This window comes from Ceratotherium simum, chromosome 33 (assembly GCF_057802395.1).
Source record: "Ceratotherium simum simum isolate JZ-2026a chromosome 33, ASM5780239v1, whole genome shotgun sequence".
Taxonomy (NCBI): domain Eukaryota; kingdom Metazoa; phylum Chordata; class Mammalia; order Perissodactyla; family Rhinocerotidae; genus Ceratotherium; species Ceratotherium simum.
In genome coordinates, this window is record NC_141932.1 from 1,738,307 (window position 1) to 1,805,263 (window position 66,957).

Here is a 66,957-nt window from a genome sequence, read left to right on the forward strand (position 1 = left end):
AGAATGAGCGGGTGAAGATGGCGGGTGAGGATGAAGCGTGGAGAGAGAGAGCAGCCTCGTCTCGCTGTCTGGCTGTAGGACTCAGGTGGGCACCAGGGAGCAGAGGCCTAATTAATGGGTGGGGGTCTGGGCCTTGGAGGAGCCCATGGCTGGCTGACCATTGGGGGTCCCCTCCCCAGGGCTGCTGGGCACAGGCCGTGACATGGGGCCTATTGGACATGGGGGGCACTTGGGACCCTCCCTGGCTTCAGAAACAAGCAACAGAATAAGGTTTCTGCAGGAAAAACTCAGGTTCCAGCCAGCAGTGCTCTATTCAGGATGGCAGTTTGTGGCAGGTAGTGTTCTGTGTCTCTGATGCTGGCTCCTCCTCTTCGGTTCCACCCACAGAGAGCGAAGGGGCAGGCTAAAGCTCTTTCCAGAAATAAAACAGATCAGCCTGGGTGTGAACCGCACCTTCCACAACCACATCGTGTTCTGGGATCACTATAGCATCAAGTGAGGCTGCTGGGCAGGTGGGGTCTCAGGGGGTCCCTGGGAGACCTGGGAGTCCCAGGGGAGATGTGGGTCATGGGGGGAGGATGCAGGGGTCCCAGGGAAACATGGAAGTCCCAGGGGAGATGGGAGTCCTGGGGGGAGGATGCAGGGTACACGGGGGTACCAGGGGAGATGGGGTCCCAGAAGAAACGCAGGGGTCCCAGCGGGACTTGGGAGTCCCAGGGGAGGTGAGAGTCCCAGGGGGATGCAGGGATTTCATGGGAGAGGGGAGGTGACAGTAGCAAACACAAAAATGCCACATGGTGGAAGTTCTCTCAATGACCCATGTGGACCTGGGGTCTGGAACTACTGGGATGGTGGCAGGACAAGGGACTCCCAGCATTACCATGAAAGCTGAGCCAGGGGTGGTGCAGAGATGGCCCCATGAAGAGGAGGGGCAGAGGTGTGGGGGGCGAAGGTGGGCGGTGCTGAGGTGAGGCTGGGGGCCAGGCCCAGAGGGGCTAGACATGCCATGAGTCCTTAACAGCCCCCCTAGAGGGCCCCACAGGCAGCGGGCACTGGGCAGCAGAGACTAGGCAGGAACAGGTCACAGATGGACTGAATGAGGGTCAGAGGGGTCATAACAACACCCAGTTTTGATGTTTTTAGTTATATATTTCTGCAAACTTTTTGCTTCTTTTAGATAATTTCCATCATTTATTAAAATAAAAGATAATATGACGAACCCTCAGATTGAGTCACTGGATCCACCATTAGTGACCCTTGTCCAGTCCAGTCTCCTGTGTTCCCCACACACCTCCCCAGCAGCAAGTGTGTCACTGCAAACCCAAGACATCTGGTCCCATTTTATTTGTAGATGTCTCAGCATGAATTTTAAAAAGAGGGGTTCTTGGGATTTTTTGGTGAGGAAGATTGGCCCTGAGCTAACATCTGTTGCCAATCTGCCTCTTTTTGCTTGAGGAAGATGGTCCCTGAGCTAACATCCATGCCAGTCTTCCGCTATTTTGTATGTGGGACTCCGCCACAGCAGGGCTTGATGAGCAGTGTGTAGGTCCGCACCTGAGATCCAAACCTGCGAACTCCAGGCCACTGAAGCAGAGTGCACAAACTTAACCGCTACACCACCGGGCCGGCCCCTGGGCGTTTCTTTTTTTATATGTGACCACGACACAATCATCACACCTCAAGTATCACTGCAATTCCTTACTATCCTAGTCAGAGTTCACATCTTCCCAACCACCTTACCACCCGGAAGGCCAGGTTTCTTGTTGAGTAACTGGGTGTGGGGTGAAGACCCTGACTGATGGGAGACCACGTGGGAGGGACAGGAGTGCAGTTTCCATCCTGACAGATTTGAGGTGCACGTAGCTAGCCCACAGGAGACATAGCTCTGCGTGGATCCAGACGGCAGACCAGGAGATGCTCTTTAAATGCCCACACATTGGAGAGGCCGTCTCAGAGAGAGGGAGAGGAGAGGGGTCCAGCCAAGGCCAGTGCTGAGGAGCAGCCAGGCAGGCATGGACCGTGTCTCCCTAAGCTGGCCACTCAGTACCCTCAGCCGATACACGTTCTTCTTACAATGAGACGTCGACATTCCTCCCCCTAGAGGGCTCCGTGTGTCCCGAACCTGGTCAGCTCACGGGTGGCTCCGTGACTGCCTTGATCCAGGGAGTGTGTCCCTGCTGACGTCTGAGGCCGGGTCCAGGGCGAGTCAGCCTCCACCAGCCCTTGCCCTGAGCCACACCCCAAATGTCCATCACCCTACGGCTGCCATGCAGCAGGCCTCACGGAGACAGGAGCCTAAGGTGTGAGTGACCCCAGCTGCTCCCACCAAGCCCTCCCCATCTGCAGACCCAGGCACACAACCCATGAGGTTTCCTGTAAATGGCCACATGGTGAATATTTTCAACTTGGGGACAGTCCACTGTTGTCCTCGAAAACGCCCATCGGATCTAAAACGAATGGGCCTGGCTGTGTTCCAGTTGGTGACCCCATTTGAAATCTCTAGCTTTTTGCAGGGTGGGGACAGCTCATTTTGCGGCATTAGAAAACCAGACAGCTGGGGGAGGGTAAGGCCACGGATGCCGAGGAAAAGGCTGGTCAAGTGAGAGAGAACACCCTCATGGAAGAAAGAACTGACCAATAGGACTTCATCTAAATGAGAAACTTGCACTCTGCGAAAGACACTGTTAGGAGAAGGAAAAGGAAAGCTACAGAGAGGGAGAAGATATTTGCAAGTCGTATGTCTGCTAAAGGACCCATACAGAATAAGAACAACAAACTCCTCAAACTCAATAATAAATGACCCAATAAAGATGGGCACGAGATCTGAACAGGCACTTCAACAGAGAAGATAAATATACAGACATATATATCCATATGTGTTGTGTGCATATGTAGAGAGCAAATAAACACTTGAAAAAGTGCTCAATATAAAACCACAAGGAGAAGCCACTACACACCTCTTAGAAAGGCCAAGATTCAGAACAGTGACATCACCAAATGCTGACGAAGACGTGGAGCGACAGGAATTCTCACTCATGCTGGTGGGGATGCAAAATAGTGCAGCCACTTTGGAGGGCAGTCTGGCAGTTTCTGACCAAGGCCCCAAAGTGCTCATAGATATTTACCCAACTGATTTGAAAACTTATGTCCATGTAAAACCTGCCTGCAACATTCACTGCTCTATACATGATCGCTAAAAACTGGAAGCAACCAAGATGATCTTCAATGGCGGAATGGATAAACTGTGGTAATCCATAATTGGAATACAATCCAGTGATCAAAAGGAACAAGCTATGGATTCACTCAATAACATGGATGAATCTTGGATGCAAAGTGAAAGAAGCCAGACCCATAAATGATTCCATTCATAGAACATTCTGGAAAAGGCAAAGCCATGGGGAGGAGAAGAATCTGTGGTTGCCAGGACCTGATGGAGTGAGGAGCACCTGGCTGCAAAGGGGGACTTTTAGGATGAAGCAGCTGCTCCACTCGGAGCTGGAGGGGTGGATGCGGCGGCTCTACACACGTTTGTGAAAACCCACGCAACTGTACGTCCCAAAGACTGAACCTTAATGTATGCAAATGAAAAACAGAATAAAAATTAAAACTCACCAATGGTACAGCTGAGATATTTGCCATTTATTGTATGTAGACTTCACCCCCAAAATATTTTTAAGCACTGAGGTGCCCTGGAGACTTCACTGCTTATTTGGCTGATTTCTTAACCACACCTGTGTTGTCGTCAGGGTTTGTCAGACAAAATGAAACACAGCATCAGCACAAAACAAACTCACCCTCTGCTGTCCCCCTTCCTAGTCAGCAAGCCGCGTTCCACGTGCTCTCGGCCTATTCCAGGGACAACACCGTGAGTGTCCCGGCCACCCAGCCATGGTGTCCCAAGGCGTCCTTGCCTCTTAAGAGTATTCGTGACCAAACAGGACACACTAGTCGGGACTCCAGCTCACAGTGTCACAGAGCTGCAGCAAGGGGGGCTCTCTAGTCTAAAACAGAGACAAGAGAGGGGTGGGGCACAGACTCCACTTTCCAGAACCAGCAATGGCCCCTCACCCCTGGGGCTGCCCCAGGCCCCACGAGGTTGGCGGGGCTGCCGGACACTCGGCTCCACTGAAACTAGTCACAAGTTAGCGCGGGGCCTCATAAGCGCCGCTGCTGCCATCAAACTTGAGTTTGGATCCTGGAGATGCCTTATTATTAATCAGAAACTGAGCGGGATGAAGCTTCCCATGAACCTGAACTCCGGAATAGGCCACAGACAGCAAGACAGTTCCCAAGGTGGCTGCTCCCCTTCTGCCTGCTCTTTCCAGAACATTCTCTCGAGGAACATCAGCTGAGACGACTCCATGGGCTGCCCATAGCGAGGTCAGGTCCCCGTCACCCTGGCGCACCTCACTGAGGTGCCTCTGCCTCACCTGAGAAAGGAGACCCAGGAGGACACCCCAGAGCTCGGGCACGGGGCTGCCGTGGTGCTGGCACCTGAGCCGGCATGGCGGCTCTCTTGGCCCAGCGCGTCTCGGTGGCCCCACACTGTCCTCACCTCCACCCTGTGAACCTGTGCTGGGCAGGGGTCTGTCCAGGAGCTCCTTGAAAGCTGAGAGGCGAGTGCAGGGGAGGGGCACAGAGGCGGCCTCTGGGTGTATCCTTCTATGCCTTCTGACTCTTGCAGGAGGTGGGCTACTGCCAGGGCACGAGTGAGGTCCTGGCCATCCTGCTGATGTTTCTGAGTGAGGAGGACGCCTTCTGAGCACTGGCCCAGCTGATGAGCAGTGAGAGGCATGCCACACACAGCAGGTGGTTGCTACAGGCTCTTAGACGTGACTTGCAGCCCAGGAGAGCCTCCCTGCAGAGTTCCCATGGCAGTGGGGCTGCCTGTGGACCCCCACTCAGTCCATCTCCCCATCAGAAAAGGGCACCACCTCCCCACAGAACCCTCTGGGTCCTGTAGACACAGCCCTTGGTCCCGTCCTCGTCCAGACTATTCTTAACATCCCTGCTGGTCCTTCTGCCTCGCATCTGGCTGCCTGCCCAGGTGCCTCTGGGCCCACGGCCAGATGAAGCCCAGATGACAGCATCTCCCCCTGCTCTGTGCCCCCAGCCTGGCTCCCGAGCCCAGGAAATGGCCATGCACATCCCCGCCACCCACGCCGTGGGCTGGACTCCTTGCCCTTCAGTGCTGGGACCCCCATGCTCCCATTCTGACTGCTGCGGGGATTGGGGAGGTGGCAGGGTGCCGGGGCCAGAACATCTGCCTGACCTTCAGCAAGGGGGCCAGCTGGGCTGGGCCTCCATGAGGGGGGTCCTCTGCCCCAGGCCACCCCGGGCCTCAAAGACAGTCCTGCTCTCTGGAAAGAGCGTGCCCAGCCAGGGCTCCAGACAGTGTGGGGGCATGGTGGGGTCACTGCGAGAGAGAAGAGGCCTTGGGTTCAGCATGTGGCATCTCCCACTGCCCCACCCCCACACCAATGGGAGCAGGCTCCGACTGGCTGGGGACCTAGGGGCTTCTCAGGCTTCTTCATTTCTGGGTTCCTGAAACTACTGAGATTCCAGGCCCATCAGCAGCACATTCTAGGCAAAGCTCTCCCAAAGCAGAAGAAACACATGGTGAGCAGAAGCGTCCCCGTCTCCTACCCCAGGGGCACTGGCCCACTAGCTGAGAGGCCAAGGGAGGTGGGGTATGCCTTCCTGCTGTTGGAGAGAGTTTGGATTCATTTTCTTTGTCCTGGTGGGGCCAGGGGCAAGCTGGGCCTGAGTGGGGCTACGGGAACTGCATCCACCCGGCCCCTGGGAGTGGCTACAAAGGCCCCAAATAGGGAGGTTGGCGGGCCCTGAGCAGCCTCTGCCCTTCCGTTAGGACAAGCGGCAGATGTCCACTGGGATTTACGTGGCCAAGTGGTTCCTTCAGTGCTTCAGTGACCCGGTGAGGCTGCCCAGGGACACCCGGTCCCGAGATGCTCCCAGCCCCCGGCGCCCAGGGAGGGCCTAGCTCAGCCTCACTCCCAGACAAGCAAGGCTCTGCCCGGGGGCGGATGGAGCCAGGACCCCTCCTGGGGAAGCCCAGAGCCCTCTTCGAGGAGGACCCGGCACCTCCAGGCACGGGGACCAGCTGCTTCCACTTCGGCTCCCGGAGGGAAGGTTGGGACAGCCTGGGGTGTGGACGAGCCCTCGGCGACTTTGCAGCCAGTGACGCCCTCCTCTCGGGTGTGTTCCCGCCGGATGGGGGAGAGTCTCTGTTGTCTCCCAGGTTAGCGGTCGTCAAGGACAAGCCCTTAGGACCCTGAGCGGCCTGGTGGGGAGCACCTTCATCCAGCAGCCACATCCCCATTGAGACGAGTCCACCCCGATGAGGAGCTGCAGGACCTTGTCTGACTCAGGGACCAGAGGCAAATGGGGGTTCTTACCCGTGCTGAGACCCCCCGACTGGCCCTGCTCAGGCTGCCTCTCCCATGTCTGCTGTCCCCACAGACCCCCTTCCCGCTCACCCTGGGGCTCTGAGACGCCTACATCCTGGAGGGTGAGCGCGTGCTCACGGCCATGGCATACACAGTCCTCCAGGTGCACAGCAGCTGGTGAGCCCATGTGAGCCCAGGCGAACGATGGCCCACTGCTCTGGCCCGAGCTGGGCAGGGCACCCTCCAGAGAAGGGACAGGAATGGGGGGGCCCTTTGTTGCCCAGGCCTCCCCCTGCTGTGGCACTGCCCACGGCTCTCCTGGGCACAGCGGGACCCTCAGGCGTGGCATAAAGCAGACACAGCAGCTGCCCACATGAGGTGCCCTGGGGATAGGGTGGGGACCTGAGCCTTCCCAGTGGGCCCCCCTAGGCCTGACGCGCACCCTTCTCCTAGAACGCCTCCTGCAGCTGCCCTGGAAGGCCGGCGGGAGTTTCTGCAGGACAGGCTGTCCCAGCCCTGGGCCCTGGAGGACGACACGGTGCTCAGCACCTCCAGGCTCAATGGCTGAGCTACGAAGGATAAAGTGTGACCTGCCCCCCCGAGGTGGGCTCAAGTGCACGGTCCCCTCCCGCTTCCCCCTTTTGAGGCAGTGAATAGTGGGGGCGCCCCCAGGGCCTTTCCCCGGCCCTGTCCACATGCTCTTCTGCTTGAAGAAGCTGCAAACCAGCCCAGGGCTGGCTGCCAGGGCAGACGCTGCAGACGCTGGGATCAGCAGCCTGGAGGGTTGTTCTCAGTGCCAGGCCAGGGTGTCCATGCGGGGAGCCAGGAGGACACCATGGGGCTCCACCTTGTGCGGGCCAAACGGCCCGGTGGAGACTCTAACCCAGTCTGCCTACTTTCAGCGAAAACGCAAGAGTTCCCCACGATGCTCCTGGGCCTGGAGCAAGTGTCCCCAGTGCCCAGGCCTCTCCTCGCTTCTCCCAGCATTGAGACGCTCCCCAAAGAAGGCTGGCTGGCCCTCCCGGAACCACCTGCCCAGCACGAGCAGCCCAGACTCACACCCGGCCAGGCTGTCTCAAAGGCTGAGGAGCAGCAGGATGAGGGGACCTCCGCGGGGCCCAAGGCTCCACACACCTCTCTGGGGGCCATGGAGGCTCTGGATCTGGCCTGCCTGCCCCCAGCCCAGAACAACTCTCCGGATTGGCTGAGCCCACAGTGATGGAAATCCCTCCCAAACCTCCCACTGAACCACGAGGCTGTGGGCAGGTGGCCTCCGACATCGGCTTTGAGCCAGGATACTGGGTCTCTTTCCCTTCAACACCTGCCTGGGCCACCCCGGGGTCATACGACAGGCCCGACCCCGCACCCCCACTGAGGTCCCAGCGACAGGTCCTGCCCAGCCCACTGAAGACCAAGTCATAGGGCGCCAGACACCCCTGCTGCCCTGTGGTGCCTGCAGCCAACATCCCTCTCAGGGCAGTGACTGGCACGGCTTAGACGGAGCCCTGGTAGCGCCGGACGAGCTGTCCCAAGGACCTGCATGTCCCTGCCTCCCTGACCTCCATGTCCACAGGGAAGCTGGACGCTTGGGGTCCTCTGGAGGGGAAGGTGATGGAGAGTGCGGTGGCTCCAAAGACCCAGCCAGTGAGCAGTTGCCCTGTCTCTTCATGCTGGCCTTCCTGGTGGACAGTGACCCCCTCACACGGCACAAGTCCCTGACCCAGAGGGGCCTGGCCTGAACCCGGGGCCTGGGAGGGGAGAGGTGCCACGAGTGCCCCTCCAGCCGGGATGAGGACTGAGGGGACCAAGCCCCTGTTGTCCTGGCTGGTCCTGGATTCTGAACCAAAGCAGGGTGAGCCCTCTCGGAGCAGTATGTGGCCACCTGGGACCTGGGCATGACCCACAAGGCCTCGTCAGTGACCTAAGGCAGCTCTGGGAGCAACAGACCACCCCAGGGAGGCGGTGGCAGGGGCAGGCGGGACAGCCCACCCTCACTCACACAAGGGGGCAGGGACGGCCAGACCCCAGGGCCCTGAGCGGCCACCTAGCATGATGGGGCAGAGCCCTGAGACCGAGCTGACAGTGCTGGGGCCCTGCTTTGAGACCCTGAGAGCTGCTGCTCCAGGTCGGGCTGGAGGACAGGACGCTGGCAGGCATGGACCTGAGAGGCTGGGTTCCTCGCTCTGTGGTCATCAGCAACTGCCTTTCAGAGTCCCCAACACTCAGGAAATGCGACCCTACCCAGAGTCAGAAGGAGACTCCAAGGTGGCGGACACCCGCCCCCAACCTGGTTTCAGCGTTCCCCAAGAAGGCCTCCCTCCCAGGGCAAAGGGACGTGTGCGTGGCCTCCATTCTCTTCTTGCTGCTTAAAGGTCAATAAAGGGTTTGTGTGTTAAAATGCAAGGCCGGCCTGTTCTTGCAGCGCCCAGAGCTCTCTGCAGGAAGGGCTGGACATCCTGCGAGGCTGAGGGTGGCGAGGTCGGGGCCACCTGACCAGCCTCTGCCAGCTGTCCCCACAGAGGGGCCACCAGCTGGAGGAAGCAGAGGTTCCCGCTGCACCTGGTTAGAAGCCACACGCACTGCAGCCTCCCAACCTTGGCCAGACGCCAGGGTCCAGACCATCAAATAATTGCCTGCGATTCAACGTGTGCCCATCGGGCCCAGACGGGGCTGGAGGAGACTAACAGCTGGGGTCTGGCGGGGTCAGTTCAAGGCAGTCTGTGCAAAGCATCCTGGAGGTCTGTGGTCACTCTGTCCACCCTGGGCCGGCTTGGCTCTGGCGGCGCTTCCTTCCTGCCTTCCCCCCTCCTTCCTCCTTCTGCACCTTCTCCCCACATCCGCACCTCCACGCCCCGCGTCTGCACACAAAGGACCATCAGGGACGTCAGAGTGGACGCAGCTGGTGTCGCCCTCAGGAGAGCAGTCACCTGCAGCTCATGTAGCCCGGCTGCCCCTGTCGGCAGGGCTCAGCTTGCGTACCTTGTGCTGCCAGATCTCACGCACCAGCGTGTAGAAGGTGTCCTCCGCGCCCTGGGAAGAAGGGGCAGCTCAGAGGGGGACTCAGCCTGAGGGCCCGGCAGGGAAGGGGACCGAGGCACCCCTGCCACGGGCTCAAGCAGAATCCAGCCCCTTCCCCAGCCCCCAAACTCCCACAAACAGGGAGCCAGGCCCTGCTCAGAGTGGGCCCCAAAGCCACCCCCATCAGGTGGCTTGTTCTCAGCCCCTCCCCAACAGGGCAGGGTGGCCCCCAGGTCTGGCTCCGAGCTTGACCACCCTGTGTCCAGCTCCTGTCTAAGCTATCACCCTGTCCCCAACAGCCCACTAAGGGGTCAGGACCCACAGGGGCCCACAGGGTGCTCTGGGGGCAGAGGGGTCATGTCCCCAGGGTCATTGCTCTGGCCTGGCTCAGGGCAGCTCTCTCCAGAGGCCTCCACCTTTCCCTGGAGCTGTGTCAGCCCACACCCAGACCCTGGCCTCCCTCACTGCCCTGCTGTCCAGGGAGACTTACAGCACGAGGGGCCACTGGGTCCCGGGGGTCCTGGAGCTGGGGTCAGAGCCAGAGCAGCTGCCCTGTGTGGAGGGAGAGGGGGCAGTGAGCACTGCTCCCTGGCCGGGGCAGGTGCGGCGGGTCCCTGGCCAGCTGTGGGTGGGGAGCCGGCTCACTTGGCACGTCTTGGCTGACATCTTGATGTAGGGGATGCCGTAGCTTCGGGCCAGTCCTGCGCCTGCCGAGACTGCACAGTGCGTGCGGCCAGGCCACACTTGCTCCCTACCAGCACCATGGGCACCATGCCCACCTCCATTCATGTTCAACTCATCTGCATGATACGTAGTCTTATTTACAAGTGATGAACCCACCAAGGGAGGTCACTGGGCTGTCCTTTTTGACTTCTGTCTGCAGTTGAGCCCTTTTATGAGTTATCTGATTTTTTTTTAAGTGGTATTGTTTTTACAACCAGAAAAAAATTAGTTTACATTTTTGCCAAATGATTTGCAGACTGCCACCCAAAATGTCCACGCTTCCCTCCAAGAACTCTCATCTTCATTCTTCCCTTGAGATTGAGAAGCTTCCTGTTGTGGATCCTGACGAGGACAGGTCCTCAGCCTGGGATGCGTCCTCACTCTTGGGAAAAAGCACGGCCATCTGTTAATGTCATTTTTCATGGTTGGCCTGAGAGAGGACTGGCTAAGCTCTGGGAGAATCTACTTTGGCATTGTATCCGAACTGATGGAGTAAACCTAGCTCGGACCCGTGTTGTCACGGCCCCACTGCTGGCTGAGGGTGAGAAGATCCCATCTTCATCAGAGTCAGACAATCTTTATTATCCCAACACCAGCCAGAGCCCGGCTTTGCTCACCTTTCTGTAGTTTGGATGGTGTGGGTGGACTCACGTGGCAGGCTGTGGCTAAGACCCTCTGCATAGCGCTGTTCTCAGGATGTCCTCACTGAGAAGGACTCGACTCAGCTGCAACCTCAGAGCAAGCCCAGCCCAACAAAGTGTTAGCCAATAATACAGATTTGAGTGAAAGACAGAGGAGAGAGTCAGGGCACGCACTGCCTTGCAGAACTCAACGTAGACATCTCTGTGCAAACGATGACCCCAGAAGTCCTTTCTGGTTGCTTGTTGCCTTGCTTACCCTAGAGATTGCTTAAAAAACAAAATTCAACCTAGTAAACTTAAAGATGGCTTTATTCAGTGATTCATGAATCAAGCAGCATCCTGTCTAGTAAATAGAAAGGAGCTCCAAAGAGCTGTACAAAACGGGAGACTTTTATAGGAAAGAGTAGATTACCTCATCTTTGTGGGGATGAGAGGGGTCTATTAGGTGGATTCCCTCACTAGTGCTAACTGGGAAATTCCAGACTGACCAGTTAAGACTACATTCCTGGGAAAGGCTGAAACTACAATTAAGTTACACATTAAGTCTGGCTTTGCTGACTTGGGGCTAAGCACAATGACTCAATCTGGGGCCTGTTGTCTCTTTTTTAACAATTCCTCCCTTTTGCTCAAACTCTCATTCTCATTGAGAGATGTGATAAAAAATTAAGGCCTTTGTGCCACCCCCAGCCATCGCTCTGCAGTTTTCACAGCTTTCACTGATCCTCTGTGTGGTATTCACAGGTCATGATGTTTTTTGCTGAATCCCTGTAGTAGACACAGGTCACAGCTTAAGGCTCATAATTTTTCAGTCAGTCATTTTCTTCACTCCTTTTGTGGCATTCCAGTCTTAGGTAGATCATTTGCTTCGTGGTTAGCAGCCATGAACATACATGTAAAGCTTTTGAGGGCCGGCCCCGTGGCTTAGCGGTTAAGTGCGTGAGCTCCGCTGCTGGCGGCCCGGGGGCTTCTCCGGCCATGCTGAGGCCGCGTCCCACATACAGCAACTAGAAGGATGTGCACCTATGACAGACAACTATCTACTGGGGCTTTGGGGAAAAATAAATAAATAAAATCTTTAAAGCTTTTGAGAGAATACAGTGGACAGGGGAGACTACTGTGATTATTATCAGCAGGATCATTCCCAATGTCTGGAGTAAACTCGGAGCCATGGTCCCCAACCCAAGCCAATCAAAAGTCAAATAAGTCAAAGACCCCACTGAAGGAGTCATCTTTTTTTTTAAGATTTTATTTTATTTATTTATTTTCCCCCCAAAGCCCCAGTAGATAGTTCTATGTGATAGCTGCACATCCTTCTAGTTGCTGCATGTAGGACGCGGCCTCAGCATGGCCGGAGAAGCGGTGTGTCGGTGCACGCCCGGGATCCAAACCCGGGCCGCCAGCAGCGGAGCGCACACACTTAACCACTAAGCCAAGGGGCGGGCCCAGGAGTCATCTTTTTAAGCCAAGTGGTTTGCTCAGTGATCTTATGTAACTGAGCTTCAACCTCCCCAGAAGCGTCAATCCAGGTACAGCAGGTGGTGTTGGCCACAACAAAGACACTTCCTTGCTCAGCTGAAAGATAATCAAAGGCTATCCTATTATCAAGAACAACTTTGGCCAGAGTGTCTAAGGATTTTTCTTGGGCAGCTGTTGCTTTCACATCGGATTCTGCAATACTTTCAAGAGTCAAAAAGAGGGGGCCGGCCCCATGGCATAGTGGTTAACTGCACACACTCCACTGCTGGCGGCCTGGTTCGGATCTCGGGCGCACACCGATGCACTGTTTGTCAGGCTGTGCTGTGGCAGCATCCCATATAAAGTTGAGGAAGATAGGCACAGATGTTAGCCCAGGGCCAGTCTTCCTTGACAAAAAGAGGAAGATTGGTATGGATGGTAGCTCAGGGCTGATCTTCCTCACAAAAAAAAAAAAAAGAGTTAAAAAGAGGGTCCTGGGGCCAGCCCCATGGCTTAGTGGTTAAGTGCATGCGCTCCACTTCTGGCGGCCCTGGTTCTTATCCTGGGCGTGCACCGACGCACTGCTTGTCCAGCCATGCTGAGGCCGCGTCCCACATACAGCAACTAGAAGGATGTGCAACTATGACATACAACTATCTACTGGGGCTTTGGGAAGAAAAAGGGAAAAAAAGGGGGAGGATTGGCAATAGATGTTAGCTCAGGGCCAGTCTTCCTCAGCAAAAAAAAGAGGAGGATTGGCATGGATGTCAGCTCAGGGTTGATCTTCCTCACAAAAAAAAAAAAAAAAAAAAAAAGAGGTTCCTGATCATAGCCTCGTTTACATTTAATCCTAACGAGGGAAGTAGGTCCCCACCAAATGAAGCAAATCCTGGATCATGAATGCCTCCTGATGGGTCCTTTCTAACTCAAAGATGTAAATTCAGAGTAGTTGACCAGTGAACTGTCTCAGTTTGTTTGTGAACAATGAAGGGCACAGTTAAGAGGCATTGCTGGTCATGCACCAGCCATCTAGGCATTCACAGGTCCCAGGAGAATGATGACCACCACAAAAAAGATAAATCCTGTCAGGGCACAAACCACTCCCACTAAGACGGCGTGTTAATGGATTCATTCACATGGATTATTGCATTTGCCCATTCAAGCCAGGGGTCAGTTAGGTTTTCTTCTAGCCTGAAATAAAAAGTTGTTCTAAATTCCAGAGGTGATTCCCCTTATCAATGGCCTGGGAGATACGGATGATGGCATTATCTCTCCAGGCCAGTTCCAGAGTAATGGAAGGAAAGTGAAGAAGAAAGGGTTTCATGTTTAGTTAAAGTATGAAGTCTTGGGGCCGGCCCTGTGGCGTAGCGGTTAAGTGAGAGCGCTCCGCTGCTGGCAGCCCGGGTTTGGATCCTGGGCACGCACCGACGCACCACTTGTCAAGCCATGCTGTGGTGGCGTCCCATACAAAGTGGAGGAAGATGGGCACAGATGTTAGCCCAGGGCAAGTCTTCCTCAGCAAAAAGAGGAGGATTGGCATGGATGGTAGCTCAGGGCTGAGCTTCCTCATACACACACAAAAAAAAGTATGAAGTCTTGATCTAGCATATTGGTAGGAAGCAGTCTATCTCTATGTTGCCTACTTCTCTTCCCAGTCAATTTTATTTGGAGGTCTCCAGTTCTTGTACAGGATCGTATATCAAGTGGATCCTTCTACAGCTCTGAGATGTATAACCAGAGTTCAAGTCCCTGAAGTTTGGCTGCCATCTGGGTAGTGAGGAGGACCTGGTATAGTCCCTTCTAAGGAGATTCAAGGGCAGTCTTTGTTCTTAGTGATTCCAAATCAGAAGGGTGGAAGAAAATTGCAAATGTTACTTTGGAGAGTTGTAGCCAGATAACTGACTAGAAGAATTCAGGATCCAGTCTAGCTTACAGGTATATAACAAAACCTCAAAGATAATTCACAGGACTAGAATCTGTTATCTACAAAGGTGCAACATAATTTTTCTCTCTATATCATCCTCTCTTTTTACCAAAGATAATCACAGTAAAACTAATTTGTTTGTATTAAAATTGGCCTGATCACTTAAGCAATGTTTCCAATTATGTCCTGTTACAAGGAAAACAGGCTCCTATTGAACTTATGCAAATAACTGACTATATCACCATGAAAAGAACACTCAAGTGTTTCTGAATTCCGGAGGGATCAGGTAGGAAGAAAAAGCAAATGTTTTCATCTTTGTTTACAAAGGTATATTTTACCAAATTGTGGTAAGTCATAGATAGCTTAAGAGAAAAGGTTTCCTCAAATCTGGAAAAACAAAACATTAAGGAACCAGCAATGTTTCAAACAAAACGTCATAAAAATTATAATCATCGTCCTCAGTTCACCCAGTCCCATGTAATTCATACTTGTTCTGCTTGAATCCAGTTTTTCTATCAGTTCTGGAAATTCTTACCAAGTTCAGTTTTATGATCTTTTTTGTGTGTGTGTGAGGAATATCAGCCCTGAGCTAACACCCGTGCTAATCCTCCTCTTTTTGCTGAGGAAGACTGGCTCTGAGCTAACATCTATTGCCAATCCTCCTCCTTTTTTCCCCAAATCCCCAGTAGATAGTTGTATGTCATAGTTGCACATCCTTCTAGTTGTTGTATGTGGGACATGGCCTCAGCATGGCCGGAGAAGCAGTGCGTCCGTGCACGCCCAGGATCCGAATCCAGGCCGCCACTAGCAGAGCACGCGCACTTAACCGCTAAGCCACGGGGCCAGCCCAGTTTTATGATCTTAAAGTGATCAAAACCCTGCACCTGTTGAAAGTCCATTCCATGAATATTCTTGAAGATGATGCACTTTTTGCAGCCACACTTTTCCAAAAGCAACAGAGTGAAACAGTATGTTTGTAAAAAGGCTTAAAGATGTTCATTTTTAATGATCTGATAAGAGTTCATCTGGGAAGGAAATTTGGTTATTTTTGTAACATAAAACATTTTAAGATAATAACTAGAATTATGACTGATAACAATACACCAGGACATATCAGACTTTAGGAATTTCATACAATTTTCAGAACACTTGTAACATACACCTATACAAGTACAACATAAAGAAGGCTCAGTATTATTTCTTATTTGACACTGCTACCCGTGTAATTTAACATATCAAAATAGCCTAATTAGTTTAATTTCTCTCTGTTTATAAGAAAAGAAAACAAATCTTTTGAGATGTTCCAGGGGCCTTCTAGAAAATCCCAAAGTTAATTGCATGTCAAAAAGACTTCATTTAGAATTTAATTTTGGGAACTTTGTCTAAAACATCAAAAGCTTTGGGCACTAGACTAAAAAGTATCACAGATAAATATGAAACAATATTTAATTATCTATTTCACCAAAGTGACAATAAAAGACTTCAAAGGCAAATACAGGAGGTTATATAGTTGTGAGCAAAACTTTGCTCTTTTAATATTAAGAAGGCTTAGTTCTCCTAAGTAATCAAAGACCTCATGAGAAAGGTAAAATGAAGCACAGGAAATTATTTTGATAAAACACAAAGTCTTTGTTTTATACGCAGAGTACTTAAAAGGTAAGGAAAAACTTTTTACAATCTCTTATCAGGAGCAGATCAATAGTCCAAGAAGACTAGGTCCTTTTAGCAGAGAGAAAACCAATTCTAATTTTGCACCAGCTTACTTTTGATATTAAAAGTAATTTCACTTAATTAAATTTATTCTAACCTTAGCCAGCTTGACTACACATTAATATTTCTTTCCAAAGATTCCTTTTCCACAAACCTTCTACAACTTTCTTTTTTACATTCAGATTGTTCTGCTTTTCCTCTTTCCCATTTGGAAACAATCAGCCTCATGTTAGGACAAAATTACTTTCTTTCCCTTCACCAAAAGTGTATCTCCATTCCTCCTAACTTCACTTACCAAAAACATATCTTACTTTCCTTGCACACAGAGATGTTTCCCTTACTATTTCTAGTAGCTTTAAGTACATATGAGAATTTGCAGCTCTTAAAAATCTTATTTTTTTGTGAAAACAAAGAAGCAAACAATTGTGAAGCGTATTAGCATTCTGTGGCTTGGCAAATGTATAAATACCTTTTATAGTTTCTAGAAACATACTTTCCCACAGGAAATTTCTCAGCGTAGCAGAAAACGTCTACTAATAGACCCAAATATCTTTAATTCCTCTGTAAAAGGAAGCAAAAAAGTGGATAAACCTATGTTTAGTAATTAATGTTTCAGTATTTTATTTGGAAATGATCTGGATATTCAATGAATTTAACTTAATTCATCATTTAACTTAATATAGCTAAACTTTAAGGTTTCAGATTACCAAAAAAAAAATGGAGGAAACTATTTAAAATGTTCACAGGGCCAGCCCGATGGCATAGTGGTTAAGTTCTTGCACTCCGTTTCTGTGGCCCAGGGTTCATGGGTCCAGATCCCAGGCATGGACCTACACAGTGCTCATCAAGCCATGCTGTGGCGGCATCCCATATACAAAATAGAGGAAGACTGGCACAGATGTTAGCTCAGCAACAATCTTCCTCAAGCAAAAAGAGGAATATTGGCAACAGATGTTAGCTCAGGGCTAATCTTCCTCTCAAAAAAAAAAAAAAAGTTCATCTAAAAACCTTTTATCCTACTTACATCTATTTAATTTCTTTATTCTTAACAATTATGTTTAGACTACCCACAAAAACTTCACAAGACATTAGACAACATCAGTCATCATCCTTAGTTATTTTTCTGACTGACAAATTTTGTAAGAGATAACATGAACTCATTTGACTGTTAAACCCAGGTAATAAAACTTGTATGTCTGCATTACATTCAATGTTAACAACTCTAAAGACATGTCTCTTAATTAAACCAACAAACTTAAATTAGCTTTAATGCTGAATATTTTCTCAGATCACATGAACCTGAAATTCATTTGGGTTAGTTTCTGTTACATTTTAGAGAATTCAATTTATATAAGCATTTACCATTTTTTTGTATTATAAACTTTTATTCTTTAGTTATTTTATTGAGGTCACATTGGTTCATAACATTCTGTAAATTTCAGATGTACACTATTATCTTTCAGCATCTGTATAGACTGCATTGTGTTCACCATCAATAGTCTAGTTTTTACCCATCATCATATATATGTGCCCCTTTACCCCTTTGTCCTCCCCACACTCCCTTCCCTTCTGGGAACCACCTATCTGTTCTCCTTATCTATGTGTTTGTTTGTCTTCCACATATGAGTGAAATCATACAGTATTTTTCTTTCTCTGACTTACACTTAGCATAATACCCTTAAGGTCCATCCCTGTTGTTTCAAATGGCACAACTTTGTCTTTTTATGGCTGAGTAGTACTCCATTGTATATAAATACCACTTCTTTATCCATTCGTCTATTCATGGGCACTTGGCTTGCTCCCAAGTCTGGGCTATTGTGACTAATGCTATGATGAGCATACAAGTTCATATATCTTTTTGAATTAGTGTTTTCATGTTCTTTGGATAAATAACCCAAAGTGAAATAGCTGGATCATATGGTATTTCTATTTTTAACTTTTTGAGAAATCTCTAAACTGTTTTCCATAGTGGCTGCACCAGTTTGCAATCCCATCAGCAGTGTATGAGGGTTCTCTTCTCCACAACCTCATCAACTTGTTATTTCCTGCCTTGTTAATAATAGCCATTCTGACTGGTATGAGGTGATATCTCATTGCAGTTTTGACTTGCATTTCCCTAATAATTAGTGATGTTGAACATCTTTTCATGTGTCTGTTGTCCACCTGTATATCTTCTTTGGAAAAATGTCTGTTCAAAACTTCTGCCCATTTTTTAAATTGTGTTGTTCATTTTTTTGTGGTTGAGTTGTATGAGTTCTTTATATATTTTGGAAATTAACCCCTTGTTGGATATATGATTTGCAAATATTTTCTGCCAGTTACTGTGTTGTCTTTTTGTTTTGTTGATGGTTACCTTTGCCGTGCAGAAGCTTTTTAGTCTGATGTAGTCCCATTTGTTTACTTTTTCTTTAGTTTCCCTTGCCTGAGGAAATATGGTATTCAAAAAAATACTGCTGGGGCCAGCCGGGTGGCATAGCAGTTAAGTTTGCATGCTCCACTTCAGCAGCCTGGGGTTCACAGGTTCAGACCCTGGGCGTGGACTGACACACCGCTTGCCAAGCCATGCTGTGGCAGCATCGCATATAAAGTAGAGGAAGATGGGCACAGATGTTAGCCCAGGGCCAATCTTCCTCAACAAAAAGAGGAGGATTGGCAACAGATGTTAGCTCAGGGCTAATCTTCCTCACACACACAAAAAGATACTGCTAAGATTGATGTCAAAGAGCATACTGCCTATGTTTTTTTCTGGGAGTTTTATGGATTCAGGTCTTACATTCAAGTCTTTAATCCATTTTGAGTTAATTTTTGTGTATGGTGTAAGATAATGGTCTACTTTCATTCTTTTGTATGTGGCTGTCCAGTTTCCCCTACACCATTTATTGAAGAGATTTTCCTTTCTGCATTGTATGTTCTTAACTCCTTTCTCTGAAGATTAGCTGCCCATAGATGTATGGTGTTATTTCTGGGCTCTGAGTTCTGTTCCATTGATCTGTGTGTCTGTTTTTCTGCCAGAACCATGCTGTTTTGATTACTATAGCTTGGTAGTATATTTTGAATTCAGGGACTGTGATATCTCCAGCTTTGTTGTTTTTTTTTTTTTTTTTAGAATTGCTTTGCCTACTCAGAGTCTTTTGTTAGTCAATATAAATTTTAGGATTTTTTGTTCTATTTCTGTGAAGAATGTTGGGATTCTGAAACTGAAGATTGCTTTAAGCAATATGGACATTTTAACTATGTGAATTCTTCCAATACCTGAGCACAGAATATCTTTCCATTTCTTTATGTCTTCTTCAATTTCTTTCAATAATGTCCTACAGTGTTCATTGCATAGGTCTTTCACTTCCTTGGTTAAATTTATTCCTAGCTATTTTATTCTTTTTGTTGCAATTGTAAATTGATATAAACAGAAACCAAAAGTAACTAAAGAAACGGGAGTGCAGACACCAGCAGTAACCAACAAACTAGGGACTGGGGAAAGGACTGGACCAGCAGATCTCATCAAATGGGGACTGTGAACTGATTCCAAACAAATGGAGAACTGTAGCCACTGCAAGCAGACTAAACTGCTGGCAGTTCCCAACATAGAATCTGGGGACAGATGAAACAAGAACAGCTATGGAATGATAAATAATGGTGGAAGACTGGGGAAGTGTTCATCTGACTTCATAACACACTGTTTAACGTTTCTGTATATATTTGGAAATAACCATAACAAAAAATAGAGTATATCTGTCTTTGTTTGGGGTGTTATAAAAAAAGACCACAGACTGGGTAGCTTATAAACAGGAGAAATTTATTTCTCACAGTACCGGAGGCTGGAAGTGGGAGATCAGGGTGCCAGCATGGTCAGGTGAGGGCTTTCCTTGGGGTCATTGATTTCTTGTTCTGTCCTCAACATGGTGGAAGGGGTCGGGGATCTCTCTGGAGCCTCTTTTATAAGGCTCCGATCCCATTCATCAGGGCTCCACTCACATGACTTAAGCATCTCCAAACTTTCCACGTCCTAATACCATCATCTTTGTGGGAGAGGATTTCAACATATGAGTTTGAAGGGAACACAAACATTCAGACCATAGCCATAGCACTGTCATTGTATCAGTAATTTTCTTTTTTGTAAAAGATGACATAAAAAGGACAGGAGGGTACTTCTGGTTTCTGGTCCAGCATGTAAGAAGCTGGAAGTCACCACTCCATCCTAACAAGTAAAACGCTAAACAAACTGGGAAAATAAACAACTCTTCTTAGATTCATAAAAGAAGTATGGTCACAGGGCAAACTGTTGTCCCCAGATTGGAGAAACCAACAGGCAAATACAGAGAATCACAACTTACTGAAGCAGAAACCCACAAATTGAAACCACAGTGGGAGCCAGTGCCAAGTTGGGGAAACCTGAACAACAATGGACAAATTTCTGGAGGCTCAGTGGGGACAAATCCAGGAAATGAAAACTTCAGGGGAACTCAGTTATGGGGAGAGCCCCACACTTTCATTGAGTTTTACTCTGTAGAGATCTACCTGTTTCTCCCAGTGATTATCAGAGAAAAAATCAATCATATCTCTAGCAGGAGAAAAGGAAAAGAAAACTATTTTCAAATATGCCAAAGCCTTCCGTTCTGTACCAAGTCTACCCCCAGGAGAAACTATTTAAGCAAAGCCTAACTTGCTCAGGTTTTATCAGAGCCTGAGTGTGCGAAGGAAAATACGCAAACTCCAGTCAGCTCTAGTCTTCATGAGAGAAGGGAACAAAATCCAACCAACTCCAGCCCATTCTAGCCATCCCATCCCACCTAAGGTGGAGGGGGAACTGAAAGGCATGTGTGAAGTTCACAGTTCAGAAGCACAAACTCACTAAAAGACTGACACGTGTTATATGTCAATAAAAAAATTTTAAATAAAAAAATGAAATTTTTAACTACAAACAAAACTTTATAAGCTTGGAAACTTTAAAATATACCCCTAAGAACTCATAGGTTAATGATGAAATCAAAACACACACACACACAAAGACCGAGACCAAATCATAGAATTATCTAAAACTTCTCCTCTCCCCACACCTCAACACCCCATAACAAAAGACTTATTTACAGCAGTTTCTTTTACCCAGTACATCACGCCTAGCTATCAAGAAAAAAAATTACAAGGCATAATAAAATTAAATTTAAAAAATTCAGAGACAGAGCAAGCATTAGAACCAAGGCAAGGATGTGGAATTATGAGACCAGGAATTTCAAACAATTGTGATTAATATGCTAAGGGTTCTACTGGATAAAGCAGACAGCACACAAGAACAGATGGGCAAGAGAAATTGAGATGGAAATTCTAAAACACACGCAAAAAGAAATGCTAGAAATAAGAAATCTGTGACAGAAATGAAGAATGCTTTTGATGGGCTTATCAGTAGACTGGACACAGATAAGAAAAGAATCTGACTCGAAGATCTCTCAATAGAAACCTCCAAAACTGGGGGGGAAAAAAGAAGTCTCAAAAAACAAAAGATACCCAAGAAATGTGAGACAATTACAAAAGCTATAAGTGATGAGTAATAGGAAGAACTCAAGAAAGAGATAAAGGAACAGAAGAAACTGAATCAATAATTAATGACCTTCCAAAACAGAAAGCATCAGACTCAAATGGGTTCATTGGTGTATTTTACTAACCATTTAAGGAAGAAATTATACCACTTCTTTACACTCTCTTTCAGAGCATAGAAGCAGAGGGAATAATTTCCTAACTTGTTCTAAGAGACTAGCTGTCTGTTATGAGAGGTTCGGGGATTTTATCGTAGACGTAAAAGAAACTTTCCACTCCAAACAAATGGACTGAAGGTATATTTTATTATATAGAAGATAGTAAAGGCAATAGTCCACAAACAGATCCGAATAGGTCAAATAATAAGAGGGAAAAAACACCAGCTCGACTGGAAAGGGAAAACATCCACAACGGCTGAGATAGCAGCAGATTCGAATAGGTCATATAATAAGAGGGAAAAACATCAGATCGATCTGAAAGGGAAACACCAGATCGACTGAAGGGAAATGACACAAATCAACCGGAAAGAGAAACACCAGGTTGACTGAAAAGAGAACACATCAGATCAATTACTTCACAATAAATCATTTACTCACAACATCCACGCCCCACTGCCGGGAGAGTCCTGTCAATCGACATGGCTGAGCAAGGATCACACGTCCTGGGCAAGGTGTCCCTTCCACAGGTGGAACTCTCACCAGACCTCGGTTTCCAGCAGTTTATATAAGCAGTTACAGAGTTTACAGAGCAAGCATTTTGTGTTCCCATGCACAAATGGTTATCAGTGGCATACGTGCACTGAGCCCCCTGGCTATCGTCCCAGCCCAGTAGTTGTGTACGTGCATTGTTTACCCTATCGTCCCAGCCCAGCACAGATGGCCAGTCTGTCCCAGGCCGCAGTGCCCAAAGGGCCTTGAAATTTTTACACATTGCAACTATCTCCATGGGAGAAGGGCCAGATCCCACCACGCAGAAAGCAGCTTTTATATTTCTTTTTGTGCTGGTGGCTGTAGGTCAATGGAGCAGCCAAACATGGCTAGACTCATGTCAAGACACTGTCTGACTGCATGCCCAGTTGCATGAACAGTGCTGGATAGGTTGCAGAGAGACCAAAGAAAAGATGTGGAGACAGTATATGAGACATAAGGGTTTATTGGGACTCACATACACGGAGTCCAGGAGCAGTCAGTTGGACAGAGTTGTGCACCTGCACCCACTATCGAGAACTGGGAGGATGCTGCTTAAATAGGCAGGGGAACAAAAGCTATGTGCTTGCCAAGAGGGACTGTCCTTGCATGACCAGCATTCCAAGGATGAGCAGCTCACGTGGAAGGGCTCTCTTTTCCTTCAAGAAGTGACGTTCCTTGAGATAAACGGTTACAATACCAAATGGTGTGCTCCCCAGAAAGGGGCCAGAAAGACACATGGTTGCTATAGGGGACATAGGCTAGTGCCCCTACACTAGTATTGCCCTAACACTCAAACCAAAGATATTACAAGTAAACGACACTTGAGATCAATCTCTCTCATGAAAATAGATGCAAAAATCCTCACCAGCAAGATACCACTACACACCTATTAGAATGGCCCAGATCTGGAACACTGAAAACACCAAATGCTAGTGAAGAGGTGGAACAACAGGAACTCTCATTCATTGCTGGGGAGAATAGTACAGCCACTTTGGAAGATACTTGGGCACTCTCTTACAAAACTAAACATACCTACCATACAATCCAGCAATTGTGCTCCTTGGTATTTACCCAAAGGAATTGAAAACATGCCCACACGAAAGCCAGGACACGATTGTTTATAGCAGCTTTAACAATAATTGCTAAAACTTGAAAGCAACCAAGATGTCTCTTCAGTAGGTGAATGGATAAATGGCACATCCAAATAATGAAATATTATTCAGTTCTAAAAAGAAACATGGTATCAAACCATGAAAATACATGGAAGAACCTTAAGCACATACCACTAAGTGAAAACTGCCAGTCTGAGAAGGCTACAGACTGTATGATTCCAATTATATGGCATTCTGGAAAAGGCAAAACTATGGAGACAGTAAAAAGATTGGTGGTTCCAAGGTAACATGCGGACAACAGAGGGATGAATAGGCCAAATACAGAGGGATTTTAGGGCAGCAAAACTACTCTGAGATACTACCATGGTGGATACATATCACTATAAATTCATTCAAACCCAGAATGTACACCAAGAGTGAACCCCAATATGAACTATGGACTCTGGGTGATGATAATGTGCCAATGCAGGTTCATCAATTGCAACAAAGGTATTACTCTGCTGGGGGATGTGATAATGGAGGAGGCAATGCATGTGTGGGGTACATAGGAAATCTCTACCTTCCTCTTAATTTTGCTATGAACCTAAAACTGCACTAAAGTCTTTAAATAAAAAAATTTACAATGTAAATATGAAACAAAACAGAACATTGGACCAAGGGATGGTGAGCCTAGGTTTTACTTCCAATCCTGCTAGTAACTAGCTTTGCAAGTCATTTCCCCTTCCCGGGCCCTAACCAACTTCTCTGTAAGAGAAGAACAAGGGGCCTAGTGACATCTAAGGCTTTTTCCTGTTCCAACTTTCTATGGTTAATACTGTTTCTATTTTAAACCCACCAAGCATCCTGAGAACCTCTGAAGGATTTTGTATATCAGATCAAATAAAATGGCCACACACACAAAGAAAAGAGTAATATCTATTAAGATGAAAAGGATAAAAAGATGAGTGACAAGTTTTCCATATTTGTTTTAAACTGTTTAATTCAGACATAACTGACAAACTGCTCATATTTAAAATACACATTTTAATGTTTAGAGGTTTAGACTATTAATACTAAAAGTTTCCTCCCGCGCTTTTAAATTTATCCTTCTCACAATATGAAACGACTCATAACAGGACATACTCTACCCTTTGCAATGACTACTTTCAAGTATATAAAAAGTGAAGACTGATAGTCATTACTGTCGGTATTTATTAACTTACGGTCATTCTTGTTTCATCTACCCTCAGGCACTTAGTGGTTGATCTTATTTATAATCCCAGACATCGTGTGATTTCACACATAATCCCTTCAGAATGTTACTAAAATGTAAAGACTCATATTTAACTCCAATAGCTTTGTCACATAAAATCAAACTTATGATCAATTGTTCTAAGTGCTGAATTCTGTCAGGTGTAGTTGTTATTTGATGCAGGTTGATTGCAATCTGGATGCAAAATTTATCCTTAGGCAATTAAGTGTGTTTTACAAGTCTTTTAATCTATAGGTACCACTTCCCACTTTTTAATTCTTATTCTTCACTTGAAGTTGCTAAGCCATTTGTCCATTAGAATTTGCCACAATCTAGATTTGGCTTGTTGATCATTTCACTGTTTAACACGCTCATCCTTCCGAAAATCAATGACTAACCATGGCTGCTAATCCTCCAAGGACATTTCATTTTCTTCCTCCTGGGGAATCACACTTTATCAGCCATTCCTGAAACTCATGAGAAATCTTGCATAGTGTATGTTTGGATAAAAGAGGTTTACATTCAGGTAAATGTCTCTCACACAGAGTCCCCTCCAGTGTTACTACATGAAGTGAAGAAAGAAAACATTCCCGGCACATTTAAGGCTTTTCTTCAGCTTGAACTCTCTGGTGACTAATGGGGTCAGATTTGTGGGTAAAGCAATTCCCACACTGAATGCACTCATACAGCCTTTCTCCAGTGTGAACTCTCTGGAGTTGAACACGGCTAGCACTTTAGCAAAAAGATTTCCCATATTCCCCACACTCATGAGGTCTTGTGTCAGTACAAACTCTCCCATATCTAAAAAGGTCATAATTGCAGGTAAAAGATTTTCCACATTCACTGCACTCACACAGCCTCTCTCCATTGTGAACTCACTGACGTCTAAAGAAGTTAGATTTCTGGCTAAAAGATTTGCCACATTCACTATACTCATAAGGCCTTTCTTCCAGTGTGAAATCTCTGGTGTTCAGCGAGGTCAGATTTGTAAGTAAAGGGCTTCCAACATTCACTGCACTCATAACACCTTTCACCAGTATGACCTCTCAGATGTTGATTCAGGGTAGAGCTTTGTCTAAAGGACTTCCCACATTCCCCACACTCATAAGGCTTTTCTCCAGAATGAACTCTCTGGTGTTGAATAAGGCCAGAGCGATGCCTATATGATTTCCCACATTCACTGCACTCATAAGGTCTTGTGCCAGTATGAACTCTCTGGTGTTCAATGATGTAAGATTTCTGGGTAAAAGATTTCCCACATTCAATGCACTCATAAGGTCTCTCTCCAGTGTGAACTCTCTGGTGTCGGAAAAGGCTAGAGCTTTGTTTAAAGGACTTCCCACACACCCCACACTCATAAGGCTTTTCTCCAGAATGAACTTTCTGGTGTTGAATAAGGCCAGAGCGTCCTCTAAACGATTTCCTGCATTCACTGCACTCATAGGGCTTTTCCCCAGAATGAACTCTCCCGTGTTGAACAAGGCCAGACCATTGTCTAAAGGATTTTCCACATTCATGGCATTCATAAGGACTTGTGCCAGTATGAATTCTCTGGTGTTGAATGAGGTCAGATTTGCGGGTAAAGGATTTCCCACAATTACTACATTCATAAGGCCTCTCTCCAGTGTGAACTCTCCGGTGTCTAAGGAGGTTAGATTTTTGGCTAAAAGATTTGCCACATTCACTACACTCATAAGGTCTTTTTCCAGTATGAACTCTCTGATGTTGAATGAGGTACGATTTGTAGCTAAAAGGTTTCCCACATTCACTGCACTCATAAGGACTTCTGCCAGTATGAATTCTCTGGTGTTGAGTAAGGCCATGTTTGCGGGTAAAGGATTTCCCACATTCACTGCACTCATAAAGTCTTTCTCTAGTGTGAATTCTCCGGTGTTGGGAAAGGCCAGAGTTTTGTCTGAAGGACTTCCCACATTCACTGCACTCATAACCTCTTTCTCTACTGTGAATTCTCTGATGTCTAAGGAGGTTAGATTTTTGGCTAAAAGATTTGCCACATTCACTACACTCATAGGGTCTTTCTCTAGTGTGAACTCTCCAGTGTTCAATGAGGTGAGATTTGTAGCTAAAGGATTTCCCACATTCACCACACTCATAACGCTTTCCTCCAGCATGCTGTCTCTGGTGGTGAATCAGTTTGGATTTGTGGATAAAGACTTTTCCACATTCACTGCATTCATAAGTCCTTTCTCTAGTGTGAATTCTCCGGTGTTTAATCAGGCCAGAGATTTCGCTAAACAATTTCCCACATACACTACACTCATATGGCCTTTGTCCATTGTGAATTTGCTGGTGCTGAACAAATCTGTAGTTGCAGCTGAAAGCTTTCCCACATTTGTTACACTCACAAAGCTCTTCTCCAGAGCAGACATTCTCATGTTGAACAAGTGTGTCATTGTGGCTGGAAGCTTTCTCATATTTACCCCACTTCCAATGACTTTTTCCACTGGGAAAGGCCTGCCCACTCTTATTGCCATTGTGTGGCTCCTCACTGTTGGGAGTGTCCTGGTGTTGGAGAGGGCTTGAGGTGGCCAGGAAGTCCACCCTAACCTCCCTACAGGTGAAAGGCTCTCCTAACACATAAAAGTTAGAGCTTGTCACAAACGACGCCCTGGTCACATCTCTTTTCCAGGGCTTCTCTCTACTGCCATGCTTCTGATGCTGGTGAAGATTTGTACTGAAACAGAGGCATCTCACCCATGTGCCACTCAAGTATGATTTCTGCAAAGGGTATATTGTTTGGTGCTCAGCTTGGTGCAAAATATCTTTCAAGACTAGGATACACATCTCACAGGAGTGGGTCTTCTTGGTGGATGGATCTGCCTTAGAAGCCCTGACCAGTGACTTTCCTTCTACAGGTACACTCTGCTCAGAAGGGGCGTCCACATCTTCTGTTCCATGCCAACAACCTGAAAGCAGAGAAATGTTGAGAAAATGCAAGTTAACTTTGGTAGGTGGGGGAAGCCCCATTACAAAGGTATGTCAGACACAATAAGTTGGGTCCAAGAGATTGTTCTGAAAACAAGGGACTTGGGGGCAGGTTGAGGAAGTGTTGCTTAGCAGTACTGGGTCTCTGAAGACCACAGAATAGGGGAGATCTCACCAGACAAAAGACACAAAGATCAGGTACACCACATGGAGGAGAGGCAGAGTCTCCAAATCACTCCTCTGCCAAAAGCCATCAGGAGGACTTGGTCTGCTGGTGACATGCACATGCTGTGGAAGGTTAGCTGTGTCCTTCACAATAAAATTCAATTAGTGTAGATGGTGTTCAAGGACTATTTAAGGATATGTCCAACCCTCATGACCCATGTGCAGGTCAGTGTTGGCAAATATTGCAGAGGAGCAGGTGATCCACGGAGGCCACAAAGGTGAAGGTATCCAGGAACCAGAAGTCACAGAGGAAACGACAAGTGAGCAAAGTGTCAAGTACGGGGAAGAAGAGGTAGAAATGACCGTGGCCAGTGGCACTTGCATCAAAACACTATTGGACACATGGTAGGCTCCTGGTATGATCTTACCACAGCCCTGATGTCATGTCCTCCCCCAGTTGCCCCTCACCAGGGCCAGGCTTCCTCTGTGACCATCTGGTAATATCCACCCTGTGAAACCACCAGGGTTCTCCCTGCACCCTCCATTGTGGAACTAGTCAGAAAACAAATAACGCAAGTCTTAATGAAACTCAACATATGTGAGTGGCCAGCACTGGCTCAAAGCCATTTTCCATACAATAGGATGCAGGAAAAAGAATATTACATAAAAACAACTGAAGGAGGGTCTTACAAGAATAGCCCACGGTTCATGGCAGTAATGACCATGACCTGGCACAGGTAGTCACAAAGAACTCTTAGCTAGAGGAATGGGACAAACTGGAGGCAATGGATCTAGATATAGTCACCCTGCCAGGGAGAGGGCAAGCAAGATGGAATCTATTAGGTTGACTGCAACACTCCTGACTCCCAGACTCTTCCCTGCACTATTTGAGACAACAGGTGTTGGGGGCTGCTTGGGGAATTCACTGCTCGGGGCATGACACACAGCTCAGCCCTGGCACCCACAGCAGATATGACAAAAAAGTGGAAAAAATTAGCAGAGCTCATGGTCCAGCTGTGGGAAAGACAGAGCTAACTCTGGCAAAGAAAGGAAAGGCAGGACATCACCCAGGACACTAGGAGGGATGTAAAGGTCTTACCCAGGGATGCTACAAGATCAAAGTTCTCCAGCATCACATCACAGAACAGGAATCTCTGAGCCTCATCGAGGAGGCTCCACTCCTCCTGGGAGAAGTCAACGGCCACATCCTCAAAGTTCATACCCTGTCATAAGGGGGACAGTTCATTCCATGATCAGCTTCTCTCCTAGGATTCCTAGTTCACCATATCCCCCACCCTCCATATCCATCCTCTGCTCACTGTACTCCCCACCTCAGAGGAGATACCAGGCCTCAGTGCCATTGGAGCCACTCTCTCCTTATATTCTCATTGATACTGTGTCCTCCCACAGCAACAACAGGCAGATGGGCAGCTTGATGATATCTGAGCTCTGGGCCTGGCATGTAGGCCACATTGCCTCTTGTCAATGTGGTAGGTGTCACAAACATAGGCTAGGGAGAGAAGCTGACCATAGGGAAGGTATGAATGATCTGACACTAGTCTTGTCAGGCACTACCTCTGAGGCCTCCCTGATTGTCCCTCCAAAGACACAAAGAACACAACATCACCCTTCACCCTATGACTCCAATTCCAAGGACTTGGGCATATCAGCTCACACTACGTCTTTACATGCACATCCTTCTTTGAACTACAAATCTCATAGCTGCATTCCCACAGGCACAACTTCACAGGTCACACACCCCTGTCATATTGGGGACAGTTTGTTTCATGATCACCTTATTTCCTAGGATTCTAACATCACCACCTCCCTAATCTATCCCCTGCCCACCCTCCTCCATTCCCCACATCAGTGAAGATTTCCAAGCCCAGGTGGCACTGACGCCCACTGTCTCATCATGATCCTATTGATCATTGTGTCAGCCCTCAACAACAGGTAGGCAGGGAGGCAGACAGATGGCATTTAAACTCTAGACCTGGCCTGTAAGGCCCCAACACTCCCTCTTTTCAGGCAAGTCCCCTGAGGGTCCACAGATTGTTCATTTCTCCCAGACTCACCAAACTTGGGCTCACTCTTCATTCTCATGCCAATACCGGGACCCTGGCACCATAAGCTCACACTCCCTCTCCATGTGCACCTCATTCTTTCTATCACACCTCTCTCTCACAACTGCACTCCCACAGCCACAGCCACCTCCTGCCCTTCACCACTGTCATCTCCTTGACCTCTCCACTCATTATTTAGCATATGTGGTCCAGAGAATGCTTGGTAAATTCAAACAGGATCAAGTACTACCCCAGATATTGATGGTCTCCACTGAGAGAGGCAGCCTTGAGTCCTCCTATGAAGGCCTCTCTCTCTGACTGTTCCTTGCTTCAACCTCACCTACCAAGAACCATATCAGATCTCAGATACCAAGGGCCCTTTTCCAGTTGGTTGTCCCCTTACCAGTTACGGCTTTCCACCCTCCACCCAATCCTCATTCAAGGCCCAGCTCCAGTGGCCCTCTACCAAGGATCACAAAAAGATCCTGGTGAGTATGCAGAGCAGTGAATAAGCACCAGCCCCAGCCTCAGTGTCATCTTATTTGAATTCCTCCTATACCTCCGCATCCATCTCACGTCCTCATTCCTAGAAGGTGTTGCCTACGTGCCAAACCATACTCTCTCCCCAACCCTCTCCATGACCACTCTCTTCTTAACCTGTGTTGTGACAGCCACCTCCAAAAACCAGGGGCCCAAGTTTACCTACCCTCTTCTTCCTGGCCTACTATTACTATTATCATCCTGACCAGGATCCCCCATATTAAAGTGACCTACAGCTCCACTGTGGTCCACACACTCTCCACTACCTTTTGGAGAAGTCTCCATCATGAATTCCTCCTCAGAGTTCAAGACGCCCACAAACCATTCTCTGAAACATCTTGTACCCTTAACAGGCCATAAACAGAACTTCTGATATTCCCAATAAAGATTACTTACAATGGACTTCCCCACTTCAGTTGATGCAGCTTCCATCCTTCCAGCTACTAAAACCAAACCTTCAGGTTATCCCTGACTCCTCTCTTTCTCTCAACCTCAAAATTAGAGAACCCCGGCAGCCATACCCGAGATACCGATCCAGAATCCAACCACATCACCCACACCCCCACCACCACCCTGTTCCAACTACCATCACACTCACCCAGACTATGGCAGTAACCTCCCTCCCTGATCTTCCTACCGCCCACCTGGCACCAATACTGTTCATGCTACAGCCACAGGGAGCCTGATGAGACCAGGGTCAGATCACCTGACTTCACTGCTCCATATCTCCCATTGCTCCCATCACTTCCAGAAGAGACACCCAACTTTTCACAAAGGTGTTCCAGAGCTCACTCCTACTCTACTGCTCCCAGTTCCCATGAGAAAGTAGGATACCTGTAGGTCCCTGAACCAGTTCAGCCTCCCCTCCAAGCCTTTGCACCTTCTAGTACCTATGCTGGGGACGACCTTCCACACCTCATTTCACGGACTGTCAAAAATAGGAACCACTCCAAAGAACCCTGGAGCCAGAACTTACCACCCTAGGTTTGGTGCCTGTTCAGGGTCCTCAGGCCCAAGTGATGGAAGAGTGGCAGAACAGTTCCAGAACACCGTTATCCCAGAGACCATTAGGGGTGAGGTGGGTGAGAACTAGGGTGGACCTGCAACAAGGGGCACACACCAGTATCCCTACACCATTCTGCAGTTCCAGGAAATCTGGGGAAAGAGGAAGGTCGCCTGAGAGTCTGGCAACCACGGCCAGGATCCCACAGGCTCAGGCTGCTAAGTACCGCTGCCCAGCCCAGGAGCCAGGTGACCTCGAGAGAACTGCATTCCCTCTGGCCTCAGTCCTCAGTGCACTCTTCCAGTCATGCAATCCTCTACAGGACTCAACCTTCGTGTGCCTAACTATTAGCATCTCTTCTCCCATCTGTGCTTCCCCTGAGCAACTTCTGGAAAACCGTCAGAACCCTATCTCAGGCAGTGGCCCTCTTTTGTTCACAGCCCTCCGTGGCTCCCAGCGCCCTGAGAATGAAGGTAAAACTCCTCAGGCACAACTTCGCCTCATATTCTCTGCCGCCTGTAGACACAAAACAGAGCCCGGGCTTCCCCAACCCTCCGGGCTCAGTCGCCCTCCACGCCTCTCCCCCGCCGGTCCCTCCGCCTGGGACCCTCTCCCACAACCGTCACCCCGGCTCTCAGAAACAGGCCCCACAAGCGCCTCCCCGTCCCGGACACCGGGGCCTGGGCTGCAGGCCCGTGAGCGGCGCCCGCACTCGGGGCTCTAGGGCTGGGCTGGGCTGAGGGCGGGGAGGGCGCGGAGCACGAGCACTGACCTGAGCCGGCTCCCTCCGCGCGGCCGCCGCCATCGGATTCTGGGGGCGGAGCTGCCAATCCCGGCCTGGTGCGTGGTCACCCGGGCTGCGCCGCTGTTAAGCCTCAGACCAGCCTCTGTGCAGCGGGCACAACGTCCTTAGCGCCTTCTCGGTAGCGACTCAGCCCTTCGGAGCCCCAGACCGGGCGAACGGACTCCAAGGAAGCCAAAATGACCGCCACGAAGACGCCATCAGCAGTCCCGCCCAGACCCAACACGCACGCACGGAAATTCCCCTATCGTGGATTCTCATTGGCTCAACTCCGCCACTTTTGGGCGCATAGCCCTTTGGGTAATGTAGTTTCCTCAGGTTCTCAGGCGATTACTTCAGTCTTTGACCTGTGCCAAAGTTTGGCCACACCGCAGGTGTGCAGGTGGAGCTAGAAAATGGCAACTCGAACCTTCAGGGGAAAGAAACGCGCTTACTCCTTTTTTTTTTTCGGTGACGAAGATTAGCCCTGAGCTAACATCTGTGCCAATCTCCCTCTATCTTGTATGTAGGATACCTCCACAGCATGGCTGATGAGTGGAGTAGGTCCGTGCCCAGGATACGAACCCTCAAACCCAGGCCACGGGACAGAACTTGAACCACTCGCCACGGGGCTGGCCCCCGCCCCCTCTCGCCCGCTTGCTCCTTCTTAAAGGAGCGGCTTCCAGATTTCAGGTACTGTTGCCTGCTACTGATCACCCCAGTGTATAGAGACGTTATTTCAGACTCCCGGAAGCTCAGAATGCTCCCAGAGGCTAAAAATATTATTTCAATTATTCCTAAAGGCTACAAATCCAAATGGACACATTTCTCTTTCAATACAAAATGCATCTACTCTTAGCTGGAGTGTGATAAACATTTTCTTGCTATTCAAATGCATGTCGTCAGAAGCATTAGTGGATTTAACTCTGTATGTTCAGTCAGAGCCATGACTTGGAAGATAAGGAGGGACGTTTAGGCCGCCCTGAAGTAGGAGGACAAGGAGATATCTCTGCCTCTGGTTCCCACAGAGAACATCTCTCCTGCCTGTATACTCAGTGATTGTGTCCAAATCATACAGCAACACTCCTTATCTATTTAATATTTCTTACTCAATATCCGAAGATATATTCAATTCCTTTATGAGTCTGACATCTATCTCAAACTGAGGGCAACTTATTAAATTCTGTTTTGATATGAGATAGTGGCTACAGTGTTCTCAGGCAGAGCACGTGTGCAAAGTGAGCATTGGAACACCATCATCTCATCTTCTTGCTGGGAAGGGATTGTCACTATTCCAGTGATTGCCAGAACTGTTGTGCATGAGGAATTGATGATATCTCAGAAAAGAAATTGTGAAATGCAAATTACAAAGAGCTATTAATAATGATTATGTAGTTATTCAAAGAGACTGGTAGCAATAGCTCCTGGGACACATCAGTGGAGGGTGAAAAACGTGAAGACCTCAGATGATTTTTATCAGGAGATACTGAAGTCTGAGAAGAGGTCGAGTTAAACTGAGGCCAATCTTGTATTGTGATTCTTTTTCATCAGTTTCATCCTAGTGGATCTGCAGTGATTTCTCATGGCAGTTTAAATTAAAACTCATAATGACTCATGTTAAACAACTTTTCTAGGCCTGATGACCACTGATATACATTCTTTAATAAAGATTCTGCTCAGGGGCCGGCCCCATGGCATAGCAGTTAAGTGCGCGCGCTCCGCTGCTGGCGGCCCGGGGTTCGGATCCCAGGCGCGCACCAACGCACCGCCGCTTGTCAAGCCACGCTGTGGCGGCGTCCCATATAAAGCCGAGGAAGATGGGCACGGATGTTAGCCCAGGGCCAGTCTTCCTCAGCAAAAAGAGGAGGATTGACATGGATTTTAGCTCAGGGCTGATGTTCCTCACCAAAAAAAAAAAAAAAAAAATTATGGGTAAACAAAACAAAGTGAATAAATAATTTAAAAAGAAAAGATTCTGTTCATATATGTTGCCTATTTGATTTTTTTGTCCTTTTCATATTGATTTCTATGATTTCTTTTATATGCAAGTCCTTTAGTCAAATATTCACATATTTTTTGTACCATTTAGTGTGCAATTTTTAGTCAACGTTTTTGAGGTAATGTGTGTGTGTATATATATTATATATGTGTATATATATAATTATTCCAGTGTTTTTAGAGTTCTCCTTACTTATAACTAAGCAATACTTCTATACTTCAATGTTTTAGTTAATAATTCTGTTATTACACTTTCTCTATTCAAATTACTACAGAGTTTCTTTCTCCTGATTAGACTCTAACTGATCAGGAATTGTTTCTGGCAGTAGTCCTAGTAGATCAACCCATAAGAATGGGATCTGGGGATCGGTTTAGCCATGTCCTGGGGTTTGAATGAAGTACTGAACAACTAACCAATGGGAAATGGGATGCTACTGACCCATGGTATGCAGTGCATCATAATTCATCTATGACCTGGGGTTGATTATGATGAAGGGGCAACTGCAGCACATGCCTTGAGACCAAGTGGACACTGCAATGAGTATTGAGGCAGTGATGGTGACTACAAGGAGTGAGATCTGGGAAGGATTCTTTTGAGTTCACGTTTTTGCTTACAAAGAGAAAATGGTAAGTTCAAGATCATTATCTCTCAGCTCAAGTCCCACCATGAGAAACAAAATTTCCACAATACCCCTCAAAGAAGCTCTGAATTCTGTAGCTGCCGGGCTCATGTAGCTGAAAACCAAAACATTCAACCCACGGCTTGCTGAATTACAGCGACAGTTGAATACCCACTCGCACAAGGTTTCTCACGTGAAAGATAGGGCATTGATTGATAAAGAGGGATTCTGAATCTTGGAATGGGGGACATCTGGTTGGTGCAGAAGAAACGGTCATCTAGAACCCTTAAGCTACTCTGAGTCTCTCTTACAAGGTGTCTGAGGAGACTAGCCTGCCTCTGCTAATATTACCTGGGGCAGAAGCCTGTAAAAGAATGCCATTTCTCCACAGGACTTACCACCACAACCTGTAAGTAGTATCAACTCGCAGCATCATCCAGGGAAAGAGGAGGCAATCATGGACACACCAGAAGGATTGTCATACTTTGCTAGGATATATTATGGGAAACTGGGGAGCAAGTGTGGGTATGGGTTCTCAGGCTGTTTAACCAAGGATGGTGGAATATAGGAGAGACTGGAATAAATTCATCAATATGGTGCAGTTACTAGAGATTCTGGCTTTACTGTGCTAACTTGTGCAGCTGGAGGTGACTCTAACAGCCTACTTGTTCAGTTGACAGGCCTTGGATTCAATGGTGGCCTCTCAGTGAATGAGGCTGAGATGCCACAGTTAGTACAAGATGATGTACAAAATAGAACTGAAAGGCTTAGGGCTAAGAATTTTGGCTGGATTTATCATGTGTGAGAGGTACCTCTACATCTGTATTAATCATGTTATTTTATTTTATTTTTTGTGAGGAAGATCAGCTCTGAGCTAACATCCATGCCAATCCTCCTCTTTTTGCTGAGGAAGACTGGCCCTGGGCTAACATCTGTGCCCATCTTCCTCCACTTTATATGGGACACCGCCACAGCATGGCTTGACAAGCAGTGCCTCAGTGTGCGCCCAGGATCCGAATCCAGGCCACCAGCAGTGGAGCACGTGCACTTAACCGCTACGCCACCAGGCCAGCCCCCATGTTACTTTTATTTTCTGTATATTTTATAATGTTACCGTCTACAGAGCCCTACAGACCTGGAAGAGACTGCACCTCTAGGGCTAGCTAATTCCTCAGTCTAGTAAACAGCTTGTCCAAGAGCAAGCCTTTCATACGCAAACCAATCCAAAGCCAAACTCCCAACCACTTCCTTAATCTAACTCACACACCAAGCCAGTATTTCCCCTGCCCTAAATCAACCCAGGGCCAGGTACCAGACTATTAGGGACCACCCCTATGCCACAAGCCCAACAGAATTTTTTAGACTAGCCAATCCTAAATGGTTTACTCTGCCCTGCCTTGCCTTTCTCAAGGAAACCCCAACAAAGGCTTGTGCCCATGTTCTCTCCTCACTCCTTTCTGCCTTCTGACCAACACTGTTGCTTCCCCATATGGCCATGTGTGGCACGGGGTGCCCCTGCACTTGGAAACTAAATAATATAAACTTCTTACAGAGGCATTAACCTCTCCACATTGCCATTCAGTCCCCTCTATAAATTAAAACCCCTTGGGTATAACTGAGACAACTGACCTAGAGAGCAGGGTGACCGACAGTGCTCAACAGAGAAGCATGCCTCTTGATTGCTCTTGGCTTCCTAACTGGATTCATTAAACAGCCTACAATGCCTGGGAAGGCACAGCTGGCTGCTGGCTCACTTGTGCTCTGGCTGCCATTTCTTTCTGCTGTGTCTGTGTGTGCTGCCATGGTATTCCAACATAAATTGTGAGAGGACCTTGAAGGCATCTGCCTTCCTGGCTACCTCCATTTAGTCTTAAGGGCTGTATCTTCTGGGATGTACAATTGGATCCACTGGGTACCATTTGATTCCCTATGCTGACACACCCAGAGGGAGTGACTAAGATAATTGGTAATCATACAAGGTAGAGGCTGAGGAGTGAGGAGACCTCTCCCTCAGTGGGTTGCCCTCCTCACAGAAGCCACGGTACCCAAAAAGCTTCACTGTGGCTTCTGTCTTGATGTGAGTGCAGCCATGTTTGGCCATCCCATTAACCTACAGCCACCAGCACACAAAGAAATATAAAGCTGTTTTCTGTGTGGTGGGAACTGGCCTTTCTCCCACAGAGCTGGTTGCAATTTGTAAAAATTTCAAGGTCCTTTGGGCATTGCGGCCTGGGGCAGACTGGCCATCTGTGCTGGGCTGGGATGATAACCAGGGAAAACGATGCATGTACACAACTTCCAGGCTGGGACGATAGCCAGGAGGCTCAGTGCACGTATGCCACTGATAACCATTTGTGCATGGGAACATTGAATGCTTGCTCTGTAAACTCTGTAACTGCTTATATCAACTGCTGGAAACCAAGGCCTGGTGAGAATCTCACCTGTGGAGGGGACGCCCCGTCCAGGACCTCTGATGATCGGATTCCCGCCCAGCCGTGTCAATTGAAATGCCTCTCCCTGGCAGTGGGGTGTGGATGTTGTGACTAACCGATCTGAGGTGTTCTCTTTTTGGTCAACCTGGTGTTTCTCTTTCCAGTTGATTTGTGTCATTTCCCTTTATTCGATGTGGATGTTTTCCCTTTCCATTCGATCTGATGTTTTTCCCTCTTATTATATGACCTATTTGAATCTGCTGCTACCTCAGCCAAAGTGGCTGTTTTCCCTTTCCAGTTGAGCTGGTGTTTTTCCCTCTTATTATTTGACCTATTCGGATCTGTTTGCAGACTATCACCTTTACTATCCTCTATATAATAAAATATATCTTCAGTCCATTTGTTTGGAGTGGAAAGTTTCTTTTACATCTCCAATCGAATCCCCCAAACCCCTCATAACAGCTTCTAAGGCAAATCTCTTTGTTGTTGCTTACCCTGCTGTGTCACAGTTCATCCCCAGTAGGGTATAAGGGATCACACATCCTGGAAGGTCGGTGGCTCAATGCTTAATGAAAAAGGAAGAGGAGAAGGAGCATTTTGTTAGCACTCCTTCTAAGACACCTGAGGAGGTTCTCAATTTCTGTGAAATTACAAATCTCCAGGCCAATGTGCTTGGGCACTCCAAAGTGCTACTGCTTGTCAACATGCTAGGAGTCTCCTCCTCAAGACTACATGGTCACAAAATCAAGATACCGCCCACACAGCTCTCCTGGATACAGACACCAGCCTCTCCGAGGGTGATGGAGACACCACAGAAAGAGAGGCTGCTGCTCACATCAGAGGCCCCTCAGGACACCAGGAGTTTGGCAGGTAAACATTCAAAGAAGGAAAAAAAGAGGAAAAAAACAATTAGGAATGGACAAGAAATAACAGACCAAAAAAACCGAGAAATTTTCCCTGCCTAGAGTCACAACCCTTTCTAAAAGATTCATTTAAGAAAAAGGGGAAAGGGGGCCCGCCCGGTGGTGTAGCAGTTAAGTTTGCGCACTCCGCTTCAGCAGCCCAGGGTTCGGGGGTTTGGATTGCAGGCGGGGACCCACGCACCTCTTCTCAAGGCATGCTGGGGCGGCATCCCATATAAAGTAGAGGAAGATGGGCATGGATATTAGCCCAGGGCCAATTTTCCTCAGCAAAAAGTGGAGGATTGGCAATGGATGTTAGCTCAGGGCTAATCTTCCTCACAAAAAAAAACACAGGGGAGAGGACTGATGACAAGTCCCAGAGAGAGGCTGCTGCCTAGAGGCCCTGGGCCCCTCCCTCCCCCTTGTCCTCTTATCAGCCAGAGACAGAAGCTACAGACCACAGCGTCAGGGCTAAAAGTCTAAACCAGGAAAAAAGGAAAAACAGGAGAAAAAGAAAAAAACCTAAATATAGGAAAAGAAAATAAAAGGCACCTAAATAGATTTATATATATATATACACACACACATATACAAACATTTATATAAACAAAAATACATATATGTGCTCATATACAGTATTTTAATACAGGTAGATACAGATTGATAAGATTGAAAATAGAAAACTAAATTAAAACAAAAGTCCATAATTTGACCAATTGGGAATCAACAATTTATATAATAGAACTTATACACTAAAAATTTAAATAACAAGTTATATATATGTGTAACAAATATATAACAAAATTTATAAACTAAAAAAATTATATAGGGCTGGCCCGGTGGCATAGTGCTTGGGTTTGCACACTCCGCTCTGGCACCCCGAGTTCGTGGGTTTGGATCGTAGGCACGGACCTACACACCGTTCATCAAGCCATGCTGTGGGAGTGTCCCGTATACAAAACAGAAGATTGGCACAGATGTTAGCTCAAGGACAATGTTCCTCAAGCAAAAAAGAGGAAGATTGGCAACAGATGTGAGCTCAGGGCCAATCTCCTTACCAAAAAAAAAATCGTTACAACAAAAAATTAAGCACCGATTGGCTTTTGTGCCTCTACAACATCAGTTGTAAATTAACTTCAGCATTTGCAAAACCAAAAAGGTAACCAGGGCCCCTGTGGCTCCGCTCCAAGTTTGCGGCCACCGCTGCGCCCGCCCGCCCGCCGGCTGCGTGGGTGATGCACTGCGGCGGGTGTCAGGGGGAGGGACGGCCACATTTGCCGGTGCGGCCCGCGCCGTCAACAGCAGCAAGTGCGCGGCGGGCGCACGGACGCCGGGGCCGCCTCTCCGCCGCCCCGCGGGCCTGCCCCGCTGAGCCCCGGCGCGCCCCGCCGCTTGGGGGGATGTCTTACAAACCGAGCTTGACCGCGCACATGCCCGCCGCCTCCCTCAACGCCGCTGGGAGCGTCCAGCCGCCCTGCACTAGCATGGCAACGTCCTCACAGTACCGCCGGCTGCTGAGGGACTACGGGCCACCACCTCTAGGCTACGCCCAGGGAACGGGGAACATCCAGGTGCCCCAAAGCAAATATGCGAGCTGCTGGCCATTATCGAAGAGTTGGGGAAAGAGATCAGACCCACCTACGCGGGGAGCAAGAGCGCGATGGAGAAACTAAAACGCGGCATCATCCACGCGAGAGGACTGGTTCAGGAGTGCTTGGCCGAAAGAAACAGAACAGAATGCCAGATCCTAGCTGTCTTGTTCGAGGGGAAGGTTTTCCATCTTCTCCCAAGACGAGAAGTTACAGTTGATCTCCCCTGTTCAGATGAAACTCTTGTTTTCAAAATGGTAACAGTTTGGTTTCTCCTCCCTGTGCCCGACCCGGGGTTCACCAGGCTCTGAACCTACAGTCTCTAAGATTGAGAAAAGATTTTGCAGCTGACTAGGATTTACATTTTAAATAGTTAGGAACCACCCAGGGTCTTTGTTTGTTTTGTTTTTTTAAAGCATTCGTTCAAAAGATTGCACGTAAGTTACCTATCTTACAGCAAACTGTGGTTTGCCTCCAAGATACCAGTGTCTCGCTTTCATCTTCTCTTTTGAATACATTTATGTTACCCAGATTGTTCTTTGTTCCTTTTCACAAGCTAATACAACTCTAAGGGATTTGTTTTTAGTGCATACTGACAGCACGCTTTTCTTAGCAGCCGCATGGTCCCCGTTTGCCATACAGTGTAGATTCTACTTAAGGTAACTTCTTTTTTGCTTAAGCATTTGCATGACTACTAGTGCTTTGAAGTCAATTTAAAAAATGCACAGGTTATACATAAAGAAGAAAGAGCATCTACCCAACCTAACAAGGACCCTGAACATTTCCCTACTAAGACTGTAGATTTCAGTTCTGCCTTTCCTGTAAGTGGATCCAAATATCTGGAATAGAATGACTAGAACTGTTTGCATCTTTGTATGTATTTATTACTTGATGTAATAAAACTTATTTTCATTAACAAAAAAAAGGGTAATGAAACATAAAACAGGAAAAATAGGTATGTCTCCCTTTAACAAAGCCTTGCCTAAACTTCCTATAGCCATAGTACCCAATGCCCTGAAATATCCCACATTGGACATAGATCCTTTCACACAATGAGGGAGAAATGAAGTTGGCAATTACAAATTGACTGGATAAAATGGGACCCCATGAATCCTCTTCAAGGACTTATGATAGGACACCTAACGTATGTAAGGAGTGATGATCCCCATTGCTTCTCTATTTGGGAGCCCAATTTTGCCTGTTCTTAAACCTAAAAAAATAAAGGGCACATCTGGGTGGATTCCTGCACCCTCAATGCTGTGATCCTAGCAGGAAGGCCCAAACCCAATACCCACTTCTATTAAAATTACTGACTCTACTCCAGCAATAACCAGTGTGTATTTCATTCTTAAAGATGTGGCTAATATGTTCTGTTCAGTGCCAATTTGAGCCGCCTCTCAAACTGCCATTTGCCTTCCCCTCTGGAGAGACACAATACACCATTTCCAGACTCCACATGGGGGACCTCAACAGCTCTGCTGTCACGCATCATCTTTGCAGCCAGGATCTTAACTGCATCCACCTCCGCCAGCAGTACTGATCACATCAGCGACAACCCCCAGGAGATGCATTTCACACACTCAATACGAACATACAAGCCTAACATCTTTTAGTCCTTTTTGGGTTCTGGTGGCAACACAGTTATCATTTCTAAATGTACTTAATCTCATTGATTTTGCTACTTACAAATCAGCTTGCCTCAAATGGGGGTCCCTTCAACAAAAGGCTCTAAAATCTGACAAAATTAAATCCACAGGCACTTCCATTCGTGCCCTCAGAGACTCATTCCCTGTAGAGGCACTGACAACCCCTTCTCATACCTCCTGGAGTCTCTGGACCACATAGAGTGGACATGAGTCGCCCAAGGGCTTCCAATGCAAGAAACCGCCCCTCTCCACCTTATACTGTGCACCATTAAAACAACAAATGACTGGCTACCTACTGGGCTCTCCTGGAAGGGAAGAGAGGCTCTCCCAGACCCTGAGCCTGTGACCCTCCACACCCAGCTGCCGGTTATGCTTTGGGTCATGGAAAGAGCACATCACAGGCTCGGCACAGCTACCAAGGCTACCTTAAGAGAGGATGGAGGTAAACCTGGGCCCTGGCATGTATCCCACCCGCAGGAGAGGTGGCTTCCAGTGTAACCAGTCCCCTGCCAGATGCTGTGGTGCTGAAGGACGTCACCTCTCCCTTAGATCCCTGGGGGGCCGGGGGAGCCCCTTTGGATAGAGGGAGTGAACAGTAATGGGAGTGTGTAGATGTGTGAAAGGCACTGCCAGCCATCATAGGTGATGGAGCTCAGTGGAATGTTGCTGCTCTCCATCCCTTAGGATGTCCCTGAGAAAGGACAGAAATGAAAAACAACACACTTGGCAAAATTTCAGGCAGTCATCTTAGCACTGAATACCCTGGCCAACAAGTGGCCCATCTTCACATTTATCATCAACTACTGGGCCATTACATAAAAACTGTCCCCTTCAGGGTAAAAAACTCTGGTTATCTCCTGCCTCACAGACACCCCAAAACATAAATCAAAGTCCTTGCTATTGCAAGGCCTTGCCGGGACACTCCTTATACCCTTAGGAGTTACACACGGGACTGATACTAACCAAAGCATACATTCATCACAGGCGTCATGTGAGACCGACACTGTCCCTGAAAAAGGTAGTCCTTCAGGGCAAGTCACCAGCACAATGCAGATAGAGTCCCCGGGGTCAAAACTGGGTCAGGTCCATGCCTTAACTACTCAGAGGAGGGAATGGGGACGCCCTGAAAGTTCAGACTACTCATGATTCCCTCAAGCGAATGGAAGAGCACACAGGGCTAATTCCCTGGGCACGTTGGACACTGCATGGACCTGCCAGATGGCAGAGGTGAAATGGCTTTTGTCACAGAAATTGGCAGTGATATAAATCTGGGAAGGGTCCTGAGGAGGTCAGAAAGTACAGCACAGCTCCTTAACTTCCCACATACCTGGAAGTTTGGGGGACTCTCTCTACTGTGGATGTTCGGATGTATGAGGTTCAACTGAGGTAGAAGCCTCCCTCACAAAGGTTCTCCCCCAGTGTCCTTACTCTGAACAAGGAAACAGCACATTAACTGCACAACTGGGGCCTTCCTCCAGGATGAACTCTTTGATACTGAATGTGGTCACAATTGCAGCTAAAGGATTTCCCACGTTCCCCACACTCACACAGCCTTTCTCCAGTGTGAACTCGCTGGCGTTTTATGAGACTGGAGTTGCAGGTAAAGAACTTCCACATTCAGTGCACTCAGATGGCCTTTCTCCAGTGTGAATTCGCTGATTCTAAACACAACTGTATTTGCAAGAGAAGGCTTCTCCACGGCAGACACTCTGATGTGGAGACTGTGTTTGTGGCTGGCAGCTTTCCCACATTCACCCCACGTCCCACTGTGAAAGGCCTCCTCAGCTCAAGGCTGCTGTGTGGTTCCCACCTATGGGAGTGGCCTGGTGCTGGAGAAGGCCCGAGGTGGCCAGGACGTCCTCCCCAACTTCCCCAGAGGTCAAACACTTCCCTGACATGTGGATTCTGTAGCTCTTCACAAGCTCGGCCCTGTCCACATCCCTCTTCAAGGGGTGCTGTGCCCTGCAATGCTTCTGGTGCTGGTGAGAGCTAGTACATGTCCCACCCGAATGCAGATTCCACCCAGGGTATGTTGCTTGGTGCTCAGGAAGTTGCAGAACATCTTTCAATACCAGCACAGGAATCTCACCCAGCTGAATATTATGGGTCAATGGAAGCGCCTTGAAAGTCCTGCCTTTCGACTCTCCTTCTACAGAAGCACTGCTCAGAAGCTGTCTCCTCATGCTCCGTTCCAGGCCAACAACCCAAAAATAGAAAAGCTGAGGAAACGCACGCTGATATTGGTAGGAGGGGGAGGCCCCGTCACAAAGGTGTGTCAGATACAATAGCCAATGAGTCCATGGGATTGTTCTGAGGACAAGGGAGCTGGGGGCAGGCTGAGGAAGGGGCTGCTTGGCAGTACTGGGCCCCTGAAGATCACAGAACAGGGGACACCTCACCAGACAAAGGACGCAAGGATGGGGTACAGCACAAGGAGGAGAGGCAGTCTCCAGCTCATTCTTCTGCCAACAGCCTTCAGCAGGACCTTGTCTGCTGCTGACATGTGGGTGCTGTGCAGAAAGGTGGCTGTGTCCAGGCCCAGGAAATTCAACTGGATCCAAGTAGTTGCCATTCAAGGACTATTTAAGGGTATGTACACACTTCACGACACATTCTGTGTGGCTCAATGCTGGAGAACATTGCAGAGGGAGCAGTGGAGAGGAACAGGTGACTCAAGGAGGCCACAGAGTTAACTGGGAGTCAGAAGTCACAGATGAAATGACAGGTCAGCAAATTACCCAGTGTGAGAAGAAAAGCAGAAATTATTTGTGGCCAGTGACATTCACACCAAAACACTGGTGGACACATGGCAGGTGCCTGGTATGATCTGAACACAGCCCTGCTGTCACATCCTCCCCTAGCTGCCACTCACCATGGCCAGGCTTCCTGAGACCATCTTGCCATGTCCACCCTCTGAGACAACCAGGACTCTCCCAGCAGCCCCAGCAGTACAACTTTATGGGACCTGCATGAGGCAACTCCTAAAAAAGACAGGATACGGGAGTGCCAGCACCGGCCCAGAGCAACTCATCACGCAGGAAAATTAATATTACCAAAACCTCAAAGGAAGGTTTGGAAGAACAGCCCATAGTCCACGTAACTACAGCAGTGACCATGATGACGCTTGCAATTCCTGGCACGGGCAGGCGTGAGGAAATGTCAGCTAGAGGCAGGAAGTAGAATCTGGGGCAGACAGATGCCATGGACCTGGACAGAGTCATCCAGGCAGGGAGAGGGCAAGCAAGGTGAGACCCATTATTCTGACTCTCAGACCCTTCCATACGCATGGTGAAGCAGCAGGTACCAGGGCTGCTCAGGGAAGGCATTGCTCCGGGCAGTGCACGGCTCAGCGCTGGCATCCACAGCACACATGCTAAGAAAGTGGGGAAGTTAGCAGAGCCCACGGCCCAGCTCTGGAAAGGACAGAGCCGCCTCTGGGGGAAAAGAGGACAGACAGAGAGCAGCTTAGGACACTGGCAGGGATATGAGGCCCTTACACAGGGATGCTGTAAGTGCCAAGTTCCCCCACATCACATCACAGCACAGCAGCCTCTGAGCCTCATTAGGAGCCCCATTTACCCTGGAGAAGTCAACAGCCACGTTCTCAAAGGTCGCCGCCTGGCCATGATGGGGACAGATCATTGTATGATCAGCCCTTTACTAAGACTCCACGTTCCTCCCTCCACACATCCATCCCCTGCTCACTCTCCTCCTACACGTCTACACAGCAGACACCAGGCCCTGGTGCCAGTGGGCCCTGCTCTCTCCTCATGGTCCCACTGATCACTGTGTCAGCCCGCAGCAACAACGGGCAGGTGGGCAGATACGTGACATGTAAGCTCGAGGCCTGGCGAGCAGGGCCACCCCCCTGGTCAGGCAATTCCCCTGGGTTGCTCCAGATTGTGTTTACAACACACAACCAAATGCGGGCTTAACCACCACCCTGATGTCCTCAATGCCAGGGCCCTGGGGCCATCAGTTCTCACTGCCTCTCCACATGCACATCACTCTCTCGACCACACCTCCCTCACACAGCTGCCCCAACAAAGCCACTTCCACCTCCTCACCTCACACCAAGGCTCCTCTCTGGGCTCCCCACAAGTTACTCAACAGAAGACATTTGAGAATCTTTAGCAAATCCAGTTACCCCAGACATCAGATGCTCCCGACCACAAAAGGCAGCTCTGATTCCTGCTATGAGGGTCCCCTGCCTGCCTCGCTTTGTTGCTTCAACCTCAGCCACCCAGAACCGCCATGGCTGCCTTCCACTTGTCTGCACTCGATGTCCCCTCACCAGTCACAGCCTTCCTCTCTCCTCCTAACCCTCATTCAAAGCCCAGTCTCAACAGCCCTCCACCTCAGGCCCAGTGACTCTTCCCCATGACCAAATGCACCCCTGAGCTAATCCGCCAGCCTGAATGAAACACCCCAGACACACCAAGGTCCCGACAAAGTCCTGGAGATTGCGCAGAGCAGTGAATAAGCAGTAATTCCTGCCTCACTGTCATCTGGCCTCAACTACTCCCATGCCTCCACATCCAATCACGTGCACTCATCCCTCAGAAGCCCTGACCACCTGCCATATCACCCTCTCTCCCACACGGTTCCCATGGCCACTTCTCTTAACCTGTGTTGTGACACCACCCACCCAGAAGCCCAAGCAAGAGATCCACTTCTCAGCCCCTACACTCCCCTCCCTGGGCTGCTATTAGCAGCACCATCATGACCAGGTTTCCTCTCTATAAATGTGACCCAAGGCTCTACCCTGGTCCACACACTGTCCCCCACCTTTTGGAGAGGTCTCCATCCTGAACCTCTCTCCAGAGTTCCAGACCTGTCTGTCCAACTGCCCACTTCAGCCTCCACTAATTGTTCCCTGAAACACCTCATACTCTTAACATGGCCAAAATCAAAACTCCTGATATTCCCAGTGAAAATTACTCCTATTACCAACTTCCCCATTTCAGCTGACGGCCCTTCTATCCTTCAGCTTCTAAACCCAAAAACCTTGCAGTCATCCCTGACTACCTTTCTCTCTCTCATCCTCAAAATCAGAAAACCCAAGCTGACTTGCTAAAAAAAACAGATCCAGCCTCCAACCATTTCCAGCACCTCAATGGCCACCACATGGTCCACACCATCAACACTCACCTGGACTCCTGCAGCAGCCTCCTCCCTGGTCTCCTATCTCCTCCCTCACATGCACACTCCTCTTGCTCTCCAGCTGCCGCCACAGCCGGAGGAGAGCTGGGTCTGATCACCTCCCTCCTCTGCTCTGAATCTCCCATTGCTTCATCATCTCCAAAATAGACACCCCACCTCTCAGGGAGCCATTCCAGACCTGACTCCTGCCCCCTTACTCTCAGTTCCCTTGAGAATGAAGAGACCTGTGCTTCCCTCAGTACTCCCAGCTTAGCGTCGCCTCCAACCTTTGCACATGCTGGTACAGAGGCTTGTGCAGCCTTCCACACCTCATTCTATTGATGGCCCACAACAGGAACCCTTCCATGTAAACTGTGGCCTGGACTGACCACCCTGGGCTTGGAGTCTGTTCTGGGTCCCCATGCCTAAGGGCTGGAAAATGGCCGGGGGAACGTTCCAGGACACCACAATCCCAGAAATCACATGGGTGAGGTCACAATTTAGAAGGTTCGGGGACACCCTCTACTCACCTGCGTAGGGTCCATAAGAGCTTCTGTACTCATGTGAAGCTGTGGCATGAGGGAGTTCTTGAGAGACTGGCAACCATGGCCGGCTCCATCCTGTAGCCACTGCCCAGTCCTGGCGCCAGGAGATCTTGGAATGACTGTATTATCACCGAGCCTCAGTCTTCAGTGCTCACTGTTACCAGCTGTGTGGCCTCGTCAAGGACTCAACCTCCCTGTGCCTGACTATACTCTTCAACCCCCTTCCAGTCTGTTCTTCCTCTGAGCAACCTTTAGGAAACATTTAACACCCTAACTCAGATTGTGTCCCTCCTCTCTTCAAAACCCTCCATAACTCCAGGGGTCCTCAGAATGACGACACATCTCCTCAGCCTCCAGTCCAGGCGACACTCCTCCTCACACTCTGTTCACTCCACACAGAACACGGACCCCAGGTCCCCGACTCCTCCCGCTCAGTCGCCCCTCCACGCCTCTCCCCCGCGGGCCCTCCCCTGGGACCCTCTCCCACACCCGTCACCCCGGCTCTCAGAAACAGGCCCCACGAGCGCCTCCCCGTCCCGGACACCGGGGCCTGGGCTGCAGGCCCGTGAGCGGCGCCCGCACTCGGGGCTCTAGGGCTGGGCTGGGCTGAGGGCGGGGAGGGCGCGGAGCACGAGCACTGACCTGAGCCGGCTCCCTCCGCGCGGCCGCCGCCATCGGACTCTGGGGGCGGAGCGGGGCCGGGAGCGGCGGGAGAGGAGGGGACCCGGGCACGGCGGTCCCTGTCCCGGCCCTGGCGCGGGTCCCCCGGGCGGCGTCGCCGAGCCTCACACCCGCCCTGTGCAGCGGGGACGGCGCCTCCTCTAGCGCGTTCTCGTCCCGTCTTCTCAGTCCCTGATGCCGGCCCTGATAGCTGTTTCCGTAAGTTGAACCCAGCATATATGGGGTTAAAAATCAAAAAGCCCTCATTCCCCCTTCTCTGCTTCTCTAAGATCCGTTCACACGTAGATATTGGTTGTTTCAGGCTTTGTATCCCTGAATTCCACAAGGCAAATGGAGGTAATGAATTGTTAGAAGCCCAAGAAATTGGGCCCTGGGGAGAGGAAGGAAACTGCAGCCAATTAACGATTACAAAGTTTACTAGGTTTTAGATAGGGCCACATTGCGCCGGCCACATCCTGTCCTTTGGACAGGTCCCCAAGATTATCCTGACAGGTGGCCTGGTGCTGCTCAGGTGCTACAGGTGAGTTGTCAACCTCTGGAGTGAGAAGTGAGGACTCAGCCTCTAGAAGAGGAAACTAGGATTCAGTGACTGGTGGCACCTGTCTGCACCTGACCTCTGATGGGACAGTGATGGTCTCTGTTTCCGTGGTGAGGGGGACCTAGGGAGCCTGGCCCAAGGGTATAAATCACTGCCACCCAGGGAGACCTCCTCCCCAGAGGACTAAGCAGCAGGACTTCCTGTTGCCTTCACAGCCCTGGGCTCTGAGCTCTGTTGCCTCCACCCTCTGCTCTCTGGGTTCCACTTCCATGTGTTGGTTTGGAAAGTGCCCTGAAAGGCGGATGGGAGGATGCGACCGCACATGCTGTGCCTTTCTTCTGCTGGCACTCTCTTTTAATTTTCATTTGAGCTGTTACAGATAACAATAACCAAGAGATTACATATTGTGCTTTTTTCTTATTAGTTTCCATTTCCTCATGCATCCAGTCAACCAAGTCCCCGGGAGCTGGATCCATCTCTAAATTCCACTGGTAACTTTACCTTTAGTAACTGATTGCAGCCCAGCCACTGCCCCATACCATGGATAACCAGGTGGCCACTCAGGAATCAAAGGTTCCTGATCCCCCATCCTTTCAACTTTTCTTTTCCCAAACCACATGTTTCCATGAGTCAGGGCTATTAATCCCACTTTTCTGACACCAAGGGAAGACCCCAGTGGCCTCCACAGAACTTTGCGTGGCCTTTGAGGAAGGACCTTGCTGGGACTGAGGGGAGATCAGTAGGCAGGCCCAGTTCCCCCACCGCAGCTGGCCAGCCATGGAGCATGCAGACAACGAAATGCAAAGCAGTCTTTAAACAGAGGCAGCTTCAGGTCTACAAAGTGTGGCAATAAGGAAGTAAAAGGTGTAAAAGGAGGAAGTAGCTTTAGATTGTCCAAAATACATTGTTAAGTGAGAAAAGCAAAAGTACAGATCTGTATATGAAACATGGCTTTCTTTTTACTAAGAAAAACAACTTGTATAGGAACATATTTTAACATATAGACACACACACAGAGCAATCCATGTGCAAAAACAATTTTAAAAGGATACTATATTGCAAACTTTGTTTTTCTCCAGGAAGTTTAATTATCTGAGCCTTTTGACATTCTATTTTGTAATTGTATATGGTGTAAGACTTCTTTAATAAGCAATAGAAAACATTTTATACTTTTTTTTGTAGTAGGAAAACAAATATGTATTGATCCAGGTTTTTTTCCCCAACTTCAGTTAAAAAATCCTACAGATTTAGGCAGAATCCTATTAATTGCAAGAAATCCAGGTACACGTGTCTGCAGAATACATAGCAGAAGGATGGAAATTTCTTGAACATGTATCAGAATCACTTGGAGGCTTGTTAAAACACAGATTCTTGGGCCTGATCCACAGAGTGCCTGATTCAGTACATCTCGGTTCAGGATTGAGAATGTGCATTTCTAATGAGTCACCAGGGGACACTGCTAGGGAAAGTCCAGAGATCAAACTCTGAAAATCAGATTCTAGGAAAGATGAGGCTGCCTGGGTTCAGGCCCCAGTCCACCACAGTAGAGATCAGCAGGCTGTGAGAGGCAGAGCCAAGATTTCTCACCCGTATGCCCTGAGTGTGTGTGCAGTGAGCAAAGCAGAGGAATGGCTGACTGGGCTGGTGTCCCAGGCCCTCCACTGCTGAGGAGACCTGTGAAGCCTCCACCCACTGAACGACCCAGTCACCTGCTTCTTCTGCCCGAAAGTTATTGCAAAAATACCCACAAGGCTCATCCCTCACCAACTTCAAGGGTTTTCTCCTCTTATCAAGGAGCCCCCTTACTGTGCGGTGTAATGTTATATTCCATACTACCCCTCTCAGGACACTCACCCTGTCTTCTTCCACTTCTGCCACATTCTAACACACTGTATAATTGAGCATTTATTCTTTACTGTTTCTGGTCTTTCTTCCTTGAATACTAGTTAAGTCCCATGGGTGCAGGGATCTTTGTCTCTCTTATGACCCAGTGTCTCTCATGCACCCACAATAAGTCCTAAAACCTAATATTTGTTCATTGATCATTAGTGAGACCAGAGAATAAACATGACATCTCAGCTTCCTTGTATATTTTTACAATTCTGGCTACTCTCCATGTCTCCTCCTTCTATGCTGGTATTGCTCAAATTTTTCAAGAACGAAGAAGAATCACATTTTGGAGATAAAACTTTCAGTGACTCTTCTAGTCATGTGCTCAGCTTAATTCTATCTGTTCACAGACATCACTGCTAAAACTTCTCAGAGGTCTTACCTTTTGTCACCTTCCACTGATGTTTCACCAGAGCTATTTCTGCCACCATCTCTGAATCCATACCTATACATTGTTAATAGCTCTTTCCAATTTTCATTTTACAATGTTTTTCTGAGATAACATCAATTCTTCATGCAAAACAGTCCCTGCATCCCAAGAGAAATGATAATCACTTCTTAGAGATAAAATCATGAATTTAAGATACTCCCACTATCTCCAGGTTGAGAGCACCCTTTGCATACAGGCTCCAACTTTGAGCAGTGCAGCTATTGCACCATACCAAAATAGCATTTTTCTCCTTGTTCTCTTTTGTTTTGTTTTTGTGAGGAAGATCAGCCCTGAGCTAACATCCGTGCTAATCCTCCTCTTTTTGCTGAGGAAGACCAGCTCTGAGGTAACATCTATTGCCAATCCTCCTCCTTTTTTTTTTACCCCAAAGCCCCAGTAGATTGTTGTATGTCATAGTTGCACATCCTTCTAGTTGTTGTATGTGGGACGTGACCTGAGCACGGCCGGAGAAGCAGTGCGTCGGTGCACGCCCGGGATCCGAACCCGGGCCGCCAGTAGCGCAGCGCGCGCACTTAACCGCTAAGCCACTGGGCCGGCCCCTCCTTGTTCTCTTTTTGAGACTGATGTTAGAGTCCTAAAAGGAACTGAATATATATCAGGATATCAAGTAAGAGATATTAAATGGATCAAAGTGTTGCTCAATAAATTGGACAGAATAATTGATTATACAGACAGGAAAGAGGTTTTCTTTGGTAACCAGAGACAGATCTGTTAAAGAAAAATTATTCAGACACTTGTTAAATGGTAAGGCAGACTTTTACTCGGGACCATTATGATAGGTGTAGAGACAATGGGGTTTTGCAGTAGGGGAGAGATATTGGACTCAACTCCAATTTTTTTTAAACAGTTGGGATTTACAGCTAAGGAGGGTGGGGGTGAGTGCATGGAAAATTACTAAGAGAGCAGGGAAATTCTTCCCAAACTGACCTAAAAGATTCTTGCTGAAGACAGGTCAGCGTGATCAGATATCACCTGTGTGATGGTGATGGATGAGGAAATTTAATCAGGTATCAGTGGTGATCAGATACTGAGGATGGGAAATTCTCGCTAAACCAACTTAGCAGGCTTCTTGCTCTAGAGGACAAGGCCCAACAACTGGACCTAGTCAAAAATGGTTAGAGGAGCCTGACTAAAGTTAAGTAAAGGTGAGACTCTTTGTCAGATCTATCTTTGTACTCCTGCTTCAGCGTGGCCCAACATTCTTCCTCTATTTTCCGTGACATGGCACAATCTGGGGTATTTTCTCTCTTGTCTCTGACCAAACATAATAGATTGACAAACTGACTTTAATGCTTCAGAGTGCATGCATTTGAATGAAATAAGATAATGTTTATTAGCTTCCACTAATAGTGGACACATTTTCTGTCCGAATGACTCTATGGAATTATATGTTTATTTGGATTTGTAGCCTTTGGAAGCATCTGAAGTAATATTTTTAGCCTCTGAGAGCACGCTGAGCTTCACTGAAGGTGAAATAATGTCTCCAAACAGTTGGGTGATCAGCTGCAGCGAGCACTCCGCACAAACATGATTAGGATCCCATTATAGAGGGGGCAAAGCACCCCTGGATATGCCATTTCCAAACGCTCGTCCCTGCTGGAAAAGGGGGAAAAAAGCCCCTTAATCTAAGTCTGTGGATCTGTGGGGACTACATTACCCAGAATGCTCGGAATCGAGCGGCAGCGTCACTATCCAATGAGAGCTTTGAAAAGAGGTTCCGCGTGTGGTCTGTAACATCGGGGCGGGGCTTCCGGCCGCCTTTCGGAAGGTGACCGTGTTAGCTGCTGGCGGTTTTGTTCAGTAGGTAAAAGGCTCTGGAGCGCTGGGTCGGGGCTGAGGTGACGGGACCGAGGAGGCGCCGTCCCCGCTGCACAGGGCGGGTCTGAGTCTCGGCGACGCCGTTTGGGGGACCCGCGCCAGGGCCGGGACAGGACCGCCGTGCCCGGGTCCCCTCCTCTCCCGCCGCTCCCGGCCCCCCTCCGCCCCGGAGTCCGATGGCGGCGGCCGCGCGGAGGGAGCCGGCTCAGGTCAGTGCTCGTGCTCCGCGCCCTCCCCGCCCTCAGCCCAGCCCAGCCCTAGAGCCCCGAGTGCGGGCGCCGCTCACGGGCCTGCAGCCCAGGCCCCGGTGTCCGGGACGGGGAGGGGCTCGTGGGGCCTGTTTCTGAGAGCCGGGGTGACAGGGGTAGGAGAGTGTGTTAAGAAAAATAAAATTCAACTTGGTAAATGTAAAGATCTAAGTGGCGTTATTCAACGATTCATGAATAGGGCAGCATCACATCCAACAGGAAGGAGCTCTGAAGACCTGTACAGAATGACTCATTGGGCCGGCCCCGTGGCTTAGCGTTTAAGTGCGCGCGTTCGGCTGCTGGTGGCCCGGGTTCGGATCCCGGGCGCGCACCGAAGCACCGCTTCTCCGGCCATGCTGAGGCCGTGTCCCGCATACAGCAACTAGAAGAATGTGCAGCTATGACATACAACTATCTACTGGGGCTTTGGGGGAAAAATAAATAAATAAATAAAGAGCAACACAAAATGATTGACCTATTAAAAAAAAAAAAAAGAATGACTCAGGCAGAAAGGGGCGGCAAGAGGAAGGCACTAGGGAAGAGTGGATTGTTTGGCGCAAAGTCACCTTTCTTTGGGGAGTAGCAGGGGTCTGTCAGACGGGTTTTGTCACTAGTGCTGACGAGGAAATTTCAAACCTACTGGTTAAGATTACATTCCTGAGAGAGGCTGAAACTGCAGTTAGGTTAGATAGAAAGCCTCCTTTTGCTGACGTGCGCTTAGTACAAGTGACTCCATTTTGTGCTTGTTTCTTTTAACAAGTGCTATAGGCAGAAAGACAGCTGGTAAAACGAACTGAGCGCTGAGGCACGAGGTTAAACGTCCGGCCGAGGCCTACTCTTCAGGGTCAAGGAAGGGTCCACGGAGGCCTGAGCCCATCGAACACCACCGTGGACGCATGCCTCTAGGGTCTGCCTTTTCCCACACTGCTCACGGCTGCAGAAACGCTTATGGAACCAACCCAGCTGAGAGGAGGGTGTCCCTTTTCCTCACTGGCCCTGATCCTCACCCACACGTCTCTGGATTGTTGTGTCCCAGGACTCTTAAGTGCCATTCCTGTTCTCCCTCTTAAGTGGAGACCCTGGAGAAACCCCCAACCTGTGCCAGGAGTCATATGAAGGTGTTTCCATTTCTGGTAACCAGTGTAAACAGGTATGGAAGGTTATCCCAGGAACTGGTAGCACAGTGTGCCCATGCCTGAGTTGAAACTGAGCTGGAAGTGTTCAGGAAACTACAGATCTTTTTTCTTTCAATTGGGTAGAAAGAGCAGGGGGACGGGAGTCAGGACGGAATGACTGCCTGAGAAGCTGGGTGTTTTTTCTGGCGGTAATGAGATGTGTGGGTCACAGGAGGGAAGTGATTTTGCTAAGGTCTTAATAGGCTCCCTCTGGCTGTAGTATGACTATAGACTATGGGGTTGAGGGAAGAGGAAAATCAGGGTGGAGTCTGCTGACATCATCCAGGTGAGGGTTAAGGGACCAGAAGTCATGGTTTAGGAGATGTGATTGAATTCTGGATGTGTATTTTAAAAAGTGACCACTAGGGGCCGGCCCGGTGGCGCAGGTGGTTAAGTGCGTGCACTCCGCTGCGGTGGCCCGGGGTTTGCCGGTTCAGATCCCGGGCGCGCACCGACACACTGCTTGGCAAGCCGTGCTGTGGCGGCGTCCCATATAAAGTGGAGGAAGATGGGCATGGATGTTAGCCCACGGCCAGTCTTCCTGAGCAAAAACAAGAGGAGGATTGGCAGATGTTAGCACAGGGCTGATCTCCTCACAAATAAAATAAAATAAAAAGTGACAACTATATTTTCTAATGTGGACCAGGAAGGAGTGAAACAGGATTCGGGGATGTTCCTAGGGTTTTCTTGTTAGCCGTTGTGGGAATGGAAGCTCTATCAATTGAGATGAGAAAGTTGGTAGTAAGAGTGATATTCACAGGAGCTATCAGGAGCTTCTGAGGTGTTTCAGAGAGCGCTAAGTGGAGGCATTCAGTGAGCAGCGAAACACACAGGTCTGGAAATCTGGGGAGGGGTTGAGGATGAAGACTATTCTAAAGTGTTATGGCTGCTATGTGGGCCAAGGTGAATGAGCTGTGGATCACATTTAGGAGGAGCAATCTTCTGGTTATGGTGGTAAAGCTATTAGGGTACCAGGAAGAGGGGGAGGTTAGGGACTCAGGACTGGATCTGTTGTTTGTGTATCTGGGTGATGGCATTGGACTTCACAAAGAGAGGTGAGGGAGGTAAGTGGCTATGAAAGGAGAGTGTGTCAGGGACAGGATAGTCTGGCAGGTGGTTTCCAAAAGAGTAGACATGAGATGGGTACAGAAGCTTAGGAGTAATTAAAGCAAGATGGCACTCAGGCCTGAGCTGGTGTTTATTCACCGCTCTGTGAACTCCACCAGGATTTTGTGAGGACTTTGGTGGGGCCTGAGTGTTTCATTCCGCCTGGAGGATAAAGTCATCTGTGAGGGTCACTAGGCCTGGGGTGGGCCACCAATGAGGCTTGGCTTTGAATGATAGTTGGATGGACAGTGGAAGGTTATGACTGCTGAGGGGACATGGAGTGCAGCACAGGAGTGGAAGAGGGCCATGGGTATCGGAGATCCACATACGGTTCTGTGTGGCTAAGTCTGAGGGAGGGAATGGAGCCAGGCAGTGAGGCTTTCCTGCAAGGAATGGGCTTGGGCTGCCACTAGGGGAAAGCATGGTAGGTCTAGGGTAGTATTGGATCCTGTTTGAATTTGCCAAGTGTACTCTGGATGCTGTCACCCAGTTGTAATGTGAGTCCTCAAATTAAGGCCCAGTATCATGTGCTGCCTTGACATCTGGTGAAAGCCGGAGGGCCTCAAATGGCCTGAGTGCAAGGTCCCCTCCCCACTCTGCTACTGCTGCTCAGGTCTCCTCGTTGAACAACCTTTTCATCAAAGGGACCAGGTACAGTTCCTGCTTAGTCCTATGTATGGATTTCAGTTCCCTACCAGCCCAGGGAGTTATGCAAACAAGCCAGTCACATCCTCTCACAGGAACCAGGAGGTACTCCATCCTCTTGATCCTATAAAGCTTGCATCCTACCCTGCTCCTGGTTGGTCATTCTTTTTCAAAGTGCAAGCCCCATGTGGCCCTGTGTGGAGTGTGCCGTCCTCCTCTCCCAGGCTGTGAATATATGTGATTAATAAACTGCTGTCCATCTGTTCTGTCCAGGGTTAGGTGTTGTGTGTTTGGCCATCCCATAGCCCTAAGATGGGAATCCCACCCTCACCTCAGCAGTGGGGTGAAGAGGAGGTGATTAAAACACAAGTAACATGTGGGGAGGCCAGGAGATCCCTGTGGTGTGGGACAGTGAGGTGGTGGTGACCATAGATTTGTGGCTGTGGATCCAGTCTCAAGAATTATGTGTACTTGGAGAGGGAGTACGTCTGATGACCCCAGAGCCCTGGTATTGAGACTTACATGACATTGGCCACACCAGTAGAATAGCCTGGCACAATCAGGTAGATCCCTCCATGCCAGGACCACAACTTAGACATCTACTTGTCCACTTCTTGCCTCTTCTTGCTGATGGCTGGAAACCGTGATCAGTGAGCCCATGAGGAGACAAGAGCACACATGGCACTAGGACCTGGTTTCTCCTCTGAGTTGGGGAGATTGGGAGGAGGATGGGCATGGGGCAGATGGATGGGGGAAGGGATTGTGGCTTCTCGGGAGAGGGGCTTTTTATGGTTTCATCTGTCCCCATCATGCCAGGGCAGTGTGACCTTTGAAGATGTGGCCGTGTACTTCTCCTGGGAGGAATGGAGTCTCCTTGATGAGGCTCAGAGACGCCTGTACCAGGATGTGATGCTGGAGAACTTGGCACTTATAACCTCCTTGGGTAAGGCCCTCACACCCACTCCTGTGCCCTGAGGTAGGCTCTACCCTTCCTCTTTCCCCAGGGCAGCTCTGTCCTTCTCACACAGGAACACGGGCACTGCTTTCTTCCTCAGTTTCCTCGGTAGGTGCTTGGTTAGTAAGGCTGAGGTGTGTGCACTGCCCTCTCCTTCCTTGAGAAGGCCCAACACCAGCTTCCCTGCTGACTTGCAGGGAAGGATGCAGGGTCAGGAGTCTTGCAGTCACCCTAATGGATCCCACCTGCTTGCCTTCTCCCTGACTGGTTTACTCTGTCTAGATGCAAGGCACCTGTGTGCCCCAAGTCTCCTTCCTTCCCCAAGCCGACATTTCCTCATGCCTGCCTGTGCCAGGAATTGCCATCACTGACATAGTCGCTACTTACCTGGACCATGGGCCGCTCTTGCAAGACACTCTTCCAAAGTTCTCTGTGTAATATTTAGTTTCCTTTCTTGTGGGCTGTCATGTACTGAGTTGTTCTGGACTAGTGCTGGCTGCTCATATGTCCTGTCTTTCCCTCAGTATTTATATCATCAAGGTGCCATGTATTTGCTCATAGAGGGAGTAGGGGTTGGGTTGGAGAGCCCACGGTGTTTCCCAGGATGTACAGGAATCCAGCCATGGCAAGATGGCTCAGAGGGAGCCTGACCCTGCAGAGTGGCCCTGGAAGAGGACATGTGTTCACCTCAGACCAGAAACCTATTCTGTTTGACTGGTTTTTTTTTTTCCCCTTTTTTTCTCCCCAAAGCCCCAGTAGATAGTTGTATGTCATAGTTGCACATCCCTCTAGTTGCTGTATGTGGGACACTGCCTCAGCATGGCTGGACAAGTGGTGCATGGGTGTGCACCCGGGATCCGAACCTGGGCTGCCAGCAGCAGAGCAGGCGCACCCAACCGCCAAGCCACGGGGCCGGCCCCCCACTGACTGGTATTTTGATGACAGTGCCAGTGGCCACATTTCATTTCTGTCTTTCCTTCCTCTTTCTTGACACTTTGCCGATTTTTTAACTCTGTTACTTGTCATTTCTAGTCTTACTTCCAGCCTGTAGTTAACCTCACATCTCTGGACTCTATGTCTCACCCCTTTTTCTCACCACTCCATCTGCAGTGCTTTCCACATTGGCCCCCATGTATTGTGTCACGAAGTGTGCACATATCCTTACACAGTCCTGGAGCACCAGCTGCCCTGTTATAGTTGTATTTTCTTGCGTCTTGCAACACCCTTCTGTACAGCATTCATGTGTGACCAGCAGACAAGTTCCTTCAGAAAGCTGTTTGCAGAGGAGTGAATTAGAGACCCTGTCTTTCCTCTCTGTGTCATGCCCCATGGTTATGTCCTTCATCTCATGAATCTTCTCTCATTCTGTCCTCTTTATAGCCCAGTACTGCTGAGTAGCAGCATCTTCAACCTGAACCAACTCCCTGGTCCTGCAGACAATCCTATGGACTGGTTCCTGGGTTTGTTAGACACACACTTGTGCGGTAGCTGCCCCTTCCCACCAAAGTCAACATGCACTTCACCAGCCTTTCTTGCTTTCAGGTTGTTGGCATGGAGCAGCGGATGAGGAGGTACCTGCCAAGCAGAGCATTTCTGTAGGAGGAGTGTCACAGGTGAGGACTCCCAAGGCAGGTGTGTCTCCCCAGAAGGCCCATTCTTGCGAGATATGTGACCCAGACTTGAGAGACATTTTGCACTTGAGTGAGCACCAGGAAACACATTGTGGGCAGAAGCTGTACAGAATTGGGGCATGTGAGAAACAATTGTGTTTCAGTGCAAAACCTCAGCCCCAGAAGCAGCACACTGGAGAGACATGCTTCAGAAGCAACGTGGGCAGAGCCTCATTTGTGAAGGACTGCAAATTCTGTGTGTCAGGGAAGCCATTTTCCTGTGAGGAGGTTGTGAGGGACATTGTGGCCAGCTTGAGATTTCTCCAGCATCAGGCCACACACACCAGGGAGAAGTCAAACAGGAGAACTGAATGTGGGGCAGCCTTTCATGGGGGAAACACTCAATACAACTTTGGAGAATGCACAAAAGCCTTCGATTGCAAACACATACTTGTTCAGCCCCAGAGAGTCCTCTCTAGAGAAAGAAGCTACACGTGCAGTGAATGTGGGAAATCTTTTAGCAAGAGCTACAGCCTCAGTGACCATTGGAGAGTTCACACTGGGGAAAAGACTTATGAGTGTGGGGAATGTGGGAAATCTTTTAGGCAAAGCTCTAGCCTTTCAACACCAGAGAGTTCACACTGGAGCAAGGCCTCACAAGTGTGATGAATGTGGAAGATTATTTAGCAACAAGTCCAACCTCATTAAGCATCGGAGAATTCATCGGAGAAGGGCCATATGAGTCTAGTGAATGTGGGAAATCTTTTAGCGAAAGCTCTGCACTCCTTCAACACCAGAGTGTTCACACTGGAGAAAGGCCTTATGAGTGCAGTGAATGTGGGAAATTCTTTACCTGCCACTTCACTCTGATAAAACACCAGAGAGTTCACTCTGGATCAAAGCCCTATGAGTGCAGTGAATGTGGAAAATCCTTTACTGAAAACTTCAGCCTCAATAAACACCATAGAATTCATAGTGGAGAAAGGCCTTATAAATGCAGTGAATGCGGGAAATCTTTTAGCCAAAGTTCACATCTCATTCAACATGGAAGACTTCATACTGGAGAAAGGCCTTATGAGTGCAGTGAATGTGGGAAATTCTTTACTTACAGCTGCAGTCTCTTAAAACACCAGAGAGTTCATACTGGATCAAGGCCCTATGAGTGCAGTGAATGTGGGAAATCCTTTACTCAAAACTCCAGCCTCGTTGAACACCGTAGAGTTCATAGTGGAGAAAAGCCTTATAGGTGCAGTGAATGTGGGAAATCTTTTAGCCAAAGATCTGCGCTTCTTCAGCATTGGAGAGTTCACACTGGATCAAGGCCTTATGAGTGCAGTGAATGTGGGAAATCCTTTACTCAAAACTCTGGCCTCTTTAAACACAGGAGAGTTCACACTGGAGAAAGGCCTTATAAGTGCAGCAAATGGGGGAAATCTTTAAGCAACAGCTCTGGCCTCATTAAACATTGAAGAGTTCATGCTGGAAAAAGGCCTAATGAGTGCAGTGAATTTGGGAAATCATTTAGCTGTAGCTCCAACTTCAATGACCACTAGAGTGTTCACACTGGAGAAAGGTTTTATGAGTATTTGAATGTGGGGAATTATTTACCTACAACTCCAGGCTCCTAAAACACTGTACCTTCAGATTGGACAAAGGCCTTATGAGTGTGTCAAATGTGGGAAATCGTCTAGCCTCGTTACACTCCAGAGACTTCACAGTGAAAAAGGCCTAATAAGTGCAGTGTATGTGAGAAAGGCTTCAGCCAAAGGACTTACCTCATTGGATACCACAAGTTTCAAATGAGAGAAATAGCATAAATGTGCAGGTATATACTATTTCTTTGTTCAGTGCAACAACACTGGAAGAGAGCCCTTACAAAGGTGCCATTTGCCTGTATTGAACCTCATACATCCGAACGTCCACGTAAATTCCAGGTATGTGGGAGCTGCACTGCACTTTTTAACCTGCCCAGGGCCATTGCCAGATTTATGTCACTGCTGGTTCTTTAGCAGAGGCCATTTCACCTCTACCACCTGGCAGGTGCCCACAGTGGGCAACATTCATCCATCTCAGTGTGTTCAGGGAAGTAAACCCCAGCGTTCTCCCATTTGTGGGACTATGCATGAATAGCCTGAGCACTTACTCTTTCCCCATTTTTTTCACTTCTGATGAGTTAGGGCATAGACCTTACCCAGTTTTGGCCTAGAGGACTCTGTTGGTGATTTGGAAAGATGGACTACATTTTTCAGGATATTATTGGTCTCGTGAGACTCTAGCAATGGAATTTTCCAGCCTCCAAATCACCAACCCGGGAACAGTCTGCCTCCCATTGCTCTTGTTTGTATGATAATAAAGGTCTTATTGTTTCAGCCACCATTAATCTTGGGGATTCTGTTCACTGTGTGGGGCGGTTTGAAGTTAACTGGGTTTGCCAAAGCGAAGAGTGAACAGCTTTGGTTGAGATCTCAAACCGTGTGTGCCTCGGAAGGGGCAGTATGATGGCAGAATAAACCTCTCCCGTTTTGGCCTTATTTGCATTGTTGCTCAAAACCTTCAAGGAAAGACTGCAGGGCTCTGTGGTCCTAATTTGTAACTTGGATGCCATGATATTTTGTAGGTTCAGAGTTCAACCTGAAGAGGGGGCAGTTGTTGGTTGTTGTGACAACCTTCAGTGCTTCTGAGAACAACATGAACTTGTTCTCTTGTCCACAGGGTACACTGCATTGTGCTCAGCACTTCTGAGGGAAATTGGTTCCCCAGGTGCTGCAGCAGAGCCATGGACCTGATGTCCTAAATTCTGTAGGGGAACATCACTGGTTTTAAGATTATAAAGGCTAGGGGAATGAGAATTGTTACCGAAACACTGGATTAATAGAGAGTGCAGGAGACTGCAACAGACTGGTTAGAATGTGCCTCTTTTAAAAGGTTATCCATAGTGTTTAGTCACTATGGCTGTGAAGGACAAGCAGGTAGAAAAATTCTCAGGATCTCCAGAACTGTGTATCTTGTGTCGCTGAGGGCCTTGTCAGAGAAAATAATCTAAAGGTTTTGTGGATTCCTGTGGCCTCTCTGGGCTGTTTATTTAAGGCTATTGCCTCAGAAGCAGGAAAACAAGGAAAGAGAAAGGGAGATCTCTTAGTCCAGTATGTGGTCTTGTGACCTGGCTGGTATTTCTGGCGGAAACAGCCTTCATGGCTCACCTATTTTTGCTGCCACTGAGGTAAGTGCTCCTCGCATGAGGAGAGAGATGGTGGAGTCAGTATGGTTACCAAACCTGATTTTCTAAAGAGCAGGAAATCCACACTTTTAATTTGAACCTTTTTTTTTTGGTGAGGAAGATCAGCCAACATCTGCTGCCAGTCTTCCTCTTCTTGCTGAGGAAGATTTTCCCTGAGCTAACATCTGTGCCAATCTTCCTCTATTTTGTGTATGGGATGCCACCACAGCATGGCTTGATGAGCGGTGCATAGGTCTGTGCCCGGGATCCAAATGTGCAAACCCCAGGCCACTGAAGCGGAGCACACGAACTTAACCACTATGGCACCGGGCCGGCCCCTGAACCATTATCTTTAAAGTTTTATTATGACATGGAATAAACTATCCATATTTAAACCGTACAATTTGATAAATTTTGACATTCATATAAACCCATGAAACCATCAATCATGATGATAAAACCTTTCCATCACCCCCATATTTACCTTGTGTCCTTTAATCTCCCTGTCCTTCAGGCAGCCCCTGATTTGCTTTTCATTATAATAGATTAGTCTGCATATTCTAGAATTTTATATGATTGAAATCATAAAGTGTTTAGTGTTTCTTTACTTTAGGTACTCTCATGTGACATATTTATTTTGAAATTCACCAATGGTGCTTATATGAGTAATTCATTCTTTTTATGTTGAGAAATATGTTCTAGTGATATATCATATTTATTTGTTAATCTGTTTATGGATCTTTTCATTGTTTCCAGTTTTGGCTATTGCAAATAAAACTGCTGCAGAAATTAGATACATTCTTCATATTGATAGGATTCCTTCCTCTTGTGTTAGTACCTCGAAGTACGATACCTGAGTCAGAGTGTAGGTGAATATATAACTTGTTAAGAAACACCAAATTGTCATCTAAAATGATTGTTCCCTTTTGTATTCCAACCAGCACTGTATGAGATTTCCAGTTCTCCCTTATCCTTGCTAAGTGGCTGTGGTTAGTCTTAAAATTTTGACCCTTTTAGCGAATGTGTAGCAGTATCTCACTGTTGCTTTAGATGCATTTCCCTGATGTTTCATGATGTTGAGCATAGCTAGTGTACAAGAAATGTGGCGGAAGGGGTGAGCATGTTAAACAGTATGAAGAATCAACAAGCCAAATCTGGATTGTGGCAAAATCTAATGGACAAATGGTTTAGCAACTTCAAGTGAAGAATAAGAATTAAAAAGTGGGAAGTGATACATATAGGTTAAAAGACTTGTAGGATACACCTAAGGATAAATTTTGCATCTGGATTACAGTCAATCTGCATTAAATAACGACTACAACTGACAAAATTCAGCACTTAGAACAATTTATTGTATTTTAAATATTGTGATTTTATGTGGCGATGTTATTGGAGTTAGATAAGAGCCTTTACATTTAGGAACACATTCTGAAGGGGTTTTGTGTAGAATGACCTGATATCTGGGATTATGAATAAAATCAGTCACTAAGTGCTTGGGGATAGATGAAACAAGAACGACCATAAACTGATAAATACTGACAGAGTAATGACTTCCTAACAGTCTTTCCCATTTTTGATATATTCAGAAGTAGCCATTACAAAGGGTAGAGTATGTCCTGTTATGAGTCCTTTCATATGGTGAGAAGGATAAATTGAAAAGGGCAGGAGGAAACCTCTAGTTTCACTACTCGAAGCCAATAAACATCAAAATATATGTTTTAAATATGAGCAGTTTAAGTCAATTATGTCTGAATTAAACTGTCTAAAAAACAAACATTCAAAACTTGTCACTTCCTAATCTTTTTTTCTCTTCATTTTAATAGATATGACTAGTTTGTGTGTGTGTGTGTGTGTGTGTGTGGCCATATTATTCCATTTTATTTGATCTGATATACAAAAATCCTACAAAAGTTCTGAGGGCCCTTTATAGCTTTAAAATAGAAAGAAACAATTAGTATTAACCATAGAAAGTTGGAACAGGAAAAAGCCTTAGATGTCATGAGACCCCTCTGCTTTCTTCTACAGAGAAGTCAGGGCCCAGGGAGGGGAAGTGACTTGCACAGCTAGTTAGTATCAGGATTGGAAGTAAAACCCAGGCTTCCTAACCCTCGGTCCAATGTTCTGTTTTGTTTCATATTTACATTTTTAATTTTTTTATTTAAAGACTTTTTTTTTTTTTTTTTTTTTTTGTGAGGAGATCAGCCCTGAGCTAACATCCGCCAATCCTCCTCTTTTTTTGCCGAGGAAGACGGCCCTGGGCTAACATCTGTGCCCATCTTCCTCCACTTTATATGGGACGCCGCCACAGCATGGCTTGCCAAGCAGTGCGTAGGTGCGCGCCCGGGATCCGAACCAGCGAACCCTGGGCTGCCGCAGCGGAGCGCGCGCACTTAACCCCCTGCGCCACCGGGCCGGCCCCTTAAAGACTTTTTTTAGAGCAGTTTTAGGTACATAGCACAATTAAGAGGAAGGTAGAGATTTCACATATACCCCCTGCACCCACACATGCATCGCCTCCTCCGTTATCTTGTCCACCAGCAGAGTAATACATTTGTCACAATTGATGAACCTACTTTGATACATCAGTATCACCCAGTGTCCATAGTTAACATTGGGGTTCACTCTTGGTGTTGTACCTTCTGAGTTGGAACAAATTTATAATGATATGTATCCACCATTGTAGTATCTCGTTCAGTAGTTTTGCTATCCTAAAATCTGTATTTTGTATTTTGCCTGTTTGTCCCTCCCTTGCCCCCACATTCCCTGGGAACCACTGATCTTTTTTTTTTTTTTTTTTTTTTTTTGTGAGGAACATCAGCCCTGAGCTAACATCCATGCCAATCCTCCTCTTTTTGCTGAGGAAGACTGGCCCTGGGCTAAATCCGTGTCCGTCTTCCTCCACTTTATATGGGATGCCGCCACAGCATGGCCTGACAAGCGGTGCATCGGTGCGTGCCCGGGACCCAAACCCATGCTGCCAGCATTGGAGCGCGCGCACTTACCCACTACACCACGTGGCCAGCCCCACAATTATGCATGTTTTCAAGATAAATATAATAGTTCTCAAGTAAGAGGACTCCACACCACTTGTCACGCAGAATTTATCTTAATTTTAGCTAGTAATTGGGGTGACCATCTGTGTTAGCTTATTGGCTTTATCAGGAGGAAAAACAAACTTCTTTTATCTGTATGACAGGAAGTAGTTTTTCAACTTTGAACAAGGTACCCACCGAGGTCAGGCTCCTACCCTCCCATGGGAACTGGCACTGGGAGATAGAGGAGCTCTCTCGCTTGATGTTTGCATTACACAATGATGGCTCTCAGGATCCTTCCATTTTAAAGCTATGGTGCTTAAGAAAGATGTGCTGGGTGGTGAATCTGGGGGAAAAAGCCCAACTGACAGAAGGCCTATCTAGTCTTCAAAGGGATGCATTTTAGAGATGAGAAAGTGCTTACAACTTCTCTAAGCTAAATACTCTGACGAAAGGGATGAGGAGAATCTCTCCATTTTCAGCAGGGGGAATTCTGCCTCATATTTAATTTGTATTTCACGCACCTGGAAACAGTATAATTGACATTGTAGCAACTGATGGGTGTACCTAAGAAGGTATCCTTTGTGAGCGCTTCTTTCAGGGGAGCAGTCTTAGGGTCTAAATTGCATATTGTCGTAACAAGTGTAGAAAGAGGACCACTGGTTAAACAGAACTTTAGTTCCTTTTTGTCCTGTAAGTAAGCAGTACTGCAGGGTCCACTTAGGGGACTCTGGTGTCAGGTAACTTATGAGGAGCTGAAAACTTCCTTGCTGGTGAATCCACCCAAACCCTGTCCCTCTTTTTCCTATTTGTAGCCCTCCTCTCCTTTCTTTTCCCTCCCTCTACAGTGTTCTGAACTGGCTGAAACAAGTCAGTGTCCCTGGAGTTTGCAACTTCCTGGTGGAGGAGACATTTCTGGAAAATGGATGTTCAACCTGGTTGTGTTCAAATCTCTGGTATTGTCAAGGACCCCAAATCCCAGCTAGAAAAAGAAAAGTTTGTTAAATCATTCAGTCTGTGCACACACAGTCAGTCACTCCATCTTTCGATTGAGCCAAGGGATGAGAAAACATGGTTGGAAAAAGTCTAGTAGACCTCGTCTGGAAAGGATTTGAAGGTTAACCAAATTTTAAGGGTTAAAAAGAAAACAAACAAAACTTTTGAACAGGACTTTTGAATCAGACTTTTGAAAAGGACACTTAATGATAATGTAAGGAAAAAATTGTCTTAATGTAGCATAAAGATAAATATTAATCTTCTAATGCTTTACAAGGGGTTGGCTCTTTACATTGCTAAACACAATCTTGCTCAGAGGTTTTCAAGGAAAAACAGTTAAACTGTAATTTTGAATAATGGACTTGACTTCCAGGTTACCAGATAAAAAGAAACAGGAGACTCAGAGTTTCTGCATACTTTCAAGAGTCTTTAAACGTTTGGTTTATGTGTATAGATGTTTACAAATTATATATTTTTAAAAGTTCATATAATATCCTTATCAATTCGACTTTTTGAAAAGATGAAACTGATTTAATAATTGAATTTTAAAATGGAACTACATCTGGGCCGGCCTGGTGGCGTAGTGGTTAAGTGCGCGCCCTCTGCTGGCGGCCCGGGGTTCGGATCCCGGGCGCGCACCGATGCACCGCTTCTCCGGCCATGCTGAGGCCACGTCCCACATACAGCAACTAGGATGATGTGCAGCTATGACATAGAACTATCTACTGGGGCTTTGGGGGAAAAATAAATAAATAAATAAAATTATTTTAAAAAAAAATGGAACTACATCTCGCTGATTTTATTACCATGTAAAAAACCTTATCACAGTATTGTAGTTTATATAAAACTAAGATTCAATTTCTAATGATTTCCAATTTATAAATTGCATACATTGGTTTTATGTGTCAGCTAAGTTGTTATTTTCACAAATTATTATATCTCCTCAGTTCATTGTCTGGACATGAGTATCCTCCACTCTATCGCAGCCCTTTCTCTCTCTTTCCTGAATGCCCACGTGGCTTCCCAGCACCAACCCTTCACAGGCATTTTTCTCTTTTTGGAATGCTCTTCCCTACATGTAGTAAATCACTGATGAATATTCATTTCAAACACAAAAATACATTCTCAAGGACTGTTTTCTTGAGCCTTCAGACTAGGTCAAGTCCACCTAGTCTGAAGGCTGTTTTGGTTGTATTTTGTCATAATCACCTGAACTTGACCTCCCAGCATTTACACCAATTTAAATTATGTAACAATTTGTATAGAGGTATCCTTATAGACTATGCACTGGCTAAACTATCTTTTTTTTTTAAACCAATGCTAAGATGCCACTGATTGTATAAAAACCATTGTTTTATAGGCAATTCAGGAAGAAAAATGCTGTGATAAGTTGCCTTAATGTTAGTGTTACATGATACAGGAGGCAGTCACAGTCTCTTGTTACTTTTACATTGCTTACATTCCTGGGGATCTGGCAACTTCTCCTGCCTAATTTGTCTCACTCAGTTGAAGCACTAGGACTAGGATGAAGCCTGTGCAAACCATGGAATCTATATCACAACTGCTCAGCCACAATATGCTATTCGGTATATGATGTCTCCTAATTTCAGAGTTGTTAGAATGAAGAGAAATGTGTGTCCTAAGATCGATCACTGAAATATGTCACAACCTGTATGAAGGCTGGGCTACTGGGTCTGTCTAATTTATTACACCACTGAATTACCTAATGGTCCCTGCTCCATAGTGGAGGCTTAGCCTTCCATAATGCATGAATGGACTTATG

The 66,957-nt window shown here is 47.7% G+C and overlaps 2 protein-coding genes and 1 pseudogene across 2 annotated transcripts; 2 read left to right on the forward strand and 1 right to left on the reverse strand.

The window, feature by feature from the left end:
* Positions 1-24,111: 24,111 nt before the first annotated feature.
* Positions 24,112-47,054, reverse strand: LOC101402908 (uncharacterized). Its single transcript, XM_087420981.1, has 3 exons — positions 46,797-47,054; positions 28,650-28,773; positions 24,112-27,366 (listed from the first exon to the last, which is right to left on the reverse strand). Exons 1-3 carry the CDS (start codon positions 46,842-46,844, stop codon positions 25,373-25,375), a joined length of 2,166 nt encoding a protein of 721 aa, XP_087277107.1. The 5' UTR covers positions 46,845-47,054; the 3' UTR covers positions 24,112-25,372.
* Positions 39,276-39,789, forward strand: LOC101403704 (cyclin-dependent kinase 2-associated protein 1 pseudogene; annotated as a pseudogene).
* Positions 47,055-52,136: 5,082 nt separating the features above from the next.
* LOC101389405 (uncharacterized) lies at positions 52,137-60,303 on the forward strand. Its single transcript, XM_014794378.2, is given in 5 exon segments — positions 52,137-52,398; positions 56,181-56,307; positions 57,862-58,546; positions 58,548-58,652; positions 58,654-60,303. Coding segments are annotated over 5 exon segments (1,779 nt in total). The 5' UTR covers positions 52,137-52,365; the 3' UTR covers positions 59,483-60,303.
* Positions 60,304-66,957: the final 6,654 nt, after the last annotated feature.

Bases quoted from the DNA above. Each gene is read 5' to 3' on its own strand.
- LOC101402908 (XM_087420981.1), bottom strand. From the start codon at position 46,844: ATGCCACAGCTTCACATGAGTACAGAAGCTCTTATGGACCCTACGCAG. The intron at 28,774-46,796 runs GTGAGTAGAGGG...CCCTTATGACAG, and splicing joins CTCTTATGGACCCTACGCAG to GGTATGAACTTTGAGGATGT. The intron at 27,367-28,649 runs GTAAGACCTTTA...CTCTGCTTTCAG, and splicing joins TGATCTTGTAGCATCCCTGG to GTTGTTGGCATGGAACAGAA.